The following is a 72,089-nucleotide window of genomic DNA, read 5'->3' as shown; positions in this document are numbered from 1 at the left end:
TAACCTACCATTTTATTAATAACTTTTAGACCAAGCCATGACATGCAAGAAACTGATAACCTAATTCAATTTATTAATTTACTAAAATACATATTGAGTGTTTAAAACTTAAAGAAATTAAAATGCAAGATTAAGCAATATTTTTTTACCTTGCTTTAGACATGAAATCTCGGCCATCTCACCCCTAAATTCCCCTCAATCCAACATTATAATATATCATATCCATATCTCCCAAAGTAACAAGGAGAGAAAGATTGGAATTGTCATTCAAACTCCCCATTTAATTAGTAACCTTTCCCTTCATTCCTTAACATTCTCTCCACCCTATCATTCGAAAATCTCAGCAAAAACCAGCAGCAAAAATCGTGAGTAGCATCTAGAAAACAAGAGAGAAAAAAAAAACTCCTTCTCCGCCGTGCCGTGTTCATCGTAGTGTTTGTTTTCTTCTAAACAAAATTTCAGGCATGTTTATATTGTTCATTTGTCTTCAATCAAGTCCTATAAATATTTTAAAATGTCATATGTTCAAGATTTAAGATGCACAAAACCGATTTAACAGCAACTTTGAGAAATTCTGCACAGCCCCTTCTCGGCCTTGGCTTTATGCTTCACGGTTTGAATTATTTTTATGATTTCATGAGGTTGGCTCGGTTCCAGACGCTCAAAGCTGCATCTAGGCATGTACTAAAGTGTGTTAGGGTCATGCTGGTTCATTGGTTTCAGCCCATGCACACAAGAGGAAGGCTTGACAACAACTCTTCCATAGTTGCAATTTTGAGTCTCGGTTTTTGATTGTTGGTTGCCTAATGAGAATGTTCGGATCATGGTTGGTCTAAGGCCTATATCCATGGTTAGAACCCTACCTTAGCATGTTTAGGACGTGACCAAGATGGCCTTTCAATAATTGGTTCACGGATACATCAAAACTTTTAAACAACAACACAAGTGCCCCTCGGTTTCGTTTTTTTTTCTGGTGTGTGAGTGAAGCTTCGGCTTCTTGGGGTTCGGTGGATCTTGGTTGGCTTCTAGCCCTTATCCATGGTTCACACAATGCCTCATGATGTCTAGATCAAGCCATGGTCGATCATATGGCCACTGGAATGATATATGACAACAAGATAAAGCAACACCCCCCACGGTACAGCACATGGTGTTCTCGAGTGAAGCTTTGGATTGTCATAAGTGTTTGCTTGGATTGTGGTTGGCTTTTACTGCTTAGCTGTGGTTAAAGGCTCACCTTAGGAGACTCTGGTTGGTGGTTTAAGCCCCAATGGCCATTAGCCTCGTAAAAGAAGCATAGCAAACGCAACTACTGCCATCGCGCGATTGACAGCAGCAAGGTTTTGGTGCAAGTGTCTTGTTTGAGTTCTTGGTTGGCTTTTAGCCTATGGCCTTGGACTGGACAGTACCTCAATGAGTTAGGAAGGTCATGTTTTTTGCCGTTTGTGATTTGGTTGAGTTTAGAGGCCGTACGAGAATTTACGGTGCAATGTGCCAAAGTGACTCTCGAAAGAGTGTTTCAAGATTTTGGCCTCCATTCACTAATTTTCGTGGATTACAATTCTTAGGATTATTATTTCATCATGTTAGGTGTATTTTATCATGACTAAACGATGGTTTGATGTTGGTTCGGGTTGGTATGGAGTCATGGTTAGAAATTAAGTTGTTGGTCTCGTTGGCCCCGTTTTTGGTTCGATTACGAAGTTTTTCTCAAGATAAAATTATTTGCATGTGCCTCATGTTAGAATTAGATTGCAGCAAGCCTGGGAATGATCCAATTCATTTGGTAAAAGCAGGGTTATAATTATATTACGTGCATAAAATATAAAATGTTTATTTTGAGATATATGTGATATGTCTTGTGGCCACCTCACGCTTATGGGATCTCCACCCAGTGACATACGACTGGTTTATGTTTATGTATGGGTACGGACATCCAGTCCAAGGGTTGTGGTGATCTATACCGCCCAGTATACTGTGGTTTAGTCTGATCAGACGTTCATGTTATCTTACGGGCCACTTGCGTTGAAACATTATCTCTACAAGAAAAATCTCATTATGATATTTTATGACAGTGCTCTATCGAGCAAATCTTTTACGTACAATTTTTAGATATGCACGTTTTATAGTTACTCACGGCATGATTTTCACCTTACGCTTTACGATACGATATTTTCACGTTACACGAAATTTTATGATATATTTACTTGTTATTCACGATATATGCATGCTGAGTCTTTAGACTCACTAGACATGATTGTTGTAGGTACTGATGAGGTCGAGACTGAGGGCGGTGACCAGTGAGTTAGCTTGGGTCAGCAGTAGTAGGAACCCGAGGACCTCATGCTTCAGTTTATTCACTATTTTGTGTTCAAACTCAGTTTTAATATGTTGAATGATTTTTAAGTTGTTGTTTTGAAACAAAATATTTATTTTCGCTGCTATTTTAAAGTTAAATCCATTTATCAGTTTATTTTATGTATGATGCATTTTATTTATTTAAAGAGAAAATTTTAAATAATTCTGCAAAATTACGAATACGAAATACGGGAATTTACAGTTGATATCAGAGCCTATGTTCTTGTAAAGGGTTGTACTACTACTGATCTCGAGAAGCTCATGAAGTCACGTCTTTATGGGCCTTTACATATATCATGCTAGATCAGATAAAATTTATCATTTTAGACTTGAATTTATCTAGACACGATTGAGTACGCACCTCAAAAATACTACACTTATTATTGCAAAACACTAAGCCATTATGTCTCGGATGTTTTTTGCAACTCGTGAATCTTCTCAATGGAGACATAATACTTGTTTCAAGAGTTGACTAACAACATCAACTGTTTATTTTCATTTATTGTTGATTGGAACATTTTCGCATGTCATCATTTCAGCTGCTAACAGATTGACTTTCAACCTCAGACTGTCAAGTTCCTTTCGCTAAGAAAAACCAGAGTTTCTTGACTTGTCTTTTAGGTTTTTTCTTTCTGTTTTGGATTCCTCGAACAATTTCAAAAGTCTTTTATAATCATCCATCATGCTATGCACTGCTTTGAAAATATCCTCTTGTGTGAATTTATCTGAGAAAAAACCTAATACCATGTCATCTATAGTTTTCAGCTCAATGCAACAGTCTTTCTTAAAACATCTGCCATGAGACACTTGACCTTATCATCATCACTTTCACTTGAGGAGATCTCTGAGTCGGATTGATCCGAGTTTCAGTCGGTCCATTTGTTATTTGTTTCCTCAGCAAAAACTCATATGCTTTGAGATAATCAAATGTGTCATGCAACTCAAGTTTGTTTAGGTCTTTTGATTCCTTCATGGCCAGCATCTTTACATCTCATTATATGGGAAGTGCTCTCATAACTTTCAAAGAAATTTCTGGTTAAAGTAATCATTACCAATATATGTTAACTAAATGATGATACTACTAAAACGTTCATTAAACCCATTAAGAGTCTCATCGGCCTTCATTTTTGCAATATAGGACTTATGGATTGCAATAGTCAGCTTGTTCACCTTAGTTTGATCATTGTCCTCGCAAAGTTGGGTCAACTTTTCCCAGATTTATTTATTTTTTGTACAATTATTTATCTTGCTGAACATAATCTTGTCCAGGATCTTGTAAAGGATATCTTTGGCCACATTGTCAAGGTTTGATTTCTTTTTATCATCTTCAGTCCAATCTGACCGGTACTTTTCAACCATCTTTGGAGCACCAGCAGATACTGATACTTTTGTATTGGCTTTCAAGATATTCATTTGACCATCACTAATGATATACCACATGTCATCATCTTGAAATGTTAAATGTGCATGCATATGTATTTTCCAATGGCCATAGTTTTAATTGGAAAATATTTGAATCTTGTTGAAATATGCAATTTTAAAATATAGTTATCAGAGTTCAAGAAAAAAAAGTCTCTGATGCCAATTGTTGAGATCATATTAGAGTTTACAGGGTGGTGAATAAACTCTTTGAAAATTTTCTAAACTTTGAAATTTTCTTAACAGTTTATAGGCCGTTAATAAATATTATTGAACAGTTATTTTTGTTCGACCACACATAAGTAAGTGCTAAAATAGCCTAGCTTGACTAGTAGTGAACTATCTAATGCAAGAATGCAAAGTATGTAATTAGATGAAAAATTTATTTTTATGTATGTTTGGAGATGACACTCATATGTCACCCCTTCTTCTACTTGAGAGGGTTTCACTGCCTAAGCTGAAATTTTTAGTATTCACTTTACAATATCTTGATGTTTAAGAACTCTCAGTCACTAGAAAACAAAACAACATAGCCCAACGGTAAGCCTAATGGCTTAAGTTTGTAGTGTAGCACATATGATCATTGGAAATCTGATATAATCTTATAAGTAGGTGCTAACTGAGCAGCTTGAAATTGAAAGATTGAGTGTGTTTGAAGTTCTTGGAAATATGCCGACTTTGAGAGAATAATCAAAATTTTCAATAATTTATCGGTTGTTCTTCTCCTGAAATCTGCATATATATAGTTGAAAAGCTACAACGATCGAAATTTCTTTTCAACAATCTTCTGCACTATTACCGGATAGATTGGACATATCAATTTCATTCACCGTACATATCATTAAATTATCAATTAATGGGCCTTATTCTTTTGCAACTTTAGGTTCCTTGCTTTTCCAAAATCTGACATGCCATGGCCAAAACAGGTAGTTTCTGTCATTTGGGAGTTGGTAGGATACTATGTAATCATTTTATATACAACAGTTGTTGAACGGCTTGACTTGCAGTATCATTTTTGAAATTACTAAATTCTGACCGTTTGTACTGTAGTTGGAGTTTCAAACCCTATCTTCTAATTCATTTAATTTACACTAGTTTTTTTTCCATGCAATAGAAGTCGATCTACTCCTTAGCACATCGATATAAACCAAACATCCAATGTCTTGGCACCTCTACCAATGACTTGTTCTCGTAATCTATCTTCTATTCTCTTCTTTTCTATAAATCAATAGAATAAGCATATACATTCAAAGAATACAAAGGTATTAAAACAATAACAAGTAAGTATGTGGTTTTGGGAAACTCAAGTCAAATCTAACTCGAGTCATATCTCCCGGTTAACATTGATTTATACCTTTCTTTTCTCTGGGTTTGTCTTTGCTCTGTCTTCAAAGTATGCAATACCAATCTGGCATGACATATTCGAGAAATACAATATCAATATATACCTCAATCAATACAAGATATAATCATAACTCAATCTAATTCTGTTTCAACGGCATAACATCGTAGTCTCGATATATCCCGATAATACAATCTCAACAGATACCAATTATAACTCATAATCAACAACAATCACAATCTGATACCAAATCTGTATAATCTTAATCAAATAAATTCTGAAAAATTATAACAATCTCATACAGTATTTGTTCTTTGATCCGATTTTGATTATACGATTATAACAATCTCAGGAATACATAATATAGATCAAATCATGATTCCTTCAATACCATATTTTGAAATCACAAAAGAAAGTAGTAAAACTTACGTCCCAGTGAAGTCTTTGATGAGAGAAACACAGTACTCAACTCAGATTGAAAATCGTACGGTCGGATCTTGCGCAAATCACAATTTAGTATATGAAGAAACTCAAATCTTCTCTGGAGCTCTCTCGGTATTCTTATTGGAATTTTGAAGGGGAAATGAATAAGTTTATCATTTTATTGCATGGCTAGGACAGGTGGATAATTTCTTGGTGCTGCACTTCTCGCGCATATGTGCGACCTCAATCGGCGCATATGCGCGAGACCTATTTTCTCGTCGCATAACATTTCAATTACTCGCGCATATGCACGCCCTGTCTTCGCGCATATGCGCGAGGTCCTCTTCCATGCTCGCGCATATGCGCGCCCTATCTCGCACATATGCGCGAGGTGTTCTGCCCTCGCACATATCACATGTCTTCTGATTTCTTTTCTCGGTATTGTCCTTCATAATCGCATCAATTCATAAATCAATTAATCATCTCAGATTAACAAAATAAAATCTCGGGCATTACAGTACGTGTGATGGATTTGACATGTACTTTCGGAGCATAGAAATATGAAAGAAATTGTGAACTCCCGCTAGATTAGGTCGTAGAGCCACCTTGTATGCCAATGCTCCCACTCTTTCCAAGATCTCGAACGGCCAATAAACCTCGGACTGAGCTTGCCCTTCTTCCCGAATCGCATAACTCCCTTCATGGGAGCTATCTTGACAAAGACGTGATCAGCAACAACAAACTCGAGATCTCTCCTCCTCTTGTCAGCATAGCTCTTCTGTCTACTTTGTGCCAACTTCATCATGTCTCGGATCTTAACTACCGAATCTGCAGCCTGCTGAACAATATCGGGTCAAATTTTGGCTCTCTCACCTACCTCATCCCAATGAATCGTTGACCTACAGTTTTTTCTGTATAGAGCCTCGTAGATAGCCATACATATAGACGATTGATAACTATTGTTATAGGTAAACTCCTACTAGCGGCAACTTCGGCTCTCAAATATCTTGAAAGTCGATTACACAAGCTCGTAATAAGTCCTCCAGAATTTGGATCACCCTCTCGGATTGGCCGTCAGTTTGCGGATGGAAGGCCGTACTAAACAATATCTTGGTTCCCATGGCGGAATGAAGACCCTTCCAGAATGATTAAGTAAAACTGCGGATCTCTGTCGGATACTATAGACACTAGAATTCCATACAGTCTGACTATCTCTTGAATATATAACTCTGCATACTGTGACATGGAGTATGTTGTCTTCACTGATAGGAAATGCTGCTGATTTAGTCAGACGATCCACGATTGCCCAAATAGCATTTTAGCCCTTCACTTTATGCTGGTCTCTGATGCTCTGCATTCACCTGCAGACAAGTGAGTCATTCTGATACAAGCTTCCGAATATCTCCCTTCATGCTCGGCCTCCAATAGAGCAACTGTAGGTCCTTGTACATCTTCGTGCTTCCGGGGTGGATAGAATACGGTGAAGCATGTGCTTTCATCATAATCTCGCCTCTCAACGAGTCACCCACCCATCCTCCAAAGAATACAATGTACTGACCTTCGATTCATCCCTTGTCTTCCACTTACGCAACTGCTCATCAGTAGACTGCCCAGTACGAATGTGGTCTCTCAAGGTGGACTTGTACCATCAAACTAGACAATCTTTATGCATGACCACTAGCATAAATCTCAAGGTCGAACATCTGAATCTATGTCTGGAGAGGTTTCTGTACTGCTAGATGGCCTACTACTGTCTTTATACTTCGTGAATCGGCCACGATGTAAGCTTTTCATGGGTGGTAGCTAATGTCACAATCATTGTCTTTAACCAGCTCCAACCATCGCCTCTGCCTCATGTTCAGCTCCTTGTGATAAGTGAAAATCTTGCATTTCTCACAATACAGGTAATGTCTCTTGATCTTCAGTGCAAAAATGATTGCAGCTAATTCAAGGTCTTGGGTATGATGGTTCTTCTCATTTTGTTCCATACTTTAATAAGTTCAGTTTGCTTTGAATTTTCAAGCATCAACTGACTGAATCATTGATTGATTCTTGCCTCTTTCAACATTGAGCTCAGCAATCTCCCTTTTATGACTCAACAGGACAACTGATTCATCAATTTCAGTTTTTTTGTCTTTGGGATCAGTTTGCTTTGCTCTGGCCTTCTCAAAAGACAGGGCAAGCTTGTGATACTCATTCACCATGTCATGAAGTGTAGAAATGAGTTCATCTCGTGTGGCAATCAGTTGAGCTAAAGTCAAATACTTGTTGACTGGTTGACTCCAATTCTGTGTCATCAGCCATTAGAAGCACCTCATGCTCTCAGATTCTGAATCATTACTGTCAGATTCTGCACATATTGACTAGCTTTCCTCAGCTAGAAGCACCTCATGCTTTTTTCTGTAAGATTTCTTGTCATCTTTCGATCTTCTCTTGTGCTCATAGGATTTTTTTTCCATTTTCAGTTGAGCATCGACTGTCCTTCTTAGGCTTGAAACAGTCAGAAATTAAATGACCAGTTTTGCCAACTGTAGCAGGCATTAGGTTCTTCTTTGGAGTGATTTGTCTTTATATTGTCTTTGGAATTTCCTTGTATTTCTTCTCATGAATCTTCCAAATTTTTTGACGAATAATGACATAGCGTCATTACTTCACTGCTCAGCAGATTTTTCAACTGAACCAGTTGGTTCTAGTTTGACAGCATTTAAGGTAGTTGTAGCAGCTGATGTAGAAGGTCCGCCTTCTCTGGTTTGCAACTCAAACTCGTAGGCTTTTAAGTCAGCAAATAAGTCATGAAGTTTGACCTTGTTAAGGTCCTTTGATTCTCGCATTGTCATGGTCTTAACATCACATTCCTTGGGAAGACCTCTGACAACTTTCAGTGACACCTCCTTATTTGAATACACTTTTCCGAGTGCATTTAGTTCTTTTACTATGCTGCTAATTCTCTCATCATATTCATGCATGGATTCTCCACTCTTCATCTTGATATTGTCAAACTTTTGAACATCAATAGATAGCTTGTTCTCTTTGGTTTGCTCATTGCCTTCACAAAGCTGAATCAGTTTATCCCAAATTTCCTTGGCATTTTTGCACATTTTTATCTTGCTGAAAGCGACTTTATCTAGTGTTTTGTATAAGATGTCTTTGGCTACGTTGTCCAAGTTGGTTTTTCTCTTGTCTTCAGCTGTCCATTCATCTCAGGGTTTTTCAATACGATGTTGTGCCCCATCAGTTATGACTACAGCTATGTTTGCCTTCAATATCTTCACGGGTCTGTCTGTGATAATGTACCACATGTCATCGTCTTGTGCAGCTAGATGAGCCTACATTCTGATTTTCCAATCATCAAAATCTTCTCTTGAGAACATTGGAATTTTGTTGAATGAAGACATATTGATCATATTAAATATAGAAATATTCAGGAACAAGATTCACTTTTCTAATATTACTTGATAGGATCGGTTAAAAGGTGGAATAGTGTTTAGAAGGGGGGTTGAATAAAAACTTACGATTTTCAAAACCTTTTCAACTGATGAGTCAGTTTAGTAATAAACTGATACTCAGGAATCTTGTAAGTCAATATCGATGAATTAAAAAATTCGGAAACAAACTGACTTATAGATAGAATATAAAATGAAATACGAGAACACAAGATTTTATGGATGTTCGGAGATTTCAACACTCCTACGTCACCACTTCTATCTCAAGGATAGGATATACAATAATAGACTTTGATCGATACAAATAGTTGTACAGACCCACTTCAGTTTTGGACTTAACAATGCCAAACTGAAACTCTTAATTACAAACTTGTTTACAGTACTCAATAAAACTAAAGTAACCTAACACAACTGATCTCTTCAAGATCAAGTGTTAAAGTTTGTGTTTAAATCTCAAAGTATAGCCTGAAAGCTATGAATGTATACAATAAGTGTGTGATTTGATGTTTGTAAAAATTTCAGCAGATTAACTGAATCGATAGATGTTCTGAGTTCAAGGATTCAAAAGTTCAAGAGTTATTCTTCAGTTTCTCTTCTCTGTTATTTATAGGCTTCCCTCAAACGGTAATATTAAATATAATTTGAACATTTCTATCTGTTGCATGCCACGTCAACATTTTTTTGACTAGTCATACACTGCATCTAAAATACGACGATCCCACTACTTGTTGCAGTCATCTTATGTCGTTTGAATGTCTAACTGATGACGTGTTCAGTTGAGGGATCAGCTGATTGTATGTAGTTGATAAGCTCACAATTGTTTGTAGTAACTGATCAGTTCCAACTAATCAGGCAGTTGTCTGCGTAGTTCAGTTGCTCGTTCAGTTGCCTTCGAAAATCTGCGTAATATCCTTCAGTTAATGGTAACAGATATTTTGCATATTTTAGACCAGTTATCATTCTTTTAGATAAGTTTAGATTTTCAATTTGTCAAACATCCGAAATTCAGTTTCCAACACCCCTCATTTCAGTTATTCAGTTCACACAAGTTAAAAAGCTTTCAAATTAATGAGCTTTATTGATGAAGGATTATTTCGATTATTCTTCGCTTGGTTTAAAACCAAACTCAATCTAATCCATCGGTGTTTAAATTCTTAGAACACGAGCTATTGCAGCTCATTGAGAATATTGTGTTTGAAGCACCTTCGCAGGGTGTCGGAACCTATCCATCAATTGGTACATAGCTAGTTGTTCCAAGAGAACATTTGAAAACTGATATTTTGAAATTGTTTCAAAATGTTATTTAAAATAGTTTTCAAAATCCTCTTAAAAATTTTATTTGAGTTTATCGTGGAAAGAGAGAAGATTTTCGGATCTGCATCTAACATTTTAGCCACTTCTCTCGACTCTTTAATTTTGATGCTTTAGCAGCTTGCAAGGTTTTGAGTCCAAACTGACAGCAGAATAGCTAAACTAGTCGGTGGAAAAGATTTCATTTTCCAACCTACCAGTTCAGCTGATCAACAGACGAAACCCAACTACGCTGAAATGTTTAATGATTAGGAGCTCAATCATTAGCAGTATATCGTCGTTTCATTGCCATTTCAGATAAAAGTAGATGATCAATGTGGTTTAGCATCAGTTGAGTCCAGTTTGAATCAGCTAGACCAATTAGCCAGCGTAGAGATCAAGTCGAAGGAAAATTAACTGCTCTTCTGGCAAAGAAACTCGAGATCGATGCAGCATTTCAAAGCATTCAACACAACAAGTTATTGGTATATTCATGTCCATTATGTATAAACTGACTGATATTTGATGTTTAAAATTTGGTATTAAAATAGCAATTTCCTTTACACGTGTTAGTGTGCTTAAATGTATGATACAATTGACGTGTATTTGATTAAATAAACATCATGTTTATCTAGTTAGTTTTTATGTAACTGAATTGACATCTTAAGATTTTTTGCCTAAACTGCTTGAATCTTAAAAGATACTAAAACTTCATTAAATCGTGTAAATGGTTATATTTTTAAGGGGAAGTTTTAATTCACTTATTGAGGGGGAGATTTCTTGTCCCTCGAACTGAAAATGTTTTAAACTCGTTTTTAATTCAGTTCTTGAGGAGGAGTTTCCATTAATTATCTCTCGAACTAATTTTTTTTTTCATTTAATTTTTTGATTCTCACAAAGGGGGAGATTAGTATTAAATTTATGATCTTAACAAAAATCGCTTTAATTACTCAAGTTTTGTGATCATAAAAAATGGGGATATTGTTGGAATATTTCATGTTCACAATCTTGATTTTGATGTTAAAAAAACTTGTTATTTTGTTTCTAATAAATTTAAATAAATGCGCAGAAGCTACCGAGCCTAAACTGAAGCTATCGAGACGCAAACTAAAAGTGTCAACTGATTGCCCAAACTTAACCAGTTCAACTGATATATCAAAAACCAGTTCAACTGATTGTCCAGCTGATAGGTAGTTCAGCAAAGACCTTCAGAAGCCCGGTCAGCTGATGAATAGCCCAGCTGACCAGTTCACCTCAAGCAGTGAAATCATTTCAGCTGACGAATCAACTGATTTCATCACACCAGATCAACTGACCAGTTTAAAGCATCAGTTTGGATCTGACAAGTTTGCAGAACACGAAAAGCTTATCTAAGTGGAATCTAGTTGTGCTCATTAAGGAAAGCAATTGTCCAGTCAAAAGATAATAATGAACGTTGCAGCAGAGTTTAAAGTCAAGACGTTCTAGAATGGCTGTCAGAAAGGACAAGAGACAAATATCGAGGAACGAATTCAAACTGCAACAGACATATCTGATAAGTATTGAAGAACGGTCACGAAGCCTCTATAAATACAAGATTAAGACCAACAATAAAAAAGTGTGTGAAAATCATCAGAAATTAGAAGGGCACACTCAACGTAGATCAGCTTACAAGAAGCAATCCGCTCAGATATGAGGGAACACTTCAAAGTGTTATCAGCTTATATTAGAAGCACAATTCTCTCAATGTGTGAAAACACTTTCGTATTGTGTTCATAGATCAGTTCTCACACACGCACACACAATCACTCACAAATACATAGAGTTAAGCTTATTGAATAGCTGAGTGAGTCTTGCACAAAAACATTTGTAAGGCTCGAGAATTATCAGTTTCCATTGATGCTAGACTCATAGAGGTAAGAATACATGACATTTAAATGAGAATTTTGAAGGCTTGGCCGAAGCCACACTGCACCTGCGGTGCTTAGACTACCGCCCCCGCGGTGTAGGTGACAGAAATTTGTGGAATTTTGCGAACAGACACCGCACCCGCGGTGTTAGCGTGACCGCACCCGCGGTGTGAGACCGCACCCGCGGTCATGTAAGGACCGCACCCGCGGTCTGAGTGTCACACTTTAAAATGAATTTGCCGTGAGCTCAGCGCACCCGCACTCTTGAGTTGCCGCACCCGCGGTGTGCATGCGAAAATGCCACCTCTGAATTTCGTGTTGACACATGGCACGTATATATATATGACAAGCTGCTGAGTCTTCATTTCAGAAAGTGTTCCAGAGCAAGAACCGAGAATCCCCATGGAATAGCTTCAAGTTTTCATCCTTTAGAAATTAGTTTGTGCACGATTTGTTCGTTCGATTTTAACTCCGAAACCGGATTTGGAGTCCTTGCAACAAGAGCTATCTAAGGATGTAAGTATTGTACAGTTTCAGCATGGTTCGAAATTCATGTGTTAGAGAAATTCAGATTTGAGTTCGAATATGTGTTCTTGATAGTATGAGCATCGTAGAAACGTTACCGGATTGATTTTCAGATACCATATGCTATACATTGAATTTCCAGCATGTATATCGATATTGATTGGAAGAGTTGAGCATGTTATATTGTGTTTTGATAAGTATATTATGAAGATGATGAGTTGTGGCTATTGTTTTGTTGAGATTGAGTTGACCGGTACCGAGAATCACGCCGTTACGCCGTCAAAGTTGTATCGAGATTGATTATTGAATTGTATATGAGCTGAATTGAGTTGAGAATTGATATTGTGTGTCTACACATTGCCATTTCAGATTGGAGGTGACAGGTTTGACATTTTATTCGAGATCTCGACAGACAGTGCGACCAGAAAGGTATAATTCATGTGGTCACGGGATTGCACAACTCGATTCAGATTTGATACGAGTTTCCCTAAATCACATACTAGATAGTTATTACATTGATTATGTAATGTTTCGTTTATTGATTTATATTCGAGTCTTGAGATAGGAGAGATTGGCAGACTTGCCAAAACTAGACGTTTCGGTGTATCGACGCATAGAAAAAGATTTGTTATATGTGTAGACCCTCGATACAGAGTTGACCGAAGTCTAGGAATAAGACGTACCGTTGCCCCGAGTGGCTGGGTAGGTGACAGACCGTCTTATTCACACCGGGATCCCTAGATTAGAAAAGAGTCGAGTCAAGATTTGAATTGGGGAATACAGATTTGTATTCTTCTACATGTTTAGATTTATATTCATGTTACTTGTTACATATGCTATGCTTTTGTATATGATATTTACATTGCATGCATCCATGTTTTATACTGGGATATGTTCTCACCGGAGTTATCCGGCTGTTGTCGTGTCTGTATGTGTGCATGGCAACAGGTGGGGCAGGATCAGGGTCACGACGAGGAAGAGAGAGTTGATAGCGTGGAGATGCCGGGTGTAGCAGAAGACTTCTGATGTTGCACTAGTAGTTTTATGTTGATACTAGAGATGTTATGTTGTTATTGTAACATGTATAACAAGTAAGGCTACTAGATCATGTCATGTAATAGTCGTTGACTCATGTTTGTTTTAAATAAAAATGAGACGCTTTATGTTAACATTCGATTTAATGTTAGAAAGCGAAAAATTTTGACCCGCCATTTATAATAAAGATCCAATTAAATCCCAAAAGAATTGAGTTAGAACCCGGGTCCCCACAACAGGTGGTATCAGAGCTGTAGGTTCTGTAGACTGAGATAGAATAGAATGAGCGGGGTAGATCGAGTCATCTTCCTTGCTTTTGAGATGCTAGCATGATTTACTGCTTTCCCTATTGTATGTGGTTGTATTATCTGAATTGATTTACAGCATTTCAAGCCTGAATCAGAACCAATTCTCGATCAGAGGTATATGATCAGAGGAGGGCTGAGACAGATGATATTGGTTGTGTACTAATCAGTTTGATGATCAGATTTATGCCGCCTAGACGAGTGCCACAGCCAGAGCAGGGTAGCACGTCCGGTGCACAGATGGATGTTACCGCTACGCCGATGGAGACCTTATTGAAGAGATTTCAGTCTTTCCATCCGCCTACCCTGAAGGGCACAGAGAGTGCAGTAGAGTGCGAGAGCTGGCTTGATGATATCGAGATGCTGTTTGAGTCTTTGGCTTACACTGACGAACGACGTGTGAAGTTGATAGGCCATCAGATGCAAGAGGTTGCAAAGAGCTGGTGGTTGACTACGAAGAGAGCCTTGGAGCACCGAGGCATTGATATCACGTGGAAAGTTTTTAAAGATGAGTTCTATCAGCGCTTCTTCCCCGTCTCCTACCGGAAAGATAAGGGAGCTGAATTTGCGAATCTGAAGAAGGGACAGTGGAACATTGAGGAGTATGTCGCTAAATTTTCTGCTTTGCTGCGATTTGCACCGCATGTGGCCGGGAACGACGAGGCAGTGGCCGATCAGTTCATCAATGGGCTGAATCCCGATGTCTTTACTTTGGTGAACACGGGACGGCCTAACACTTTTTCAGAGGCACTGAACCGAGCGAAGGGAGCAGAGGCTGGCTTGATCAGGCAGCGAGGAGCTTCCTACGGTGTTCAGGGGCAGAGACCGCCACAGCCTACCACCGTTCAGTTTCCACCCCCTCCTCCTCGTTTTGACAGTGGAGCTAGTGGTAGTGGCAAGAAGGATTTTCTGAAGGCTAAGGGCAAACAGTTTAAGAAATCTGGGAGTAGTTCATCGAGTTCGAGTGGATCTCGACAGAGAGGTCAGGGGTCAGATTATAGTGGCGCATACTGTGGTTCGTGCGGAGGGCGACATGCGACGGAGCAGTGTCAAGGAGTTCTGGGACGCTGCAATATCTGCAGACAGCAGGGGCATTTTGCCAGAGTGTGCCCACAGAGGAGTTCTCAGCGATTCCAGAGTACAGGATCGTCTGCTGCAGCGCCACAGATGGAGAGACAGGCATCTTCTGTACACTCCTTTCAGCCACCCTCCACACAGACTCAGCAGAGGCCAGGAGGTAGTCAGACTATGAGTCAGCCTCCTCGACAGCAGGCACGTGTCTTTTCCCTGACAGAGGAACAGGCGCAGGAGGCGCCAGATGACGTCATTGCAGGTAATTGTTTCCTTTGCGGTTATCCTGCATATGTGTTGATAGACACAGGGGCATCTCATACATTTATATCTGAACATTTTGCAATGAGACATTCATTGCCTGTTGAGTCGTTGTCGACAGTAGTGTCTATAGCTTCTCCGTTGGGAAGTGGTTTGATATCTGTGACTACTGTTAGACACTGTATGCTTCAGTTTGAGGGGCATGAGATTGATCTTGATTGTGTAGTACTTGGTTTAGCTGATTTTGACTGTATAGTTGGCATAGACATGTTGACCAAGTACAGGGCCACGGTAGATTGTTTCCACAAGATTGTCAGATTCAGACCCGAGATGACAGACGAGTGGAAATTCTACGGCAAGGGCTCCAGATCTCGGATTCCCTTAGTATCTGCCCTGACTATGAGTAGATTGCTTCAGAGAGGAGCAGAGGGCTTTCTCGTATATTCAGTAGACCTACTGAAGTCGAGCCCAGCATTGGCAGATTTGCCAGTGGTTTGCGAGTTTGCAGATGTTTTTCCTGATGAGATTCCAGGGTTGCCTCCGGTTCGAGAGGTTGATTTCAGCATAGATCTTATGCCCGGTTCTGTTCCTATTTCGAGAGCTCCGTATAGGATGGCGCCGATAGAGCTGAAAGAGTTGAAAGCACAGTTGGAGGATCTTCTGTCCAAGGGATATATCAGACCCAGTGTATCACCTTGGGGTGCTCCGGTGCTTTTCGTTCGAAAGAAAGATGGTTCGATGCGACTGTGTATTGATTATAGGCAGCTGAATAAGGCAACAGTGAAGAACAAGTATCCTTTGCCACGCATCGACGATCTGTTTGATCAGTTACAGGGATCTTCAGTATATTCGAAGATTGATTTGAGATCAGGGTATCATCAGCTCCGAGTTAGAGACGTTGATATTCCGAAGACTGCATTTCGAACCAGGTATGGACATTACGAGTTTGTTGTTATGCCTTTCGGTTTGACGAATGCACCTGCGGTGTTCATGAGTTTGATGAACCGCATTTTTCAGAGATATTTAGATGATTTTGTGATTGTGTTTATTGACGACATTTTGGTGTATTCGAAGAGTTTGACTGAGCATGCAGATCATCTGAGAATTGTATTGAAGACTTTGAGGAATGAGCGGTTGTATGCCAAACTGTCCAAGTGTGAATTCTGGCTGCGACAGGTTGTCTTCTTGGGGCATATTATATCTGGAGATGGTATTGCGGTAGATCCGAGTAAAGTTGAGGCTATGATCAGTTGGCCGAGACCGACTTCTGTGCCTGAGATACGCAGTTTCATGGGTCTAGCCGGGTATTATCGTCGTTTTATTCGAGATTTCTCCAGTATAGCGAAGCCTATCACCTAGTTGACACAGAAGAATATGCCGTTTGTGTGGTCTGAAGATTGTGAAACTAGTTTTGTAGAGCTGAAGAAGAGGCTGACTAGTGCGCCTGTCTTGACGATTCCATCAGGTACAGGTGAGTTCATTGTATATTGTGATGCATCTCACAGAGGGCTTGGATGTGTTCTTATGCAGCGAGGGCACGTGATAGCGTACGCCTCTAGACAGCTGAAGCCACACGAGACTCGTTATCCGATTCATGATCTTGAATTGGCGGCGATTGTATTTGCACTCAAGATCTGGCGTCACTATCTGTATGGTGAGAAATTTGAGATCTATTCCGATCATAAGAGCTTGAAGTATCTCTTTTCTCAGTCAGAGTTGAACATGAGGCAGCGACGATGGCTTGATTTGCTGAAAGATTTTGATTGCGAGATCAAGTACCATCCAGGGAAGTCGAATGCAGCGGCAGACGCCTTGAGTCGAAAGGTATGTTATTTGTCCTTGTCGACTATAGGTGTATCGAGTTTAGTAGAAGATTGTTGCTTGTCTGGATTGACATTTAATACAGAGAGTAGACCGTTGCGACTTGCTGCGATTCAGATTGAGCCAGACTTGATTTCGAGGATCAAAGAAGCACAGAGAACTGATCCGAGTGTGCAGAAATCGATTGATATGGTCAGAGCTGGTCATATCTCAGAATATCAGGTCAGAGATTCTGTTCTGTATGTGCATAACCGTCTAGTGGTGCCAGATGTTTCAGATTTGAGACGACAGATCATGTCGGAGGCACATTGTAGTCGGTTCAGCATTCATCCTGGAGGCAGGAAGATGTACAATGACTTGAAGACACAATTCTGGTGGAAACAGATGAAGACAAACATTGCAGAATTTGTGTCTAGATGTCTGAATTGCCAACAGGTGAAGGCAGAGAGAAAGAAGCCCGGAGGTCTACTTCAGAGTTTGTCTATTCCTGAATGGAAATGGGACCACATTTCCATGGATTTCGTGACGAAGTTACCTCGATCTTCGCGGGGCTGTGACGCGATTTGGGTTGTGATAGACAGACTGACCAAATCAGCGTGTTTTATTCCGTACCGGATGACCTATCGACACGATCAGATGGCCGAGTTGTATGTCAGAGATGTCGTCAGATTGCACGGTGTGCCGAAGTCGATCGTATCAGATCGTGATCCACGATTCACTTCTCACTTTTGGCACAGTTTGCAGCAGGCTTTGGGTACGACTTTACACCTGAGCACTGCTTATCATCCCCAGACAGACGGACAGTCAGAGCGGACTATCCAGACTCTAGAGGATATGCTGAGAGCTGTAGTACTAGACTTTGGTACTAGTTGGCAAGATTCATTGCCGTTGTGTGAGTTTTCATACAACAACAGCTATCAGACTAGCATAGAGATGGCACCGTTCGAAGCTTTATACGGAAAGAAGTGCAGATCTCCGTTGTACTGGGATGATATTTCTGAGGTACCAGAGTTAGGGCCTGATATGATTCGTGAGATGACAGAAAAAGTGAAGATCATTCAGAAACGAATGAAAACGGCACAGGATAGGCAAGCGAAATACGCCAATATTAGACGTAGACCGTTAGTATTCGAGCAGGGAGACAGAGTATTTCTGAAGATTTCACCTTTCAGAGGCGTTGTCAGATTTGGCAAGCAAGGAAAGTTGTCTCCTAGATACGTCGGTCCGTATGAGATCCTTGAGAAGATTGGCGATCGAGCTTACAGACTTGCTCTACCTCCTTCATTGTCCGGTATACATGATGTTTTTCATGTATCGATGCTTCGCAGATACATGCCGGATGATTCTCATGTTATTCAACCTGACGAAGCCGAGTTAGATCAGACTTTGAGCTACGTCGAGCAACCGATACAGATTCTGGATAGAAAGAAAAAGAAGCTTAGAACTAAGACCATTCCACTTGTGAAGGTGCAATGGAGTCGGCATGGCATCGAGGAAGCAACTTGGGAGACAGAGTCTGAGATGAGACAGAGGCATCCCGAGTTATTCTTATGATGTGAGTTTTTCTTCCCGTGTTAACTTTACAATTTTGTATATACTTGCATGAGTAATTGCTTATGAGTTCGAGGACGAACTCTTGTCTAAGAGGGGGAGAAATGTAAGGCTCGAGAATTATCAGTTTCCATTGATGCTAGACTCATAGAGGTAAGAATACATGACATTTAAATGAGAATTTTGAAGGCTTGGCCGAAGCCACACTGCACCTGCGGTGCTTAGACTACCGCCCCCGCGGTGTAGGTGACAGAAATTTGTGGAATTTTGCGAACAGACACCGCACCCGCGGTGTTAGCGTGACCGCACCCGCGGTGTGAGACCGCACCCGCGGTCATGTAAGGACCGCACCCGCGGTCTGAGTGTCACACTTTAAAATGAATTTGCCGTGAGCTCAGCGCACCCGCACTCTTGAGTTGCCGCACCCGCGGTGTGCATGCGAAAATGCCACCTCTGAATTTCGTGTTGACACATGGCACGTATATATATATGACAAGCTGCTGAGTCTTCATTTCAGAAAGTGTTCCAGAGCAAGAACCGAGAATCCCCATGGAATAGCTTCAAGTTTTCATCCTTTAGAAATTAGTTTGTGCACGATTTGTTCGTTCGATTTTAACTCCGAAACCGGATTTGGAGTCCTTGCAACAAGAGCTATCTAAGGATGTAAGTATTGTACAGTTTCAGCATGGTTCGAAATTCATGTGTTAGAGAAATTCAGATTTGAGTTCGAATATGTGTTCTTGATAGTATGAGCATCGTAGAAACGTTACCGGATTGATTTTCAGATACCATATGCTATACATTGAATTTCCAGCATGTGTATCGATATTGATTGGAAGAGTTGAGCATGATATATTGTGTTTTGATAAGTATATTATGAAGATGATGAGTTGTGGCTATTGTTTTGTTGAGATTGAGTTGACCGGTACCGAGAATCACGCCGTTACGCCGTCAAAGTTGTATCGAGATTGATTATTGAATTGTATATGAGCTGAATTGAGTTGAGAATTGATATTGTGTGTCTACACATTGCCATTTCAGATTGGAGGTGACAGGTTTGACATTTTATTCGAGATCTCGACAGACAGTGCGACCAGAAAGGTATAATTCATGTGGTCACGGGATTGCACAACTCGATTCAGATTTGATACGAGTTTCCCTAAATCACATACTAGATAGTTATTACATTGATTATGTAATGTTTCGTTTATTGATTTATATTCGAGTCTTGAGATAGGAGAGATTGGCAGACTTGCCAAAACTAGACGTTTCGGTGTATCGACGCATAGAAACAGATTTGTTATATGTGTAGACCCTCGATACAGAGTTGACCGAAGTCTAGGAATAAGACGTACCGTTGCCCCGAGTGGCTGGGTAGGTGACAGACCGTCTTATTCACACCGGGATCCCTAGATTAGAAAAGAGTCGAGTCAAGATTTGAATTGGGGAATACAGATTTGTATTCTTCTACATGTTTAGATTTATATTCATGTTACTTGTTACATATGCTATGCTTTTGTATATGATATTTACATTGCATGCATCCATGTTTTATACTGGGATATGTTCTCACCGGAGTTATCCGGCTGTTGTCGTGTCTGTATGTGTGCATGGCAACAGGTGGGGCAGGATCAGGGTCACGACGAGGAAGAGAGAGTTGATAGCGTGGAGATGCCGGGTGTAGCAGAAGACTTCTGATGTTGCACTAGTAGTTTTATGTTGATACTAGAGATGTTATGTTGTTATTGTAACATGTATAACAAGTAAGGCTACTAGATCATGTCATGTAATAGTCGTTGACTCATGTTTGTTTTAAATAAAAATGAGACGCTTTATGTTAACATTCGATTTAATGTTAGAAAGCGAAAAATTTTGACCCGCCATTTATAATAAAGATCCAATTAAATCCCAAAAGAATTGAGTTAGAACCCGGGTCCCCACAACATTAAACTTGTGTATGTAGTATTTTAGACATAAATGTTAAACACGTGTTGGCTGGAAGGTGTTGCCTTCATTCTAAGCTAGGAGTTTAGTTAAGAAGTAACATAAGTCCTAAGCTGAGCGGGTTTGTACAAGGTGTTATATAAATCAATGTCTTCTAGAGGATCCTACCAGAGGTGGTAGAAAGGGTGACATAAGAGCAGTTAAAATTTATGAACATCTATAAACATATCTTGTGCACTTAACTATTTAATTGTTGTTTTCAAATCGATTTGATCAATTCGAGCTGATAAAAGTTCAATTCTCACCATAACCGAACTGATAACTGAACTGACACAATCAATAACCGATCCCCCTCATTTTAGTTATTCAGTTCACACAAATTAAAAGGCTTTCAAATTAATCGGCTTTCTTAACAAAAGATTATTTTGAATATTTTTCGTTTGGTTTAAAACCAATCTCGATCTAATCCATCGGTGTTTACATTCTTAGAACACGAGCTATTGCAGCTTATTGAGAATATTGTGTTTGAAGCACTCTCTTAAGTGTCGGAACCGATCCATCACAACACTATCCAGAAATTTATCCTTGTACAACTTTGCCAAACCCATGGCTTGAATTAATAATTGTGGCCCATAAGCTTGAGTTTCTTTGCGAATTTCTGGTCGTAATATGGATACAATACAACTTATAAGGACATGTTCGGTCACATCCAAAATATTATTGGCCAATTGTTCAAACTTATGTTGATACTTAGCCAGAAAGCGTGATTATGTGAGTTTTCTCAATTTTCAAAAATGATCTTCATACTCTGATGTTCTGAATCGTTTTATAATTGCATTAAAAAACTCAGTCCAACCACAAATCAATTAATTATGATTCATCCAATCGAACCAATCCAAAGCATCAACATCTAAATGAAAGGATGTGACAATTAAATGTTTATATTATGGTGTTCTATAATTATCAAAGTACCTCTAAATGCGAGCGACCCATGCCGATGGATGATCACCTGAAAATCTCGGAAAATCAATTCTCAATCTTTATGCACCGACGGAAGCTCAGAGCTCTGTAACCTACTCGGATTATTCACCAACGGTGGCGGTGGCGGTGGCGGTGGCGGTGAACTCGGTCCAACCGGTGGGATGTTACGCCTAAATTGCTGGTCCACCTTCGCATAAAGGGTTTTTAAGCCAACCGTAAGCTCACTGAGTGAAGTATTGACGGTATAAATGCTCGTATGTTGCTTTTCATTTAAATCGCTTGATATTCCTAGAGCCTAAAGAAGAGAAATTCACACAGAGAAGTTATAGAAGTACAAAAGCTTTGGAACTTGAATTTGGGAACCTGCTCACGTTTTCTTTTATTTCTTCCATTTATATGCAGATAATTTTTTTTTTTGGCTTAGCAAAGCTAAAACGTTTTTTGTTTCCTAAAAATTATTCCACGTTTTTTACAAATTCTCTCACAAATATTTCTAGACAGTTACTCCGATATAAACTCTACCAATCTCGTGAGTGCACCTCTCATGTGTTGAGGCCTCTGCTCTAGTCCCTCGAGCTCTTCTTGATTACCTAAAAAAATTGTTTGATTTTCATATGGTTTTTCTTCGTAAAATTTCCAAATAATCCAATTAATTTCATTTAATTAACCATTAGGAGCATGGAGAAAATAAAAAGGCGAAGGGGGAAAAAAAGCCAAGCTCTTCCGGTGCTATCAAAATCTATTACTATTATTAAGAATCTCTATAATAGAGACAAAAATAGAGTCTTAGTCTGTTTTTTGCTCTTATGTTATAATAATATTAAACTTTTGTTTTTATTTTTATTTTTAATTTTTACAACACTTTTATTTTTATTTTTAATTACAACAATTCAAATAATACTTTAGTCGATTGTTAATTTGTCAAATTTCATTTTAATCTCTCGATAATAAAAAAAAAATTGTACACACATGCCGCGTCAGCAAAATATATAGCTAGTTACCAATAAAGACCGTGTTCCGAAAGATTACGATGGCATTTTACTTTTTAAAAAATTGCTATTGAATTAAAGCTTACCATTTATTGTAATGCACTTACTGATGTAACTTTATTGACGGCTGGCTACGACAATTGCATTAAGTCGCTGCGCCATAAACATTAATTGACGGCAAGCTAAGATCAGACATACGATTTTCCAAACATAAATGCCCGTATATTATTATTATTATTATTATTATTATTATTATTGTTGTTGTTGTTATTATCAATTGGATTTGCGATACATAAATGATAGATGTCCGTACATTGTTCTATTATTTATTATTTATAATAATAGTTATTATCTGTTGACATAATATCGTGCATTAATTGAAGGAATGCATTCACACACGACCTATTTTATTTCGTCATGCTTATGAATCTTGGTTTTACACAGAAGAAATTAAAAATATGAAAACTTCTGCGAGGACCACGATTTTTTTAAACATTTTCTAAATTATTTTATAGCTTAAAAGTTATAGAGAAATATAACTTGGTTCGACAATTTATAAGTTGTTTAAAAAATCCAGTTCCCTTAACTAACTTACTATCGAACATTTTATTTGTAGGACAAGCGCTTTACCAAAAGATATAGCTAGTGGTAATGGTGCAACTCAAATCTTTTAAACCGCACAGCAGCTCAAGCATCACAGTTCGATCGCTCTACCAAGCAAGGACAATTATTGCACCTAACAATCTCCTTCTCAATAATTGCACTCCTTGCAATAAATTGGAATCGAACTCGTGAACTTGGCTTTGATACCAATTGTAGGACCGAGCGCTTGCCGCTTTACCAAAAGCTATAGCTGGCGGTAATGGTACAACTCAAATCTTTTAAACCACGTAGCAGCTCAAGCACCACAGTTCGATCGCTTTACCAAGAAAGAACAATTATTGCACCCAACATTATTTTAATTTTTATGTTTTAAATGATCAAATAATCTCTCAAATTTTGTTTTAGCTAAAAATACATTTGTTTTTAGAGTGGGTCTCATGTGAGACCGTCTCACGGATACTAATCTGTGAGACGGGTCAACCCTACCCATATTCACAATAAAAAATAATACTTTTAGCATAAAAAAATAATCAGTAAGATAGAAGCCTTTTTCCCCTCTCTCAACTTACAAGATATATCCAAAAGATGATGTAGTCGCATTAACTTACTTTTAAAAATCTAATCAAACTTATCATGACTTTCTTCCAATTTAGAGAGAGGACCTTTTATGCTTCAATGATACAGAAGTTCTATTTTTTCCTTATATTCGCTTACACTTCCATTCAATCTATAGGCTCTCTAATTTTTCTTCTCGACGTAATTTTTAAATTATTTTTGTTTTTAAACCACTGGATACTTTAAAACTTCGGCATACTCCATCTATTTTGTTTTTAAATTAGATGAAGCAAAGGTAGATGTGTTACAAGCACACATGAATTTCATTGAAACACAATTTTGTTTCATTTGGATAATAGAAGTAATATCTAATAGAATTATTTGGATATTCTCAACATCGTTGAGATCAGAGTGTTTAAATATTATTTCCTAATTGTTTCTCTACTCCAACTCTGAATTTTTTGAATCTTTCAAATGCTTCAGGCTCGTATTTCATCAAATACACATATTCATACCTCAAGAAGTCATCAGTAAAAGTAATGAATTAATAATGCCCATGTCTTGTGCTAACACTCGGTGGGCTACACAAAACTGTATGGATCAAATTCAATATATCATGTGCACGTTCCATTTTCCGCTCGAAAAGGAGCTTTTGTCTTCTTTCCTTTCAAAAAAGATTCACATGTATTAAGAGAGTTAATGTCTGATAATTCAAATATGCCATCATGGTCGATCAATGTTTCTAAATTCACCATTCAACTTAGTAGAGAATTGCCTTCTTAACTCTATATCAATTTGCATGCCCAAGTTTTGGAGGAGAAAAAGAAGTTGTAGAACCTAGGTGTAGATTTTCTTGATCTTCTTGATTAGGTGAATTTTAATTTGTGATCAACCATTGAACACATTTCTTATCTTTTATTCTAAGAGTTTAACCCTTTCAAGATTTTCCCAGAATCAGGATTCTATATTTTTATTATTTAAAATTCTCACATAATATTTTTTATTTTTGAAAATATCATGCATAGTCAAATCTTAGTAATGATTTTACACACACACACACACAAATATTGTATCGAGAGTACAAATCTTGTCCAAATAATGAAAAAAAAATTCAAAGTTTCCAGCTATTCATTTTTGAAAGTTGCAAGTTTTGTGAAATTCTTCACTAAAACATTCAGTTTCACTCTCCTTACTTAATTAGAATTTAAGCTAAATTCCACAACTTCCAATATATAGAATCCACTTATAAACTTATTTATAAACAATCTGTTTGATCTTCATAAAACTACAGAGGGATCAGATTATTACACTTTTTTTGGGGATCAGATCCATGGTGACTTACAGTTCCCCATCCCCACCTTCCATATCGAGATGGTCCAATTTTTGGGTTCCCTATAGACCAACTCGCCCAAACCCCTTTCGCATTATGGCTTTAGCCTACGTGATTTTCAAAATGAACAACCTCCTTATCAACCCTCTTATCCTTCAGTATTATTTTATTTTCATGTTTAACCAGAGTACTTTTTCTCTAACTGCCCGTATCTACAAAAGTTTCTTGATGATATCCCTTATTCTTTGAAGTGATGCAAAGGCCGGTTCTTCTTCGTTAATCTTCCATCCCATCCTAAGTGTCCAATAGGCACTTTTTCTAGTTTCCTTGCCCTACCAGAACTTCCTAGGGCATACAAATATGAAGAACCCTATATCCAGAGCCAAGAGCATGTGGAAAGACGTAAATTATCCTCTTCTCTTTTTGTTACCAAGGAGAATCTTCTAGCGTATTTGTTGGGTACCTGGGATGAGGACCTCATAAACAGGGTGATTGATGAATTCGACACATCGGGTGCTCAAACTGGTACCGTTTTCCTCCCTATCTTACTTTTAATATTCTATTGCTAATACTTTCATTTTGCAAATAATCTTGAGTTGCAGGAAACTTCTGCCAAAAACAGCATGCTTAGAAGCGACCGAGGAAAAGAAGTGGGCTGCCCAGAAAGCTGCTGCAGAGAAGAAAGCATTAGCACGAAGGCAACCAGTGAAGCCCGGGTAGTTACTGAGGCAGAGGCAACCAAAGAGAGACTTGCTAACAAGACTCGGGTAAGGGCAATGATGGAGAATGGTTTGAGACTTCATTCCCCTTCCTCCACTCAAATTCCCCCTGAGCACAATCAGCCAAGTTCGTGAGGAGCCAGGGGAAACCTTTTCTAAGATGAGGTATCCTCTGCAGAGGTCAACTTGTGAAGAGTATCACTTCTCCAGCTGAGTAGGCCCATCTTCCGGGAAATTTTTCTAACTAAACTTTTGTTTACCCTGGGCCTTCGAATCCTGTAGCTGCCTATGAAGAAATTGCTTCCATGGCCAAGCAAGAGGCAAGTCAGGCTCGAGCTTCCAATGAACTCCACAAGCAGGTCACGGGTGAACTGAAGCAGGCTCGAATGTTTCATGATGAGGTCGTGACTAAGCTGACGCTAACTGCGGAGGTGCTTACTAGTGGTTGGAGGTGGCCCAGTCGAGCCTGAGGGAGACCTAGGACAAGTTTGAGGTGGCCCGTGCCAGGGCAGACATTATGAAGAGTGAGCTACTCGCTTCAGAGGCGCGGGCCCAATAATTGGTTGATGAGCTTGATAGTTGAGCAGCCCAGGCCATGGAAGCATACTTTGCCTTGGCTGCACCACGGTGGTCCGAGGAGGAATGGCGGACTTCCTTCCTACAGTTACAAGTGTTTAGAGCAGTGGTCGAAGACCTTCTTCAAGACCGGGTTTGATAATTGCCGAGAACAATTTGAAGAGGTCAACCTTCTCCAAGCGGACAAAGAAGGCTTTTTAGATTTTTACTGGCTATCTATTCACTTCTCAAGGACGAGGAAGTGACAGGAGGGGTGGATGACAAAGCTGCTGGGCTCGAGAGCCTGGATAAACTCAGACACTTTGGTAGATGAAATTCAAAGTTTTGAGAACTTTTTTAAATATCAAAAAGTATCCAGGCCATATTAAGTCAATAATACTTGGTTAGTAAAGATAAGGTGGCAAGACCTCTTGGTTTTTTAGGAAATATTAAGTATTGGGGACTCAAGAATCCCGAGCCCTGATAGGAAGGATAAAATGTTGGGGCCTCAAAACTATCGTGCTTTGATAGAAAAGATAAATTGTTGGGGCCTCAAAACTCTTGGGCTTTGATAGGAAGAATAAAGTGTCAGGGCCTCAAAACTCCCGGGCTTTTATAGGAGCATAAAGTTCTGGAGACTCAAAATCCCGGGCTTTGATTGGAATCTGGGGCCTCATACCTCCCCGATCTATATAAGATAAAGTGTATGGGCCTCAAAACTTCCGGATTTATAGGAAGTCAGATCCTCATGCCTCCTGGTCCTATATAAAATAAAGTGATGGGGATTCGAAACTCCCGTGCCTTGACAGGAAGCCGGGGTCTCATGCCTCTCGGGCATATATAAGATAAATTGTTAGAGCTTCAAAACTCCTGATCTTTTATAAAAAGTCGTGACCTCATGCCTTCCGGGCCTATATAAGATAAATTGAGGGGCTTCAAAACTCAGGGCATTGATAGGACGCTGGTGCCTCATGCCTCCCGAGCCTATATAAGGTAAAGTGTCAGGGCCTCAAAACTCCTAGCCTTTTAACTTTCCTATATCTTCTGCTGGGTTAGTTTTTTTTAAAAAAGAAACATTAACCAGGAAATCCTGAATACGAACTCATTTATTGTTTAGTGAAATTTCTGAGTTGAGTAGAATTAAATGACCAATATAGATGTATCCTCTTGAATGTATAGTCAAATGCCCTTCCATGCCAATCCAAAAATAGATGCAAAAATTCGAGCCTATATGAAGAGCCATAGATAAAATTTTAGTGCTGGGCTGGTCGGACTTATTTTTTAATCGAAACCATATCTATGTCTATAGATCAGATTTCCCACAGACGGCACCAAGGATGATGCACAGGTAGATTGGGTGAGCTGGATGAGAAATCTATAGGGCGGAGATGTGTACTTTCACTGTGAAGGTTTTTTACTTGATGGGATGAGCGTGGCTTCGCATCATGGTATGAGACCAGGTGTCCTGACCTAGTGGGATGGGCCTGTCCTGGTGAGATGAGCCTGGGTGACCTGGCATTAGAGGATGAGCCCGGGTGTCCTGCCCTGGATTGGTGGGATGAGCCCGAGTGGCTTGGCCTGATAAGATTAGCTTGTGTGGCCTGGCCTAGCCTGACCTTATGGGTTGAGCTCTGGTGGCCTGTCCTGGCCTATGAGTACCATTGACCTAGTAGGATGAGCTCGGGTCAGACGATCTGTACACATTCAACAAGACATTGTCAGTGGAGGCGCCGAAAGGGTTTCAGGTGTGGAAACTTCGACTCTCAAGTCAATATATTACTCACTGAATAGAGAGAGAATTTATTGAGTGTAGTAGAATGCAATCTCATCCCCCACATGAATGAGAAAACATGTGTATTTATAGGGGAGAAGATGACGTCAACTTTGATGCTTGGACACTATTCCAGATTAGACATGTGCCCACGTCCGTCGTCTGAAAACTGCCCGAGCTCTGTCCTTGTCAGTAGGCATGGGGACCCATACTTTTCTGGTGTTGTCATGGGTGCTGATTGTCAAGCTAATGATTTCGAGACATCACTACAAGAAAATATGACTTCAACAACACTCAAAAGACAACGGTTTTATTGAAAACCATTGTGTTATTACTTTTAACAACGATTTTAACAAAAACCGTTGTGGATTATCGCGTTTTTTGGACAAACGACAACGGTTTTAAAAAACTATTGTGAATTAACGTGTTTTTTTGGAGAAACCACAACAGAAAACCATTATGGATTAGCGTGTGTTTTTGGAGAAATGACAATGGTTTTAGTGAACCATTGTAGATTAGCATGTTTTTTTGGAGAAACGACAACGGTTTTTGAACCGCCGCTATTTTAAAATTTTCGAAGATTTTATTAAAACGTTGTTATTTTTAAAATAACGACTGTTTAAACAAAAACCATTGCCAATAGCGACAATATTTTCTTAATCGTCGCTAATAGTGACGGTTACACTGATATAATGGTTTATGAGTGACAGTTTTACCAAAAATCGTCGCAAATTATCTATAAATACTCGCATGTTCGATCCATTTTCCTCCACACCTTCCACATATACGATAAATTGTCTCTCTTATATGATTTTAGTTTTGATTTAAGGTAAGTCTTTTCGCTTCAATTATTGGTAAATTTCTAAGTGTTAGTAAAAATCATTAATTTTATTAGCTTAGAAAGATAATTATAAAAGTAATTTTTTTAATTTTAGTTAAAAAATTAGCGACGGGTTAATTAGTGATGGTGTTTTTCTAAATCGTCGCTAATTGATGGTTTAGTCAACAACCGTCACTAATTGTAGCGACAGTATAACTTAAACTGTCACTAATTAACGACGGCTTAGTCAAAAACCGTCGTTATAAAACTGTTGTCATTAAACGCACTTTAAACAACACTGCCAATTACAACAGTTTTAAATAACCTACGATGCATTTTGTTGTAGTGCATAGTATCTCATATCTATGGATCTAGAAATGACAAATGTACCGAGGTGCTCAAGGAGATGATTCTAGTGTGAGGCCCTATCTTCTTAGTCGTATTACACTACCTGGCTAAGCTGAGAGCCCCATTTCTGTAGTATCCCGATGCCTAATTTGAGTTAATTATTGGATTAATTATATTTCGGTGAGATCGGAAGGACCGAACCGGGTTCGGATCGTCCGAATATGGTTCGGATCGTCCGAAAAGGGTTCGGATCGTCCGAAGACAGGTGGCTGGACACGTGGAAGACATGCAGAGTTCGGATCGTTCGATCAGGGTTCGGATCGTCCGAAGACAGGTGTCTGGACACGTGGAAGACATGCAGGGTTCGGATCGTCCGATAAGGGTTCGGAAGGTCCGAAGGGTACAGGGTTCGGATCGTCCGAAGTGGATCGGATCGTCCGAAGAGGATCGGATCGTCCGATCGTTGTCTATAAATAGAGGCGCGAGGCTTCATTTGTTACTCGCCAATTCCGAGTGTTCCAGAGCGTTTTAGTCGTTTCTGATGGGTTTCTAGTCTTTTCCCGAGGTTTAGGCACTAGCGGGGAGCTACTGGTTTTGTAGCGGAGCTGTGCTCTAGTTGGGAGCTAGCGGCATCAGTGGGCTGACTACGGACGCAGACTTGATTCTAGGGCTGATTGCTAGAATCTACTGATTTGAGGTACGAAAGTACTATCCGAGATAGCAGGATTGAGTATGCTTTACTATGTGTTGCATGTTTATATGTTGCATTATTATCTGTCATATGATGCATGGTTTATTATGCGGCATTTGCATAATCATGTTGAGCCTGACTATTTTTGAGATAGTCTGTTGAGAGGGTGCTCAGCCCTCGTTTGTTGTGGATGGTTGGACCCCGTTGGCCGACGGTGGTCAGGTCACCGGTATATCCACAGGTTTATTTTGGTATGGGAGCCACCTCCTGGTGCGACGGCGCAGAGTGCTACATACCTTGACGTCATTTACCTGAGCAGTATTTCGATATACCCAGATCCTGGTATCCAGTACATTTTGCATACATGCATGTCATAGTCTTGTATACTCATGCTTTCGGTGCTGAGCGTTTTATGCTCACATCCTCGGTTTATCTCTGTTTTGGACACCCTATTCGATGGGGCAGGTCTCAGGTTGGACGGCCCAGGAGGGAGTGGACAGGGAGCTGGCAGAGGTTGACTTTTAGTTATTGGTATTTGTTCTTGGAATTTAGTTCGATCTGGTTGTTTAAGTATTTTGTACTTACAGATTCGATTGGGTTGTATTACTGTTTTTTCGCTGTTTTACCTGATTCAGTTAATTTTGCATGCTTAAGTTCTGATTAGTAGGTGATTCTGGAACGGGTCACTACATTTATGGTATCAGAGCATGCATCAAGATTTTGGGATTTAGAACTGTTCTTTTGGGTTTAATCTCTGGTAACTTTTGTAGCTAAAAGATGTCTGGTTTTGACGACGATTCTAGTAGTCATGGCAGCGTTGGACGCTGGGGAGACCACGACGATCGGGAGCGTCGTCGAGAGCATCGAGAACGTCGTCAACACCGTCGTGATGAGCCTCGAAGTTTTAGTATGCATCGGTTCTTGCAGATGGGGCCGAATCCTCTTTCGGGCGGTGAGACTCCGGATGTTGCGGAGAACTGGCTTGAGAGGATGGAGAGCTGCTTCAAGACTTTTCAGTGCTCGGCGGAGCAGCAGATTGATACCCTTGATTTCTTGCTGGAGGGTGGTGCGCGCAAGTGGTGGAGGTCTACCTCTGCACCGATAGTTCAGCGACAGGGTCGAGTTCTTTGGGCCGATTTCCGAGCCGCTTTCATGTTGCTTTACTTTCCGCCAGCTCTTCTGCAGACCAAGGCGATTGAGTTGATCAATCTGAAGCAGGGAAGTTTGTCTGTTGATGAGTATCAGCAGAAGTTCTTTGAGTTGCTTCCGTATGTTCCGCATGTCAGTGACAATGCTATGGCCAAGTATAACCATTTTCTTCAGGGCCTCAATCAGGAGATTTATGATCGGGTTGTTGTCTGCGATGATCCGACATCGTATGAGGGCCTTGTGAATCGTTGTCGCCAGGCTGAGGGCAGTTTGCTGAGAGGTCGAGCCATGCAGTCTGCTCGTCCTACTAGTTCTTTGGGTCCCCGCGCCCAAGCATTCAAGAAAGCTGGATCTACTTCTTCTTCCTCTGGATCTGGAGGAGTTCACCATTTTGGGAAGAAGAGGGGCCCGTGTCAGCACTGCGGGAAGGATCATCCGACGGAGCGTTGTCGCAAGGTTGCGGGTACTTGTTACAAGTGCGGTGAGATGGGCCACATGAAGAGAGATTGTCCACAGACGGGCGGAGGATCAGGATCTGGTTCTCAGGCTTCAGTTCATCAGAGGCCACAGCAGGGACAGTCTACTCAGGGTTCTAACCTCCGACCGCGTACTCAAGGGCAGGTCTTTGCTCTTAACCAGGATCAGGCGGCTGAGGAGAACGAGAGAGTTATCGCAGGTGTGTTTTTATTATGTGGATTACCTGCTTACGTTCTCATTGATACTGGTGCATCGCATTCATTCATATCTGCGAGATTTGCTAAGCGTCATAAGTTACCTTTCACTTCTTTGGACGTTGTGGTATCTGTTTCCACGCCGATGGGTCATTCGGTGCTAGCTAAACGTCTAGTTTTGGGTTGTCCTCTAGAGTTTGAGGGTAATGTTTTAACTGCTAATTTGATGATTCTTGCGATGGAGGATTTTGATTGCATTCTGGGAATAGATGTGCTGACTGTGTTTAGAGCTACTGTGGACTGTTATCAAAAGTTTGTGCAGTTTCGTCCAGTTGAGGGCGACAGTTGGTTTTTCTATGGAGAGGGAGCGCGACCCCCGATGCCCGTGGTTTCTGCTCTGAAAGCCTGTCGTGCTTTAGAGTCGGGCGGGGAAGGCTACCTTATCTATGCTATTGATTCGTCCGCAGTTAGTGTCGGTATCAGTGACATTCCAGTGGTTTGCGATTTTCCGGATGTTTTTCCCGAGGAGATTCCTGGTTTTCCTCCCGTTCGGGAAGTGGATTTCGGCATTGATTTAGTGCCAGGCACGGCACCAATCTCTAGAGCTCCTTATCGTTTAGCTCCATCGGAGATGCAAGAATTGAAACAGCAGTTGCAGGATCTTCTTGACAAGGGGTATATTCGACCCAGTGTGTCCCCGTGGGGAGCACCAGTTCTTTTTGTCAAAAAGAAGGATGGTTCTATGCGGCTCTGCATAGATTATCGGCAGTTGAATCGTGCTACGATAAAGAATAAGTATCCGTTGCCACGGATTGATGATTTATTTGATCAACTACAAGGTACCTCTGTGTATTCCAAGATTGATTTAAGGTCTGGTTATCATCAGCTTCGAGTTCATCAGGGAGATATATCGAAGACTGCATTCAGGACCCGGTATGGGCATTATGAGTTTCTGGTTATGCCTTTTGGGGTGACGAATGCACCAGCAGTTTTTATGGATCTGAAGAATCGGGTTTTTCGGGAATTCTTGGATAAGTTTGTTGTGGTGTTTATAGATGATATCTTAATCTATTCGCATGATCAGCAAGAACACGTACAACACTTAAGGATTATTTTACAGACACTTCGCGAGAATCAGCTTTATGCGAAGTTGAGTAAATGTGAGTTTTGGATTGACAGGGTTGTATTCCTTGGTCATGTCATTTCTAGCAAGGGAGTTTCAGTTGACCCAAGCAAGGTGGAAGCGGTATTGAACTGGTCGCATCCGACGACAGTAGCCGAGATCCGCAGTTTTCTGGGATTGGCTGGGTATTATCGCCGTTTCATTGTCAACTTCTCTCAGATTGCTAAGCCACTCACTCAGCTCACTCGGAAAGATGTTTCATTTGAGTGGACATCAGAGTGCGAAGAGAGTTTCTTGGAACTTCGCAGACGTTTGACATCTGCGCCTGTTTTGGCTTTACCGTCTGGATCTGGTGGTTTCAGTGTTTACACCGATGCCTCTTTACAGGGACTAGGGTGTGTTCTGATGCAGAATGAGCATGTGATTGCTTATGCGTCGAGACAGTTAAAGCCTCATGAAGAAAACTATCCTGTTCATGATCTGGAATTAGCAGCGATCGTTTTTGCTTTGAAAATCTGGCGCCATTATCTGTATGGTGAGCGATTTGAGATCTTCACTGATCATAAGAGTTTGAAGTAGCTGTTCACTCAGGCTGAGTTGAACATGCGTCAGCGTCGTTGGATGGATCTACTCAAGGATTACGATTGTAAGATCAAGTATCATCCAGGATCTGCGAATCTCACGGCCGATGCTCTTAGTCGCAAGGTGAGATTATCTGCTCTTCAGACTTGTGCTGTATCTGGGATTATTCAGGATTTCTGTTCGATGGGATTCAATTGTAAGCATCGGAAGGGAACAGAGAGTATCCGTATAGCTACTATTTTGTCCGAGCCAGTTTTGTATTCTCGGATTAGAGATGCTCAGATGTCTGATTCTAAGGTTCAGAAATTAGCTCGGTTGGCTGATGGAGATAATACTTCTGGATTCCACTATCAGTCCGAGGGTCTTTTGTGCTTATCTGGTCGTGTTGTTGTACCAGAAGATGACACTTTGAGGGAGGAGATTTTGTCCCAGGCTCATCGTAGCAAGTTGAGTGTTCATCCAGGGAGCAACAAGATGTATAAGGATTTGAGGACTCGATTTTGGTGGAAAGGTATGAAACGTAATGTTTATCAGTATGTCTCCAAGTGCCTTGTCTGTCAGCAGGTGAAGGCTGAGTATCGACGACCTGGAGGTTTGTTGCAGAATCTTCCTATTCCGGAGTGGAAGTGGGAGCATATCACGATGGACTTCGTGACTCACTTGCCTATGTCTGTGGGGAATAGAGATGCTATCTGGGTGGTAGTGGATCGGCTTACTAAGTCTGCCCATTTTCTTCCATATAACAGAGATTTCACTTTTTTTTCGGATGGCACGGTTGTACATTCAGGAGATTGTACGGTTTCATGGTGTGCCCGTGAGTATCGTTAGTGACAGAGATCCTCGATTTACATCTAGATTTTGGGGCAGCTTTCAGCAAGCTTTGGGCACTACCTTGAGTTTGAGTACTGCATATCACCCAGAGACTGACGGTCAGTCAGAGAGGACTATTCGTACTCTTGAGGATATGTTGAGATCTTGTGTGATGGATTTCGGGCCAGCTTGGCAGGATCATCTGCCACTGATAGAGTTTGCATACAACAACAGTTTTCATAGGAGTATTGGTATGTCTCCGTTTGAAGCATTGTATGGTCGACGTTGTCGTACTCCTCTGTTCTGGGAGGAAGTCGGAGAACGACAGGTCGAGGGTCCAGAATTGATTCAGCAGGCCATGGATAAAGTTCTTGTGATCAAACAGCGGATTAAGACTGCTCAGGATCGACAAGCGAGTTATGCGAACACCAAGCGCAGACCTCTTCATTTTGATGCAGGTGAGAAAGTGTTTCTCAAGGTATCACCTTTTCGGAGGATTCTGAGATTTGGACTCAAAGGTAAGCTATCTCCGAGATTCATTGGTCCTTTTGAGATCTTAGAATGTGTGGGAGATTTGGCCTACAGATTAGCTTTGCCACCGTATCTGTCTAGTGTTCACAATGTGTTTCATGTGTCCTTGTTGAGACGATACGTAGCGGATGAGTCTCATGTTTTGCATCCAGCAGAAATTCAGCTGAATCCGGATTTGTCTTTTGTAGAAAGACCGGTTTCGATCTTAGACCGGAAGGATAAGGTATTGCGGAATAAGACTATTCTTCTTGTCTTAGTGCAGTGGCAGCGCCGAGGTACTGAAGAAGCTACTTGGGAACTAGAGAGTCGCATGCGGTCAGAGCATCCAGAGTTGTTCTAGTTGTAGTATTTTCAGTTATGATTGTAATTTCAGTTGTGCTTTCAGTTGTAATTCATTCTTAAGTTGAATGTATTGTTGTTCAGAATTGTCATTCTTCAGACTCGATTTCGCGGACGAAATCCTTTTTAGAGGGGGAGAATGTAGTATCCCGATGCCTAATTTGAGTTAATTATTGGATTAATTATATTTCGGTGAGATCGGAAGGACCGAACCGGGTTCGGATCGTCCGAATATGGTTCGGATCGTCCGAAAAGGGTTCGGATCGTCCGAAGACAGGTGGCTGGACACGTGGAAGACATGCAGAGTTCGGATCGTCCGATCAGGGTTCGGATCGTCCGAAGACAGGTGTCTGGACACGTGGAAGACATGCAGGGTTCGGATCGTCCGATAAGGGTTCGGAAGGTCCGAAGGGTACAGGGTTCGGATCGTCCGAAGTGGATCGGATCGTCCGAAGAGGATCGGATCGTCCGATCGTTGTCTATAAATAGAGGCGCGAGGCTTCATTTGTTACTCGCCAATTCCGAGTGTTCCAGAGCGTTTTAGTCGTTTCTGATGGGTTTCTAGTCTTTTCCCGAGGTTTAGGCACTAGCGGGGAGCTACTGGTTTTGTAGCGGAGCTGTGCTCTAGTTGGGAGCTAGCGGCATCAGTGGGCTGACTACGGACGCAGGCTTGATTCTAGGGCTGATTGCTAGGATCTACTGATTTGAGGTACGAAAGTACTATCCGAGATAGCAGGATTGAGTATGCTTTACTATGTGTTGCATGTTTATATGTTGCATTATTATCTGTCATATGATGCATGGTTTATTATGCGACATTTGCATAATCATGTTGAGCCTGACTATTTTTGAGATAGCCTGTTGAGAGGGTGCTCAGCCCTCGTTTTTTGTGGATGGTTGGACCCCGTTGGCCGACGGTGGTCAGGTCACCGGTATATCCACAGGTTTATTTTGGTATGGGAACCACCTCCTGGTGCGACGGCGCAGAGTGCTACATACCTTGACGTCATTTACCTGAGCAGTATTTCGATATACCCAGATCCTGGTATCTAGTACATTTTTCATACATGCATGTCATAGTCTTGTATACTCATGCTTTCGGTGCTGAGCGTTTTATGCTCACGTCCTCGGTTTATCTCTGTTTTGGACACCCTATTCGATGGGGCAGGTCTCAGGTTGGACGGCCCAGGAGGGAGTGGACAGGGAGCTGGCAGAGGTTGACTTGTAGTTATTGGTATTTGTTCTTGGAATTTAGTTCGATCTGGTTGTTTAAGTATTTTGTACTTACAGATTCGATTGGGTTGTATTACTGTTTTTCCGCTGTTTTACCTGATTCAGTTAATTTTGCATGCTTAAGTTCTGATTAGTAGGTGATTCTGGAACGGGTCACTACAATTTCACTTGAACATGTGCTAGTCTGATCAACTTCCCTAGTCACTACAAATCTAAGGATGTACCCGGGCTTGTTCTTATTCTAGCTTCCCTTATCTTTCCGATCCCTGTACGGTTAGAGTTCTAGGATGACCCGAGTATTTTCTGGGTGTCATTTTTAATGAAGCATGAAATTTACATCATAGATGCTAGTCTTAAGATCGATCGATCTTTATCCTTATTTTATGCGACTGAATCGAATAGAAATCAGTTTAGAATATACAATATGCTAATGACTTTCATGATTTTATGTTTAGAGACAGACCTCGTCCTACATATTGTATATTCAAGAGCTTTATATATGCACCTTGTATGAGTATATCAATAAAGAAAATATAACAATTGGATAAAATTATAAAATATTATTAAAATAAAAATTATTTTTTATATAAAATTGAATAAAGTCCAAACACAAGTTGATTTCCTGAACACATTCCTATCAAGCTAGAATTACATGCGGCTAGAACAATAAGTCGGGACACTAGGAGCGTTGGAAACCATAATGGCTGTGGCCATAGCTATCAATTGTAATTAAAAGTGCTTGCATTATTTACTAAGGTTGTCTCATTAATTATACATCACATCAAGTAGCCCCGACATCCCCCCCTGCTGGCAGCACACACACACACACATATATATATTGGATGTGCATCAGCATGTATAAGAGGTTATTACTATATCATCTAACTTGCTAATTTTCTACAGAGTGAGTCTCATGTGAGATTGTCTCACGGATCTTAATCTGTGAGACGGGTCAACCTACCCATATTCACAATAAAAAGTAATACATTTAACATAAAAAATAATACTTTTTAATGGATGACTCAAATAAGAAATATATCTCACAAATACGATCCGGTCCGTGAGACCGTCTCACACAAATTTTTGTCTTTTTCTATATTTCACCCGAAATTTTTTCACATTGCAATTCTTATGTAGTAAATTGGTTCTTGTTTTCACTTGTCCGTTGTTCTTTTTCTAAACAAACAGTGAGATGACCAATGAGAAGAGGAGTCTTTTTTCTTTAAAATATAGAAACATTTGGCTTTCCCAACTTAATAGTTAGAGACACTTTTAAAGCTGAAAGCAACCCCACGCCGATTCCCACGCTATAAATATCGTCTTCCTAGTTATCATTTCACACATCATCCGTAATCCGAAGAATCCTCGGACACACGTTCCACTTTTTTCTCCTTCTATACCGCTTCGTCTATACTTGCCTTTTTACGCACTACTCCTTGCCTTTTTGCAGCAGCTTTTATCTGGGCTTTTGCTCTCCCTTAATTCTTGAAAGCAATTAGAAAGAGGAGAATTAACATATTAAAATCATGCACTGCCAATCGGAGTCACGAAGCTACTACTCATCCTCTTCTTGTGGTGGAGGCGGCGGCAATGTTTCATCCGAGCCAATGGAGACGGTGCTGAGGCTTGCCTCCGGCAGCGCCGTGGTGGTGTTCAGCGTCAGCACGTGCTGTATGTGCCATGCAGTGAAAAGGCTGTTCAGTGGGATGGGAGTCAGCCCTACAGTTTACGAGATCGATCAAGATCCCAAGGGAAAAGAGATCGAGAAGGCCCTCACACGGCTGCTCGGAGGCAACTCCGCCGTGCCGGTGGTTTTTATCGGCGGAAAACTCATCGGAGCAATGGACAGAGTTATGGCTTCGCATATCAATGGCACTTTGGTCCCACTCCTTAAGGAAGCTGGAGCGCTGTGGCTTTAATATTCAGAACGTAATTTTTGTCGATGTCACCTTTTCAATTTAAGTTTTTAGTTTTTTCAGATAAAAAAAAAAAAGTGTTGTTGCTAATGACTGCTTAGGTCTTGTATTTGGTAATTAGTAGAAAGATTATGGATCAATTTATAACTCCAGCATGCACTCCTTTGGTACAGAATGCATGAGTCGTATATGTATTCCAAAAAATTTCATAACTTATTGGTTTTATTTTAATGTCTCATTTTCTTTGGAATTAAGTCAATTACAGCAGTTCATATTTTTTATATAATTTTAATTTCAATTTCAAATAAGAAAGAAAGTTGAGATAGGAAAAACGTGGGTGTGATTGACGGTGATATCATTTCAAATCAATTTTGATTCAAATATCCACTAAGCTCCTCTCCCGAGTATAGATACAGTTGGGGTGAGCATTCGGTTAATTCGGTTACCGATCGAGCCGAATTAGCCATAACCAAACCGAACCAAAATATTTAGCCATAATCGAACCGACCGAAAACAATTAATTTTCATAACCAATGAAAACCGAAGACCGAATTAACCGATTAGTTTTTTAAAAAAAATTGTGATTTAACTTTAATTATATATGTAATTTTTTTTAACACTAAACTTTACACAAATGCATAAAAACATAAAATCACACACATAACAAATATATAAAATATATAAGTTTTATTTGAACACAATTAATACATATTATATCGATTTTAAAATTAAAAATTAAAATATTTATAGAAATTGAAATAAAAAAAATTTATCGACTAATAATATTTATTATATCGGTTAATTCGGTTAACAGATTTCAAAATTTTGAAAACCGTAACCGAACCGAATGAACCAATATAACCGAATTTTTTAATTTGAAAACCGAATTTCCGAAATAACAGAACCGAATTTTCGAATTGGCTCGATTCGATCGATTAATTCGATTTAATCGAAATCTTGCTCACCCCCAGGTACAGCCACACCCAATTGCCCCAACATAGCTCCTCTTCCGAGTATAGATACAGCCACACCCAATTGCAGGATTTAGTGGGCCGCAACGCGAGTGTTTGTCGTAAGCAGTATTTTTCCTTAAATATGTTTACGGTCCAATACTAATTGCATAGGCATAGATGTAATGATATTAATCCAGTTTTTACTATAAGGGCGATCCATGGAAAATAAAGAGAGTATTTTGTATTATATGGTTTTTTTAAAAAAATTAAAAATTACACATTCTAGTTTCACATTTAACTATTACCTACCGTATTAAAAATAGGGTCATCCCAAGCACTGCCGTACATGAGAATTTTGAAGTCTTGGCTGAATTTAAAAAGTTGGGCCACAAAACAATAAATTGTGTGTTTTTCCTTTAGATAAAGATATAGAAATTTTCAAAACTACACTTACAGCTAGGGATGTAAACAAATCAAACCGTTCGCGAGCTATTCGGAGCTCGGCTCGATAGAAAGCTTATTTGAGTTCGTTTGTTAATCATATCAAACCAAGCTCAAGCTCGATTTTGAGCTCGACAACTTAATCTAACAAAGCTCAAGCCTAAGCGTATTCGACTCGTGAGCTCGCAAACATGTTCATTAATAGGCTCGCGAGCTCGAACTCGGCTCGTTTAGGTGGCTCGTAAGCTCGAGCTTGACTCATTTGTTGAATTTACAAATAAAAATATTAGTACTAATAAAACGTTAAACTTGTATGTCTAATATAAAATTATTTCATAGATATATTTTATTTTAAAAAACTCGAATCAAGTTCAAATTCGAGCTCAATTGTATGTTTTACGAGCTCGAAAACGAGCCGAGCTCAAGTCAGGCTTGTTAAATATGATAAACGAGCTTTTAACGAGTCGAACTCGAGCTTTTCACAAGTTTAGTAATTTCAAGACAAGTCGAATTCTAGCCTGATGATAAAAGCTCGAATAAAGCTCGAGTTTGAGCTCGAGCTTTATCAATCTTAAACGAGACAAACTCAAGCCAGATGATAAAAGCTCGAATCAAGCTCGAGCTTGAGCTTGAATTAATCTTAAACGAGCGAAGCTCAAGCCTGATACTGTTCGGCTTGGTTTGGATCGTTTACATCCCTACTTACAGCGTATATACTCAATTATAAAAACAAATAAGGATAATGCAAAAGATACAACAAATAAATCGTACAATAATATTTACAATAATTATATTATGAGATTTTGTTATTATATATTATTTACCAAATATACATAAGAGAATGTTATTGTAACGTACCGTAGTTTTTACTACTTAAAATTTTGCGGAAGAATTAAAAATTTTCTTAAATAAATCATGAACATCCAAAGTTTGATAAAGTAAAATGTACGTCTCCAAATCTGTTGCAACAAAAGATCTAAAAATTTAAGTTTGACAAAAATATTTGAACATTTTCATAAAACTAAAAATTTGGGCGGTCCTCGGGTCTAGTCTCCTGCTCAGTCCAAGCCTGCCCCTTGGTCACCACCTCCAGTCTCCTCATGATAATCATCCTCACCTACATCGATCAAGTCTAGTAAGTCTAAAGACTCAACACGTATACACTGGAAGTAACGAATAATACGTAATAATACCACATGCAACACGTATACACTGGAAGTAACGTATAATACGTAATTATATATAGACACACACTCACACTCATACATATCATTTCATGGAAAATATCATAAAGGAAGGAAAACTTTTAAAATATACTTACTAATTTTTAATACAAAAAATATCTTGTATATATATATGACTAAAATTGGTATACTTAAAAAAAAACTTAAAAGTAATATAACGCTAATCTCATGAATTATAAATTATTACTGATATATGTTAGAATTGAAAAGCTTAAGTCACTAGATACCTGTAAATAGATTAGAAAATGCAGTTGGATTCTGAAACAGCTAAATGCTATTTGTTATCTTCAAAACTAATGAATTTCGGTTTTACAATTTTTTTTATTTCTGGGATGAAAAATTAAGTTGTTAGACTTAAAAAGATGCATCAAAATAGTATAACACGATCATATTTAGAGAGAAATAATGTATTTCATTGAATTAATGAAATTGCGTTGTCACAAAAATTTCAAAGCAAAGGAAAGTCTGTTGCACCTACGCAGAGGCGGCCCTGGGGTGGTCAATATGGGGCCACCGCACAGGGCCCCTAGCTGGATAGGGCCTCAATTAAAATAGGTTTAGGGGTATTTGGGCTTTGAATTTTTGGGCTTTAGATTTCATCTTTTAAATTTTCATATGAACGACAGTTACGGGTGGGAATCGTCTTCACTCTTCAACATCCACTCTTTTGAGGCCATCACGTTCTGCAGATTTGGTGTCAGTAAGGGTTTCTGTTGGAAATACATCCCACTCCCAGGATTCAGAAGGTACTGAAAACGCCCATTTCTATATGTTTGATGCTTCCATTCTTCCTCGAATGAGTGTTTGAAAGGATATCTATATAATTTTATTTGGTCAAGTCATAAATATTGACTTGTATATATTTTTTGTGTGGCGTAGTTTGTTTTTTAAATTGAAGAAGTCCCCAGCCTTTTATTTCATCATCACAATTACAGGTTTCAAACAAGAAGGAAACTGATTGGGACTGAGTGGAAAATCGATTCACTCAATGTAATTAAGTTTAATAGCCATGATATTTAAACAAAAACTTACACTTAAAAAAAAACACATTCGAAAAATTAATTCTAACATCAGATGGCGTCACTCCATGCCATGTTTGAATAATAAAATTATTTTTCACTAAAATTTTCTTCCAGTGTTATGAAAACTCTCCTTCTAATATATCTGGATATTCACTGCCTAGAAAAACATAGTGTCATATTTATGGGGAGAAATATTATTTTCAACCAAAATATTAAAAATTTCAACCCTTTTTTGAATTTTTTGCCAGCTAGCTTTGAAAAACTCATTTAATACAGATGTTTATTTATACATTTTGAGTGCAGTTGTTCTTTTTTTACATCTTAGTACATCACATCTATAATAAGTGGTTATTCGAGAACTTGATTTGTTTGTTTATCTGCAGAAAATCGGAATGCCTCCAACTAGGAAATATCAGTCAGGACATGATAAGCGGAAAAAGAAAAAAAAAGTTGAAGAATTTATTGAGTCTCAAAGAGGGGCTATCAACAGATTTGTTGTCAAACAATCGGGAAATCCATCACATGAAGATTTGGGTAACGAAGAGGAAAAAGAAAACAATTGTAATGAATTACATGATGTCTTAGCCGTTGAAAATGATGCAGAGGAAGATGTGGATGAGATTGAAGGGAATGAAAAAGGTAATGACTTAGTCTTTGAAAATACTTTTTATGAAAGTGATGATGATGTTATGAGTATAGTAAAGGAAGAACCAAGTTCATCAATTCAATTTGACATTTTTGATCCTAGAAACTGGGAGAATTTGGATCCCACGTGGAAGGATCGATTAGTGGAAAAAGGTCCTATAAGAGATGTATTAACAGAGAAAGGTCCCAAAGATTGATCAAATAGACGATTCTCTTCGGATTTCTACACTCGTATTTTGCCAAATGGTCAAAAACACCATAGAGATTGGTTGGTGTATTCAAAAGCACTTGATAAAGCATTTTGTTTTTGTTGCAAGTTGTTTAAAATGGGACCTCAACCAAGTCAGCTAGCAAATGATGGATACTATGATTGGGGGCATCTTAGTAGCAGACTTAAAGAACATGAGACAAGTATTGAGCATGTCAAATATTATGCTAGTTGGCTTGAGTTGCGTATCATGTTAGTGAAGGGTAAAACAATTGATCATGCCATTCAGGATCAAATCAAGAAGGAAAAAGAGCATTGGAGGAAGATATTGCAACGATTAATTTCAGTTGTGAAATTTTTGGCTAAACAAAACTTAGCATTTCGTGGTAGTAATGAGAAGCTGTATGATGATAACAATGGAAACTTTATGGCTGCTGTTGAGATGATTGCTGAGTGGGACTTAACGATGAAGGAGCATCTTGAAAGAAATACGCATCATCATTATCTTAGCCACAAAATTCAGAATGAGTTGATATGTTTGTTAGCTTCTGAAATCAAGAGTTCAATTCTTCAAAAAATTAAAGAAGCTAAGTTCTTTGCTGTAATACTCGATTGCACTCCTGATGTTAGTAACCAAGAGCAAATGACTTTGGTTATAAGATGTGTTGATGTTTCTACAAGTCCAATGAAAGTAAACGAGTACTTTTTGGGATTTTTGAAATTGAATGATACAACAGGACAAGGGTTGTTTGAAGAGCTGCAAAATGTGTTGAAAAGTTTTGATCTTGATATTGATAATGTCAGAGGACAAGGATATGATAATGGGGCAAATATGAAAGGGAGACACCAAGGTGTACAAAAAAAATTGTTGGACATAAATCCTAGAGCATTATACACTCCATGTGGTTGTCATTGTTTGAATCTAACACTTTGTGACATTGCAAATTCTTGTGGAAAAGCGAAAGATTTTTTTGGAGTAGTACAACGGATTTATACAATATTTTCTCATTCTACAAAGAGGTGGAAGGTTCTGATAGATCATGTGACGGTAAAAGGTTTAACTCTCAAACCATTGTCAACCACTCGATGGGAGAGCCATATTGAAAGTGTGAAAGCAGTGGTACTTCAAGCTCAAAAAATTAGAGAAGCTTTACTTCAAGTTGCAGAAGAAAGAAACACCGACTCAAAAATAAGAAGTGAAGCCAAGTCTTTAGCAACATTTGAACTTGAAAATTTTGAGTTTTTAGTGGGCATGGTTATTTGGTATGACATCTTAGGTAAAGTTAACATTGTCAGCAAATGCTTACAATCTGAAAACATGCTTATTGATGTTGCTATGACCAAGGTTAAAAGGCTAATTGCTTCTTTTGAAGAGTACAGAAAATCTGGATTTGAACAAGCCATCAATACAGAGAAAGAACTTGCTTCAACAATGGAGATTGATCCTATTTTCCTGAGAAGAGACAAATATATAGAAAAAGACATTTTGATGAGGTTACATGTGAGTCTTCCATAATACCTCTAGAATCTGCTGAAGAAGATTTTAGAATTCATTATTTCTTGTACATAGTCGATCAAACAATTGGGTCATTGAAGAAAAGGTTTGAGCAATATGAGGAATATGAAGATATTTTTGGATTCCTTTTCACAGCTGAAAAGTTGAGTTCATTGGTTGATGAAGACTTGAAAGCTCGTTGCAAGAATCTTGAAATGAAACTACAAAGTAAAAAGGGTACAGGACAAGATGCTTCAGATTTGGATGGAGATGATTTATATCAGGAACTGAAAATCATACAATATATGCTACCAAAGGAAACAAAAACAGCATGTGAAATACTATTTTTTTTGCAAAGAATGAATTGTTTCCCGAATTCATTCATTGCTTACCGGATATTATTGACTATTCCGGTGACTGTTGCATCTGCAGAAAGAAGCTTTTCGAAATTGAAGTTGTTGAAATCTTGCTTGAGATCAACCATGACCCAAACAAGATTGAATGCATTAGCTATGATTTCGATTGAGAGTGAGTTTCTGGAAGAACTTGATTATGAAAGATTGATTGATGACTTTGCCGATAAAAATGCAAGAAGATCGGTTTTTCACCGTTAGTCGTAATAGAATATATTTTCCTTTTTCTATGATGTAACGATACTGATTATTAGCAATGTGGAATATTAGCAATGTGGAATATAATGTTTTTTTATTATAGATATTAGTTTATGTAATCAGATAATGAAATTATCTTTATATCATTGATTTTAGTATTAGTTTTACATGAATACAAAGGGTCCTTTTTTTTTTTTTTGCACCGGACCCTTCAAAGTCTAGGACCGGCCCTGCACCTACGGCCCTATCAAAAGATCCAAGTTATGAATATGTTTGCTGGTATGCTCCATTTCCACTTCCTCCTCTACCACCACCACTACCTCCTCACCGCCCTCTTTTTTATGGTAGTCTTGGATCTTTTTCTTTATTGCCTCTTGTGCTCTTAAAGATTCTTCTTGCTTCCTTATCTTCTCTTCTTCCTTTCTCTCATCTTCCAGCTTCCGCAACTCTTCCTTTTTTTTTTTTTTGGCATCACCATGCTACACATAATCCATCAATTTTTGCAGCTGGCAGCCAATACTTTAAATTACCAATATTGGCCTCGAGAATTTTATACTGAACTTGAGTGATTTGGCCGGAGAGCATTGCAACAAATTATTTGCTATGAGTCTTTAGAAACTCAATCTTATTGAATTTGAAATTATATGTTTGTGTAGAGAAGCAAGATCTTCGAGCATCTGGCTTTTGAATTCAGAAAGTTTGTGTCAGAAGCAAACTATTTAGCTTCAATATTGCCTAGCTACTTGCTCTGAGTGTCTCCGTCTGTGAGAATAGATTTAAAATAGGCAAAATCGTACTCTTCTTCTTCAATCTCATACTGATCTTCATAATTTTCATTTCTTGGATAGACCATTTTGAGCCGTTTTTGAAGTATTCAGGTATGGCCGGTCATCCACATCAGCAGTAGCAATCTTGACATCCAAACTCCCACCAACAGAAGGAATTATTGGAGAGTTATCATAATATTGATTATCCATATTTCCACTAGCTGGAGTTGCTGGAGGTGGAGAATATGTAGTCACTTTAGCTTCAGTGATAATCTCATAATCAATCTAATCCTCAATAAACATAGGAATCTCTGAATTATTAACATCTGGAGGGATGACTGGCGTGGCAGCATCTACAAAATGGAATTCGGTCCAAGACTTGACCCATTCATCCACCATGGCCAAGGAAACCTCATGGAAAGGTCACGATGATGATGGCGGGTTAGCAACTGTAGTAGCCCGAATTCCAAATTGGGTAATTAACGGAGTAATGGTGATTAAGAAGGTTTAAGGTGTAATTTTGGCTATGGTTATGTTCGGACGGTCCGAAGTGTATGATCGGAGGATCCGATCATGAGCTGTCAAGAGCCAATGGACACGTAGCGTTCGGACGTTCCGAAGTGTTGTTCGGAGGATCCGAACATGGCCTATAAATAGTGCTCGGATTTCTCATTTGTGACTTGCCAATTCATGATTTTGCCTCATAGTTGAGAGGATTTGGAAGGTTTCTAGGGTTAGTTGTTGGTCGAGCGATAGCCAAGAGCTGCCAGGAGTAGTAGCGTAGCGGCGCCTGAGTTTCAAGGCAATCGACATCAAAGGGCTGTCGACGGACGAAGGTAAACCCTAAACCTTTGGTAGTACTAGGGAGTACTGGTTTTGCTAGTTGAGCATGGTAGTATTGTTCATTGGGTGCTTTTGATGCGTAGGCTTGTGCTAGACCTGATTAGCGGTGTTGCGTAAGGCTAGGCTTGCTGTGATAGAGGTACGAAAGTACTATCCGAGATATCCTGGTTGAGTATACATTCTTATATGTGTTGCATGATTATGTGGTGCATTGATATATGTCATATGATGCATGCTATTATGTCACGTTTATTACTGCACGTTGCATTTCATGTTGAGCCGTATCTCCTTCGAGATAGCCTTTACTGTTGAGCTGTATCTCTTTCGAGATAAGCTATATCTTGGGGCCGCTCAGCCCTGTCTTGTGGACGCATGGACACCGAGAGTACACAGTGGCCGACGGGTCGGGAGGGCTTCGGTGGTCCGGGACATTTTAGGTCCACGTCTGTCTTGTAGTGGATGCAGTGACCCAGAGGTTGGACCGCGCGGCACTATCCACTTGGCGCCTCTAGACTGAGCATTTTGAGATCCTTTGTGATTCCTATTTCTTGACTACCCTGGTATCATATCATAGCATGTGCATTTCATATAGGTTTGTATACTCATACTTTTGTACTGGGCGTTCTTATCGCTCACGTCCTCGGTTTTGTTTATCTTGGACACCCCATTCCCTCGGGGCAGGCCTCAGGTTGGACAGCTCGGGAAGAGCAGGAGGAGGACAGTGAGTATCTGGTTGGTTTAGTTTTCAGTACTATTCTATTTCGATTGGGTTGTATAACTATTCATTTGTTGGTATTTTCCGCTGTTATCTCTGATTGTTATTAATTAAGTTAGTTGCATGCTTAGTTTTTGATTAGTAGGTGATTCTGGAACGGGTCACTACAGCAACAATAGAAGCAGTCATGTCCACATCATGGGGAACATCATAATACTTAACAATAGAAACAAATTTTTAATCAGAGGTAAGGACTTGTACCTCGGGCTGGTCACTTGGAAAACCAGCTCGATTGACTTTTGCAATATTGTCAACTTCAGTATCTGGTTGTTCAGCAACTGGCTCATCCTCCATATTAACAACAATATTTTCTTCATGCTGATCAGGAAGCTCGTACTCTTGCTTTCTTACTTTGAACATTAGGGAGAGGGAGAAGAACTGCATCTCCATCGGCTAGATCAGGATAGGATCATCTCTGGAAAATTGGGCTTTAAGGATCAAAGTTAGCCCTCTATTTCTTGATTAACTTGTGCAAAGTAATCTCCCGTAGCTCCACCTTAATAAGATCACTTCTTTGCAAAGCCTCATAAATGAGATCAGTTTTAGCCCCCACTAACTTAAACTTTTGTGCTTTTGCAATCGCTGAAAAGTGGACCACCGTCCGATAATCCACCCATTTGTCAAAGATCCTATCCCATTCTTAAACTTTCATCAGCTAGTTGGAAAGCCAAGTCGATGGCAGTTTGGACACTAGACAACTAGAAATCTTCCTCCACCAGCTTGCATTTCCCTTTGTCCTTAGGGTCAATTTTGGGTAGCCAAGATTGAGTAGCTGCAACATAGGGCTAAAATATTTTTACTCCACTCGATCATAAACTTGAGAATTGAGATTAGTATAATCAGAGTGGGAGTTGGTCGAATTGGCACGGTCGCATGCTTGACCAGCTAGATATTTTCAATCTTCGGCTTCTTGTCCTGCTTAGGCTTTTTCTTCTTCTCGGCTGGATGTTTCTTTGGAGTAGAACAACTTTAGTCCAAGGGACTTTATCCATTTCATCATCATCATTTTCAGAGTCTCATAATACATCACCAGCTTTCTTTTTGTGGCTTCTTTGGCTGGTAAACTTTAGTCGAAGGGACTTTATCCATTTCATCATTATCAATTTCAGAGTGTCATAATACATCACCAGCTTTCTCTTTGTGGTTTCTTTGGCTGGTGTCTTGATCTACCTGGTTTACCTCTTGGCAACTCGTTCTTCCCCCTTTCTCCTTGTGGATAGCCAACAGCTCAACACTAGTTGGCATGTTGTTTTTCTTGAAGAAATCAGCGACAAATGCATTCGAAAACTTTTTAGGATGCATGGTCTTGACATCAAAGAGCTGGACATTGTGTTATTCATGGAGATGACAAATTTGAACAGCAAAGCCATGCGACTAGTTTTCTCCTTTCACCATGGAAAAGAAGATAAGTGCATAATTTTATACCACTTATGCTGATTCCTAATGTTGAGACATCGACGTAGCGAAGGTTTAAAATTTTTGTTCTTAGGCATCATGTGTTTTATACCTGATATATTAATATCATATACACATATTTTATATCACCATATAAAATATATAAGTACATTAATTAAATTATATAACGATTATTTAATTTATAAATTAACTAATTGGTTAATTTGATTTTAGACTCCTCTAGAACATATATGAGAATTTGTGAATGTTATTAGTCACCATTAATAGCATATCATTTAATTAGTGAATTCCAAATTCACTAAAAAAATGATTTCGAACTCATTATAACCCTGATCGACGATCCGAGAGCGCCGATGTACCAAGGATACAGATATCATTTTTGAAGATAAAAATTTTTATTTATCAAATTGAGAATTTACCATATATGGTAGTTACCATATTTGGCAGCTGCCATTTTTATAAACTCCTTTACTAAAACAGGTAGCTCCACTGTTCTTCCTTATTTAGCAACCATGCTAACTTCCATTTCTTCCATCCTATGGAATCAGCTTATAAACTCCTTTATAATCTTCCCGTTTGATCTCCATCAAACTATAATCGCTAAATTCTAACTCCTTGAAACTTGACTATCTCAACGAGAACAGAGAATTCGATACTTGTGTGACCCTCAATGGTTCAGGGATATAGCTAGCCGTTGGTTCACATCACCATGTGATTCAGAATAACATTTATTCTTTTTCGGGCTTATCCTAGTTAGCCCCATTATTTTCATCAACACTTTGATCAAGAATTTTAGAACTCATTTATGATTGCACCCATCAGATCAAGGTCATAGCGTCTAGTAGCATCACCTCATGACCCCCTAGGTAGCATTGATAGTGCTTGCAAGAACCTTTAGTCATGGTTAGTGTATGGTACGGTCGTTTCAACACATATATCCCGGTCAAATCTGCAATCATTGGTATATCGAAAGTTGCATATGAATTCGACAATGATGCGATTTATCTTTCAATACTAATAGTGGTATGATATTTGCAACTAGGAAAACACCTTTCCCTAAAGCACATTTCTTGCTCTGGCTAGAGACTCCTTGCACGATTAACTCATCAAATCACATAAGATATCTTCACCCGTAGGGAAACAATGAATCCTCGACTACAATGCATTTACTCCTACATATTACGAAACTACACACAACATCGCCATTTGATGAGCCTAGATGGAGTTGGTAAACGGATCAAAGTGAATGCTAGTACATATAGCTTGTACATCGTCCCAGGTTAAAGGATTAATGGTATACAACCCTAACTGCGGACTATTCCAGTCAATAAGTGGGAATCACTTGGATATTCCGTTGGAAGGTTGTTTTGTGCATCATCAGATGAACACTCATATGTGTGAATGGACATCTCCATGCTCTTGCAAATGAAACATGGCATTTACATCATAGATGATAGTCTCAAGCTCGAGCGACCTTTATCCTTAATTTAGGCGGCTGATTCGACTAGGAACTTGTTTAGAATATACAGTACACTTCCTAATGAGTTTCATGATCTTATGTTGTGATTAAGACTTCATGATACCTATTGTATTTTTAGGGACTTTATCTATGCAGCTTGGATGTGTATACAGATAAAGTATAATGCCTAATCGAATAAAATAATAAAATATTATTAAAATAAAGATTGTTTTTCATTAGATTAAATAACGCCCGAGCCACAAGTTGGCTTGCCGGACACCTACTTTAACAATCTCCTACTTGCCCCTATAGCCAAGTACCTATATATCTTAGACCCATTGCCCCATGATGCTTCTCAACAATGGTCTTGGCAGGGGCTTCGTTAGTAGATCAGCAACGTTATCTGTGGAGGAGACTCTCTCTACCAATATGTCTCCTCTTTCCACAATCTACCGGATTATGTGGAACTTCCTTAGTATATGTTTGGAACACTGATGAGACATCGGTTCCTTCTTGCACAAAGGTACCGGTGTTGTCACAGTAGACCGGGACTGGGTCAACTATTTGAGGAATGACACCCAACTCTTGGATGGAATTTCTCATCCAAACACCCTCCTTTACTGCAGTCGATGCAGCTATGTATCGGCCTCAGCGGTAGAATCCGCTGTGATGTCTTGCTTGGAACTCCTCCAAGAGACAACACCACCATTGGGCTTGAATACAAATCTAGAGGTCAATTTTGGATCATCCACATTTGATTGGAAGCTAGAATAAGTGTAGCCTTCCAATTTTAGTTCTCCACTCCCGTATACCAAGAAAAAAATTCTTAGTTCTTCTCAAGTACTTAAGAATGTCCTTCACTGCTTTCCAATGCAGTGAAACCGGGTTTCGACTGATATCTGCCTGCAACACTCAGTGCATATGTAATATCAGGTCGATTATACTTTAAAGTTTAACGAACGTTATTTAGCATGGTTGAGAAATTTTTTTATTTTCTGAATTTTATTGTCAATTGAGTATTTAAAACCTTATTTAAATAATACTCGGATATTTATGAGTAATCTGGATAGTTTTGTAAATTTGGTATTTTTATTTAAATGCAGTATCGATTTAAATTTTCATTAAAATTTTATCAAACCGAGGTTCAAAATAGTTTTTTGGTGAATAGTGTTTTCGTGAATAGTGAAAAAAATTCTTGTATTATTTATTTAATATTAGAGTTTGGGACATTTAAGTTGGTATCAGAGCAAAGATCTTGTAAGGGTTATGACTACTGCCGATTTTGAGAAACTTGATAAGTCACGGCTCAAGTCTGTGAGTTTTGAAGCTTTAAATTTTAATGTTTAAAGTTAAATGTTTTTATGATTTTTAATAGTAGAAGACAAGATGCCATTGATTTAAATGCATGTTGGTTACATGTAGGGTTGGATTATGATTACAAATATGCTTTCGAGACGCATTATCCACATACATGGTAAGAATGAGCATAGGGAGGAGAGGTATGAGGAGGTAACCCCCCCACCTCCACCTCTTCCACCCTCGGACGCGAGTGCACGTGTTCTAGAGGGCATGACACGGCTTTTGGAACAATATGCTTAGACTGTTCTTAGGGTTCGACAAGAGGCGTGTTGTTCGCTTTCACTACCGCAAGTATACGGTGTCAAGTTTTAGTACTGGTTTGAGTACAGATATCGATCCCACGAAGAGTAAACATTTAAAATTGTATATTAAGTACCATAATTGACATAGCTCGACTTTATTTAGACAAGTCAAATAGTTGGTTCAAAATCACTTCAAATAAAATAACAATTTCTGTAATTCTAGCACGCAGTAGAAAATTCACTGAGGATATAAATCTAGAGATATGATTTCGTCTGGCTTCCCCTATGCTAAATCAAAATTAACTAACATGTTATTAAATTGCATCGTATTTACTAACCAAGAACTCGCAATTTGTTTTCTATTCCCTCTGTCGAGTGATAAACAGAACTGTATTACCTATTACCGATTTTAATATGTCTATTCAAAATCAAGCAACACGTAATAAATGCAACCAAGGTCCTCTTATGGATTCGTCAGAGTTATACGTCTTTTGCACATTATAAATATCTAACGATGTGATTTCTCCTGTCCTAATTTCAATCCCCTCTCTCGAGTGTTAGATTTAATTATTAGATCAATCGAATTATGGCCAGTAATCCAAAATCATTAATCACGAGAAATCACAAATAAACACGACGAATTAATTCATGAAAATTCAAAATGTCATTAACATAGGTCAACCAAGACTACATAAATCTCTAGAATATAAAATTAGTTCATACTCGAATTTAAATCACTACAAAACCTGTTTGTAATCATTAAAAACGTAAAAGTAAGAAACCGAGTTAAGAACGTGTTGACGAGAGATGAAAGTGCGTCTCCGTGTCCGGATTCAACGTCTTCTATCTTCGTTCTTCGCGTCCCGTGCTCTGACTTTTAATCCCCTCTTCTCCAGTGGTATGACGGTTGCTTCTAAAACCTGTCGGAACCCCTAAAAATAACACGCCGAAGCCTATTTATTTCTGAAAGCTCGCGCCGCGCGCATATGCGCGCTGCTCTCTGGATGTCGCCTGTTGACTCTCGCGCATATGCGAGGCTTGAGTGGCGCATATGCGCGAGACTCACTGCATGGGTCGCGCATGTGCGCGGCTTTGGGGGCGCATGTGCGCCGTTCTTTCTGCCAGTTGCGCGCATGTGCGCGGGAATAAGTCGCGTATATGTGCGGGGCTTACTGCATTCCCCCCTTTGGTCATTCCTCACACTTCTTCTCCTAGGCACCATTTTAGCTCGTTTTCACGCAAGTGTTGTGTCCGCACCTAGATTCCTGCAATCACACCCAAAAACAACAAAAGCGCGTAATTTCGCTCAAAAAGACTAACAATCTATATAAAGTATAGGAATAATGTAAGTGCATAAAATGCACTTATCAAATCCCCCCAAACTTAAACTTTTGCTAGTCCCGAGCAAAATAAAAATGAATAAAACATTAACTAGACTAAACTACTAAACACATCCTAAAGAAAATAAATAACTAAACGAACAAGAATTGTGGAATAAAAGGATAACCTCTAGCCTCAGAGATTACAGTTTCCATGATATTGAATCAAACACATGCCAAATTACTCCAAGTTCACGTGCGTGTGTGTTATGCTATTCTCGTTTACCCACTCCAAATGCCAAGATAAGTTCATAGATGTTCATCTCATAAAATTTTGGACTCCTCGACACACATGTAATTAGCAAAATCATTGAGACACACATTTACCTTCACAAATCAACAGGATTTATAGGGTAACATTTGGCTAAACAAAGTGGTATTATGAAGACAACAATTAACCAAATAAAATCCAATATCATGAGATGGGCACATGTACACAATCAAATTCTATGTCTATCGACGACATTTTTCAAGTGTCCATAGGCTTAACTTTGACAACTCTTCTCCACTAGTATATTGGGTACGTGTGACTCGGTTAATAGGTCTTTTAAGCTTATAACGTTAGGCTATGGCTAATGGCTTCAAATGAAGGTAGAGAGTCAAAAGTGAGAGAAAACAAACCAATTTATTTTTCAACACGCGTCTCCTTCTTTTTGTTTCACTTCCACTTGCCTTGTCACAACATTTTCACCATTTTGTCCTCCTTTTCACATCACATGTCATACTCTTTCCCTCTTTATTCAAATTTTTGTTTATTTTTTTTATATAGACATTTCTTTCTTTCTTTTCACCTTTTCATGATATTTTTATACGCACACAAGGGAGAAGAACTTTTGTAGTGATACACATGTTCGTTTTCTCTCAGTTTTCGGTGGGCACTAGTGTATATGCTCAAAAGTTGGTAGTTGACGTAGGAGTTTAGAATTGTTACGAATGGGGGATTTTGTGTGCCTTGGCACACTCCATTCGATTTTCATTAAGCTCAAATATGGGACACTAGGGTGTATATGATGTTATGGGTAGGCTTGAAAGGCTCAAACGTTCCAAAAATCTCCTAAATCATCCCTAAGTCACACAATACCCGTATCTCGCCTCGAAGAGTGCCAAAATAAGTTCTAGACTACTTTCAATTTACCAATCAACAAACACAGACAGATCATGTTTTCGGGTATTCAAACAGAAAGAATTCCACATCTCATTCTCATTTAGGCTCAAAGGGCTAACAATTGACAAATTATTCAAGGAAAAACAGGCCCAGCATAAATCAAAGACTGCCTGAATCATTTTTGTGTTAGTGAACATGTAGCTCAACAACAAGTAATCAACATGCAGGTTTTGGAGTCCACTCATTCATTTCAACTCACAAACCATATGAACACTCTGTAGGACCGAGTGCTTACCGCTTTACCAAAAGCTATAGCTAGTGGTAATGGTGCAACTCAAATCTTTTAAATCGCACAGCAACACAAGCACCACGGTTCGATTGCTCTACCAAGCAGGGACAATTATTGCACCCAACAATCTCCCTCCCAATAATTGCACTCCTTGCAATCAATGAGAATCGAACCCGTGACCTTGGCTCTGATACCAATTGTAGGACCGAGTGCTTACCGCTTTACCAAAAGCTATAGCTAGTGGTAATGGTGCAACTCAAATCTTTTAAACCGCACAGCAGCACAAGCACAACGGTTCGATTGCCTACCAAGCAGGGACAATTATTGCACCCAACGCACTCTCTTGACATCGGGTGTATCAACAATCATAGCAATCGTGAATTAATGTGTAAACGGTTCAGTAAAGATAGCATGCATTCGGATTCGTAATCAAGGAACAACATGAATTTCGGGTCAACTCTCATCATTGTTTGGTTATTACCTTAATTCCACAATTCTAAAAAAAGACAATTAACGACTACGAAAAACATAAATACTGAATTAAATATTTTTTTTATATTTAAATTATATTAAATAAACATCAAAGAAATAACATCAAAGCAACAAATCAACTCAGACATCAAAGCAACAAATCAACTCAGATCAAATAATCAAATCACCCCCCAAACTTAAAATATGCATTGTCCTCAATGTATAAAAAAAGAAATGGGACATGCATACCTCACACGACGAGCGTCAGTGCTCGCCGTCATCATCATCGACATCCTCATCCATGTGCTGGGGTGGGGCCTGCGGAGGAGGTCTTGGATACTATGGTGGTGGTCCTGGATACTGCGGTGGCCATGCAGGCGGCTGGGGAAACATGAGATCTTCTGGACCTATAGGCAGGAAACGCTGAGCAAGCACGGAGGTGAAATCCATCATGAATCCCATAAAATGGTTTGTGCGGTACTGAAGTGAATCTAGCACCTGGCGCTGCTCGACTAGTAGCTGCCTCTGATCCTGCATCTCATTCTCTAGTCGCCTCAATCTGTCTCCCCTGCGCTGTCGGGCTCCCTCAGGTGGTTGTGGTGGTGGAAGCTGTGCCTGTGGCATGTCCTCGTCATCTGAATCAACGGGAGGCATATAGAGAGCAACGATGGGAGCCTTCGGCTTAAGCACCTGCTCATCAGGCGACCAGGAGACGCCGGCCTGTCTGCATAGTTCGGTAACAATGTGAGGGCATGGAAGGGCGACTGGGCTAATCCTATGCCGGCTCTCATGATCGATCCATATATTATTCTTCCCAAGTTAACAATTTGCCCTTCAAAATAGCAAAGACAAGCACAACTTTGTCTTTGGTTACATCGTGGTAATGCGAGGATGGGAGAACCCGAGCCAACACGAACGATGTCCACACACTTGCATTAGGGTTCATCTCGGATTTCTTCAGCGAGACTGGACCATTCGCACTCATTTTCCATACGGCGCCTGCCTGACACACATGTCCGAATGACCTCTGAATAATCAACCCCATCGTCTAAGAATGAACTGTACTCGTCTTCTTCGAGGCTTGGCATCTGATATATCATATTTATCGTCTGAGAATCAAACGATACCAATTTACCTCGCACCAGTACCTTTGACTCATCATGCCGTATCCGCAGATTGGCATAGAACTCTCGTACGACAGAAATCACAGCGTCTAGAGGCGGTTGAGCAAATTCAACCCATTGTCTTCTTTCCAGTTCACGCTTAATAAAACAACGTAATGTTGATAAATTAAATCCCCTATCTGGGATAATCGACCGAGTCATCGAGCTCTCATACACCTGTTGGGATTTTTCATTCCAAAATCGGTGCGAATCAAAGCTCGAAGAGGAAGAGGCACCCTTCTTCGACTTCTTTTTTGGTTCCATCAATTAATGTATCAAAACTCCCACCAACACCAACTAAATTCAACAAATCAAGTAGCAGAGCAAATATCTCACCACACCAACAAATCTGTCAACATACACCTTAGTCACAAAATAATTTATAACAATTCGAAGCACCAAACTCACGATATTAAGAGTTCCCCAAATTTTCTTGAACCAATTTCAAGCAAATCCGTAAATTTTAACAAAATCTGGAGAAAATCCCCTTACTTGAACGAGAAGGTGACCGAAATTAGGACTGTGGTGGAAGTCACAGCGGTAAGGTAGGGCGGCGGTCGACTTCCTGATAGAGACGGCGGCGGCGCGGCGTTTTGAAGGAGGCGGCGGCGTGAGGGTTTCTGAGAGGGGGGCGTGTTTTTGAGAGTTTGGTCGCGATGACCCATTTTTTTTCTTTAAACCGTGTCGCACGCATATGCGCGCCTTAAGGTGGCGCATATGTGCCGAAGCTACTGGCCGTCATGCTGGAATGTGGCGCATATGCGCGCCCGGATTGGCGCATATGCGCCGAACTCTCTGTAAATATCGCGCATGTGCCCCCTCGGAGTGGCACATATGCGTCGAGCCCTCGGCCAATGTTGCGCATGTGTGCGGAAATTCGTTACGCATGTGCGCCGAGCATACTGTCGATCTCTTTTTTTTTTTTTTTATGAAATACTTGCAAAAAATAACAAAATGCAAATTAATACTTGAATCGAGAAAATTAAAATTAATAAACTAAGGAATCGAAATAAAATAAAATAACTAAAATGAATGCAAAAATAAATAAATGTGGGTTGCCTCCCACATAGCGCTTGGTTTAACGTCATCAGCCTGAATTTCTTCAGTCTACTTTGGTTCTCCCAGTGGGATGTTGTCCACGTGTCGCACTTCATTTCCAAAGTAATGCTTGACCCTCTGACCATTGATTTTAAATGTCTGACCATTGTTGCACTTTAACTCAATTGCACTGTCTGGGTACACTGTTTCCACTGTGAATGGTCCAGACCATCGTGATTTTAACTTACCAGGGAACAACCTCAGTCGAGAATTGAATAATAACACCTGTTGCCCTGGTTCGAAGTCTCGTCGAAGAATATGCTTGTCGTGCCATTTCTTGGTCTTTTCCTTGTATATCTTGGCATTCTCGTATGCATCATTCCTGAATTCTTCCATCTCATTCAACTGCAACAGTCGTTGCTCTCCCGATGCTCCCATATCAAAATTGAGCTTTTTCACAGCCCAATATGCTTTGTGCTCCAGTTCCACAGGGAGATGACAAGCTTTTCCAAAGACCAACCTATAAGGAGACATCCCGATAGGTGTCTTGTATGCAGTCATGTATGCCCATAATGCATCATCTAGCTTGATCGCCCAATCCTTCCGGTTTGTCTTCACTGTCTTTTCTAGTATTTGCTTGAACTCCTAGTTGGATATTTCTGCTTGCCCATTGGCTTGCGGGTGGTATGCCAGTGTCACACTGTGCTTCACATCATACTTAGCCAACAGTGAGTTAAAAATCTTATTACAAAAATGCGTACCTTCATCACTGATAATGGCTCTAGGCATTCCAAATCTTGTGAAGATGTTCCTGTGGACAAACTTAACAACAACTCGAGCATCATTAGTATTGGTGGCAATTGCTTCCACCCATTTGGACACATAATCAACAACAAGTAAAATGTAAGATTGACCAAAAGAGGATGGGAAAGGACCCATAAAGTCAATACCCCAGACATCAAAGAGTTCCACCTCCAAAATATTTGTTAGTGGTAATTCATGTCGTCTAGAAATATTGCCAACTCTTTGGCATTTATCACATGACCTGACTAAAGTATAACTGTCTTTAAATAAATTAGGCCAATAAAAACCTGACTGTAATACCTTAGCTGCTGTTCTAGATGCTCCAAAGTGTCCACCGTAGGGTGAGGAATGACACTGCTCTAGAATCGTACCCGCTTCTTCCTCTGCTACACATCGTCTAATTATCTGATCAGCGCATCTCTTGAACAAGAAAGGATCGTCCGACAAATAAAACTTGGCATCATGAAGAAATTTCTTCTTTTGATGATAAGTTAAATTTGAAGGTAATTCCCCTGCAGCCAGAAAATTTGCTATATCTGCAAACCAAGGATGTGTAACATTTACCTTGAAGAGTTGTTCGTCTGGGAATGACTCATTAATCACTCTACCTTCAGTTCTTTCTTCCAGCTCTAGGCGTGACAAGTGATCCGCCACCTAGTTCTCACAACCTTTCTTGTCTTTGACTTCAAAGTCAATTTCTTGAAGTAGGAGGATCCATCGTATCAACATGGGCTTTGCATCCTTTTTGGCAAACAAGTAACGAAGAGCTGCATGGTCAGTGAAAACAGTTACCTTGGTGCCAATGAGATATGTTCTGAACTTGTCGAATGCAAACACCACTGCTAGCATCTCTTTCTCAGTGGTTGTGTAATTTTGTTGGGGTGCATCGAGTGTACGACTTGCATAGTAGATGGCTTTGAACATCTTTTCTCGTCTTTGTCCCAATGCTGCTCCCACAACATAGTCGCTAGCATCGCACATAAGCTCAAAGGGCTCCTTCCAATCAGGCACTATCATGATTGGTGCAGAAATCAGTGCTGCCTTGATCCTGTTAAACGCCTGCAAACAATCATCGTCAAAAATAAATGTAGAATCTTTCTCTAATAAATTACATAAATGTCTAGTAATTTTAGAGAAATCTTTAATATAACGACGATAGAGCCCGGCATGTCCCAAGAAGCTTCTGATCCCTTTTACATTCTTCGGCGGTGGGAGATTTTCGATTGCCACCACTTTTGCTCTGTCCATTTCTATCCCTCTAGCCAAAATTTTATGCCCAAGCACAATACCTTCTGAGACCATGAAGTGACATTTTTCCCAATTCAACACTAGATTCTTTGCTTGACATCTCTCAGATCTCACAACCTCCTTCATGGCTGGATTAAGCCTCCTTTAATGATCGACATAGGGTGAATAGGACTCCTGCATCAATACTTTATGATAAAAACAGTAGGGCTAATACCCTTTATATCAGCAATTGTCCATCCCAAAGCAGATTTAAATTCTCGCAATACTCTCAACAACCTGTCATTCTCATCAATAGTAAGAGCAGAAGATATAATTACCGGATATGACGAACTCTCGTCTAGGAATGCATAGCACAAGTGACTCGGTAAATCTTTCAATTCCGGAGATGCTTTTGGTACCTCTTTACTTGCATCTTCAAGCAACTCTTCATGCTGAGCATCACTCTTTTCATTAGGTAGTGTATTGAGAGCAAGTAACTCCTCTTGCACATCCCAATCATCTTCATCCAGTGTAGAAGCTGATTCCAACAAGCATCTCTCTAAAGAGTCTTTTGTCATCCTACCTGCACCAACATGAGATACATATGAATCAATTACATCAATACTATTGCAAGTACTTACCTCACATTTGGTCCTTTGATGGTGTTGTAGATGTTGAACAAGACTTCTTCTCCACCTACTCTCAGTGTGAGCTCGCCCTTGTGCACATCAATCAATGCTTTCCCGGTAGCTAGGAATGACCTTCCAAAGATAAGCGGAGTCTCCTGGTCTTCTTCCATATCTAATATTACAAAATCAGCAGGAAATATGAATTTGTCTACCTTTACCATCACATCCTCTACTATCCCTCGTGGATAGGTAAGTGATCTGTCCGCCAACTGCAAAGTAATAGTGCTAGGTTTCACCTCGCCAAGCACCAAAGTCCTGTAAATAGAAAAAGGCATTAAATTTATACTAGCACCCAAATCACATAAAGCTTTATTTACTCTAGAACCACCAATAACACAAGGAATAGTAAAACTCCCTGGATCTTTGAGTTTCTGTGGTAGTTTCCACTGGAGTATGGCACTGCACTCTTCGGTCAGCTTTACGGTCTCAAATTCTTGAAGTTTCCTCTTCTTGGACATCACATCCTTGATGAACTTAGCACAATTGGGCATTTGCTCTAATGCATCGGCAAATGGGATGTTAATGTGTATTTTCTTGAAAATTTCCAGGAACTTCGCAAACTGATCATCTAGCCCTTTCTTCTTGAACCTCTGTGGATATGGAAGATTTACGTTCGGTAAAGGCTTCTGTTTAAGTACTTTCTCTAGGATGGAGTACATTTATTCAAACCGAGTTTGGAATTTAGTGGATCCACATGAGGGAATTGTTCTCATAGGATGCAAATAGATATACAAAAAGAAGCTTCGAACATATGAGAAGATATTCACATTCAAAGCTAGAGTGATAGCTACATAATACACTCAAATACAAGGAATTGACTATGAGGAAACATTTTATCTAGCTGCAATGTTAAATTAAATAGTATTTTTCTAGATATATAAGAACAATATGCCTATGAAATATGGAAAAACTATGTGAAGATACTCTTCCTTAATGGCGATATCAAGGATTACATGTTGCACTTTGAACGATTAACATCAGTGGGAAGTGAGCATAACGTATTCAAGCTTCGTAGACCAATTTATGGTCTCAAACAAGCATCGATGAGCTGTAATCTAATACTCGATAACACTATAAAAGATTTTTTTTGTTAAGAATCTTTAGGAACTATGTGTGTACAAGAAAGTTACTGGGAGTGAATTTACTTTCCTAGTACTCTATATTGATGATATTTTACTCATTGGAAATAATGTAGGATTATTGTAGTTAACCAAAGTATGGCTAGCAAAAAAATTCTAAATGATGGACATGGGTAAAGCATCTTATGTATTGATATACAAATCTATAAAGATAGATCAAAGAGAATGTCGTGGTCACCAAAACGACTTTTTTTTTACCATACTGAATATTTTCTCTATATAGGAGTCCAAGAGAGAATATCTATCAATGTTTCATGGTGTAACTCTATCATTGTATATGTGACTCAGTACTGACGGGGAGATAGAGATGATGACATGATTTCCCTATTCATCAACCATTGGCATTATTACTATTATTATGTATGGTATGATATCTGCATGACCTGATATAGCCTTTGCACTTAGTATTGCAACCAAATGTCATTCGAACCCCGGTCCATTCCATTGGAAAGTCGTGAAAGATATTCTTAAGTACTTGAGAAGTACAAAGAATTTGTTCATGATTTATGGAGGTGGAGAATTAAAATTGGAAGGCTACGCTGATTTTAGCTCACAGTCAAATGTGTATGATTCGAAACAAACCTCTAGATTTGTATTTATGATCAATAATGGCGTTGTATCTTGGAAGAGTTTCAAGCAATAGATCACAAAGGACCCACGACTGACACAATACATTGTTGCATCAGCAGCTGAAAATGAGATGGCTTGGAAGAGAAATTTCGTCCAAAAGTTTAGTGTTGTTTCAATTGGAGTTTATCTAGTCCTGGTATATTGCAACAACACCGGTGTCATTGCATAAACAAAAGGGACCAAGATCTCATCAGTGATCCAATTATATACTGAGAAAGTTCCACATCATCTAGGAGATTGTGGGAAGAGGGTATCTATCAGTTGATAGCCATCTTTCCAGATATCATTACTGATCCACTAAAAAAACCTCTGCCAGGACCATTGTTCTAGAAGCATCGCGAAGCAATGAGATTGAGATTTTTTTGGTAGTTGGCAATGAGGTCAGTAGAAGATTGTTAGAGTAGGTGTCGTGCAAGCTAACTGTTGGCTTGAATTTTATTGATTCTTATATTATAAATTATCTTTATTTTGATAATATTTTGTATTATATTCATTCTAGTATTTAATTTATTTCTATAATCATACAAGATGCATACATGAAGACCTCGAATATGCAATATTAAAATAAATATGAGGTTGTACATATGATGGCGATCATGAACAAAATATCTTAGTTATTGTATATTCTAAACGCATTCCTAGTCGATTCATCCGCCTAAAAGAAAGATAAAGGTCGCTCGAGCACAAGACTAACATATTTGATGTTATGTTCCACATTTCATTCATAGTGACATATATATGTTCAAACATGCAGACAAGTGCTCATACAATGAGTTCACTGAAAAATGTTCACTCGGACTTTCTCATTGGTTATCAATTATCGAGTCGATAAGTCAGTGGTTATATTTGTACACCATTAGTCCATATGACCCTGGACAACACTTAGAATCTGTGTGCTAGTGCTACACTTTCAATGATTTCCCGGCTCCACGAGGGTCATCAGGTGGGAAAGATTGGGTGTAGTGGGGACACGTAGGAGAAAGTATATTGTAGTCATGGATTCACCGCTCTCTTTTGGGTGTGGATATCTTATGTGATCTTATTAGTTAATAGTTCATGTAATCATTGGCCAAATTATGATATGTGCTTTAGGATAAAGTCATTATCTAGTTGCAAATGAAATTCCACTATGATCACAAAAAGTAAATCACGCAGTTATAAAATTCATATGCAACCCACGATATACTAATGATTGTGGATTTAATCGGGATATATGAGATGAAGGGAATGTATTTTAAGTTAACCGTAATTTACTGGTTCTTTCAGGCAATATCGGTGATACATAGGGAACTTTGGGGCGATTCTACTAGAAGCTCCTACCACGATTCGATAGGTGAAATTAGAAATGTGTTCCCACATTCTTACGGTAAAGGAATTGATAACCCAGAACGAGACTAACTACGGAAAGCTTGAATAAAGGATAAATATTATCCTGAATCATAAAGAGTCGCGAACTGTTTAAATATATCCCTGAACTATTGCAGATTACTCAAGTAAAAGATTTTTTGTTCCTATTGAGATAGTCAAATTTATTGAATTTGGCAACTGATGTTTTATATGATTGATATGTGTCGTTTTTACGTATTTTATTGCATTAGTCTATGTGTGTTTTGCATTGTGCATCGTTTATTTCAATCACATTCTGTTCATTTTAGAGTAAATATTTGCATTTTATCCTATCTCACTCGGGCATGATGAATTTGTAGGAAAAGTGGCCGGAAAACCAAAAATTGGAGCCAAATGCCAAGTCAAGAAAATGAAGTGCAGCAAGGTCGGCGCTCGAGTGGTAGTTTTCTACCGCCCGAGCGCGGGAGGTGAAAATCCGAGGGACTTTACAGAGAGTTTGGCGCTCGGGCGGTACTTTTCTACCGCCCGAGCGCGAGGAGTGATCCCCAAAAGAAAAAAATACAGAAAAGTCGGCGCTCGAGCAGTAGTTTTCTACCGCCCGAGCGCGAATGCAGCACTTCCCAAGGAGATTTACAGAAGGTGTGGCGCTCGAGCGGTACTTTTCTACCGCCCGAGCGCCACCTATTTTTGGAAAATATCAAGTTCGATTTCATTCCCTAATTTCGGTGGTGGCTGATATGGAAGGACTCTTAGACGACTTTGGGGGTGAATCAGACCGGATTTTGGAGCCGCCACAAGCTTTTGGAGAGAACTTTGCACTTGGATTGAAGATTTGAAGTTTTCCGAGCACCGTTCTTCGCAGATTTCGTCTCGCCTAGTATTTCTAGTCTAGTTTCTATCATTTTAAATGTTGTTGCATTTATTTTTACTATGAATTCTAGTAGCTAACTTTATTATTTGTTGGGATTAAAGGGGATCCTATCCCGAACGTTGTTTGAATTAATTTATATTTTGATTGTGCGTTATTCTTGATTTTACTACTGTTTTATCGTGTCATTAAAGCGTAGCTAGCTTTAACGACATTTTCATATCACGAGTGAGTTCGAGAGAATAACGAATGATAGGATCGAGTAGTATAATTCGCGGATCTACAATTTACATAGATATATGGAATTGGATACGTGCTGATAGTCATAGTCCTAAGGGTCGAAAATTAGGGGATTTCAGAGATCGAAATGCGATGCCAGTGATACTGCGGTTGGTGCTGTCCTCGGCCAAAGACTAAACAAGGTATTTCATACTATATACTATGCAAGTAGGACTCTAGATGAAGCACAATTAAATTATGCCACCACCGAAAAAGAGTTACTTGCAGTAGTGTATGCACTTGACAAGTTCCACTCATACCTTGTTTTGTCGAAAGTAACTGTGTTTACTGATCACTCTGGCCTTAAATATTTACTTGCCAAGAAAGATGCAAAGCCACGCTTACTTCGGTGGATTTTATTATTGCAAGAATTTGATGTAGAAATAAAAGATAAGAAGGGTGTTGAGAATGTGGTTGCGGATCATTTGTCTAGATTGGAATTTATCAGTGATGATTGTGTGAATGATGCGATTAATGATTGGTTTCCAGATGAGCAGTTGTTTGAGGTGAAAAATTGTCCATGGTATGCAAATTTTGCAAATTTTCTTGTTACAGGCTCATCCCCCCCCCTCCCCCCCCAAATTTAACATTTCACCAAAGAAAGAAGTTCTTTTCGGACGTGAAGTATTATTTTTGGGAGGAACCTTTCTTGTTCAGAATTTGTGCAGATGCCATGATTCGGAGATGTGTCGCAGAGGAAGAGTTTGGGCAAATCCTCAACCATTGCCATGACCGTGAGGTAGGTGGTCATTTCGGACCAACAAGGACAGCATCCAAGGTACTTGAATGTGGCTTTTATTGGCCAACCCTCTTTAAAGATGCTCGTTCTTATGTGCTACATTGTGATAAATGCCAGCGGTCAGGTAACATCTCTAACCGTCATGAAATGCCTTTAAATAATATCATTGAGTGTGAGGTTTTCGATGTATGGGGGATAGACTTTATGGGACCATTTCCTAGTTCTTTCACGAAAAAATACATCTTGGTGGCGGTTGATTATGTGTTTAAGTGGGTAGAGGCGGAAGCGTATGCCACTAATGATGCTCAAGTGGTCCAAAATTTTTTAAAGAAAAACATTTTTAACCGATTTGGAACACCACGAGCAATCATTAGTGATGGTGGCACTCATTTTTGCAACAAACTCTTTGAAAAACTCTTGAGCAAATATGGTGTCACACATAAGATATCTACCCCTTATCATCCCCAGATGAGTGGTCAAGTGGAAGTGTCTAACCGAGAAATTAAGTGGATTTTGGAAAAAGTGGTAGGTGTCAATAGGAAGGATTGGTCGGTGAGATTAGATGATGCTCTTTGGGTATATAGGACTGCTTTCAAAACACCAATAGGCACGACACCGTACAGATTATTGTTTGGTAAAGCATGTCACTTACCTGTAGAGTTACAGCATCGCGCATATTGGGCAACAAAAGCACTAAACTTTAACTTTACTGATGCAGGTGAACGACGGTTGCTTCAACTAGATCAGTTGGAGGAATTCCGAAATCTAGCATATGATCTCTCACTAACCTACAAGGAAAAGACGAAGAAGGCCCATGACAAGCGGATCGTTGAGAGAGAGTTCAAAGAAGGTGAAAGTGTCCTACTCTACAACTCCCGGCTGCGAATTTTTCCCGGAAAGTTGAAATCACGATGGTCTGGTCCATTTGTGATTTCGAAAGTATATCCATCGGGAGCTGTAGAATTGAAAGACGGGAAGGATGGGGCATTTACGGTCAACGCCCAGCGACTAAAGCACTACATGGGTGGCACGATTGAGCCGCAACTTGGATCACCCGGTTCCAAGACACGCTGAACTGAGACAGACCGACAGTCAAGCTCTCGACTATAAATTGAGAACTACTTTCCTTTTCTTTCTCTTGCATTTAATTCAATTTTCTTTTTCTTTCGTGTCAGCATATTTTGTTTTACTGTTGTTTTAAAAAAAAAAAAAAGGTAAAGTGTGAATTTTCCCGAGAACTCGGCGCTCGGGCGGTAATTGTTACCGCTCGAGCGCGAAGCAAATGCAAAATGTCCAGAGAGCTTGGCGCTCGGGCGGTAATCTTTTACCGCTCGAGCGCGAACATCTGCCTCTAAAATTTTTTCCCGAGGACTCGGCGCTCGAGCGGTAATTTTCTACCGCTCGAGCGCGACGTCTTTTAAATCGCGGATTCACTTTCCCCTCTCCTCATTCTGCACGAAAACTTTTCCCCAAATTTTCTCCCCAAATCCCTAACCCTCTCCCACTATCTTCTCATTTTTTTTTGCAGGAAATCTCTCCACCCATCAAGGCTCCAGCACCGTGGGCACACTCCATTTTAGGAATCAAGAGACGTCATCACTCCGGTCATCTTCTCCGATTCACCCACCATCTCTCTCATCCAACACAATGGCTCCCAAAAAGCAAAAAGGTAACCCCGGTTCTTCCTCTTCATCCTCATTTGATAGACACCGTTTTGTTAGTATGGAGGCTAGGGCTCGATACGAGCATGCCAAAATTCATCGCAACCCGATAGCCGAGAGGGGAGTCCGGCGACAGTTAGAGGACAGATACTTGGATATTATTGTTGGTTTGGAAAGAAGGGGATGGGACAAATTCGGTGAGCAACCTAAGGCGGCGGTAGTCTCTGTGGTTCGCGAATTTTATGCCAATGCAGCGGAGGGGCGAAATGGTTTGGTGTTTGTTAGGGGTAAACATGTACCGTATGATTCGGTGACGATAAATGCACTGTTAGGGACAACGGAGGTTGACGACTCCCACTTCCAGACATTAGTTGCCAACCCGAATTATGATACGATTCTCGCCACATTGTGCCATCCGGGCGCAATATGGAAACCATTGGGCGGCTCGCCGAGTTGTTTTGACGAGAAGTATTTGAAAGCCGAAGTTGCCCTTTGGTATTTATTTGTGGCTCGGAGAATGATGCCGGTCTCGCATAAGAGCGAGGTCCAGAAAGAGCGGGCGGTGCTGCTTTATGCTTTGACCGAGGGATACGCCATCAACGTGGGCACACTTATCAATTCACAAATCACACTGAGTGCCCACAACAGTCATGTGGGCCTGTTCTTCCCCACCATTATCTCCGAGTTGTGTGCCAGAGCGGGAGTCGTATTTCGCGATGATGAGGAGTGGTTGCAGCCCATGAAGCCTATTTGTGTCGAAGACCTCCAGCGGAAACAAGCTAAGCGAATCAGTGAATTTCCCCCTCGGGAGGAGGACGCTGGTGGATCTAGCACTGCCATCCCACGCCGCCGCCCACCACAACCCCGCAGGCGAACTCAGAATGACAAGATGGATGAAAATCTCGCCTTCCAAGCGCATCAGAGTCAGTTCAACTCTTACGTCACGGACCATTTATCGCACATTGACTCCATGATGCGCTCTTTGCTTGTGCACGGGGGCGTTGACCCGTCGACCATTCCACCGACTCCGCTACCTCCTCCCCCATTCCAGTTCCAGTATGATTATTCTCAGCAGGGGGACGCTGCCGGAGTGCCACCACCCGAGCACGACGACGACGACGAGTCTTGACCAGGGGAGTTTACTGTTTCCTCTTTCTTTTTATTCTTTTTGCTTATTCTGTCGTTGCATTTGCATTCATGAGTTTTTTGGTTTTTAGTGTTTGTTTCGTTTTGTGCACTGAGGGCATTGCAAAACTCTAGTATGAGGGGGGGTAGATTGTTTTGGTTGTTTAGTTAATTGGTTTAGTTTCGTTGCATTTCTTTTGTTTGGTGTCGTTTATGGTGTGAAGACATAGTTTATGAGCCAATGACGATGTTGAATTGATAGTTTACAAAAGTATTGATTGGGTCACTTCGTGAATGGTACTCTTGATTGTTAAAGCATGAATTTTGGTACAAAATTTGAACTTTTTGAGCACATATGTGTGGGGACTAGAATTTTGTAGGAATAATGGTGAAATTTGAAAGTTTTGTGTGGTTAACTTGAAAGGCACCATTTATGAGTTGATTTAGCATGTAAACCCGTGAAAATAAGTCGCTAATTGGGACCTTGAATGAGAAAATTTGATTTGCCTTGAACTTTACATTTACCTCCTTTCCAATGCACTGAATTAAAATGTCATACTCCTAACCAGCTGTAATCCAAAGTATTATATTCTTAGCCTAGAGAGTACATGTGTGAAAATTGTGCATTTAAAAAAAAAAAAAGAGAAGAAAGAAGGAGATGTAAGGTGAGGGGGAGCCGAAATAAAAGGAATGAAATTCTATTCCTAGGCTAAAAGTTGGAGATGTAAGGAGACGAGGAAAGTCAGACGAAAAGTCTTGACGATTGCACAATGAAAATGATCGGTGTACTCCCAACTTTTAGCCACTTGAGCTTATGTTCCTTCTTTTCGACACCCTTATCTGCACTTAAAAGTTGAATAAAGTTCAATTTATGGCTAGTGATAAATGGACACGGGGATGCATGCTAGTGAGACTTGTATTGAAGTGTTAATTGAGTGACTCGCATGATTTGATAATTGATCTATTTGAAGTACGAATGACTAGACCCATCATGACACACACACACGTTCAAATTAGTGTCGAGATTTATGTGTAGATGAGAATGAGTATTCGGTTGCGATTTGACTTGATTATGATTGGTAGTGGGAAAGTAAACTGAGGCATGAACATAAACATTGTTAACTCACCATTGACATTTACTTGTGTTAGTTATCTCTTGTTTGAGTAATTTTGTGGTTGTTGAGTTTGTTTAGTATCTCGTGCTTTAACCTATTTTACTCGAGGGCGAGCAAAAGTTTAGTATGATGGGGTTGATATGTGTCGTTTTTACGTATTTTATTGCATTAGTCTGTGTGTGTTTTGCATTGTGCATCGTTTATTTCAATCACATTCTGTTTATTTTAGAGTAAATATTTGCATTTTATCCTATCTCACTCGGGAATGATGAATTTGTAGGAAAAGTGGCCGGAAAACCAAAAATTGGAGCCAAGTGCCAAGTCAAGAAAATGAAGTGCAGCAAGGTCGGCGCTCGAGCGGTAGTTTTCTACCGCCCGAGCGCGGGAGGTGAAAATCCGAGGGACTTTACAGAGAGTTTGGCGCTCGGGCGGTACTTTTCTACCGCCCGAGCGCGAGCAGTGATCCCCAAAAGAAAAAAATACAGAAAATTCGGCGCTCGAGCGGTAGTTTTCTACCGCCCGAGCGCGAATGCAGCACTTCCCAAGGAGATTTACAGAAGGTGTGGCGCTCGAGCGGTACTTTTCTACCGCCCGTGCGCCACCTATTTTTGGAAAATATCAAGTTCGATTTCATTCCCTAATTTCGGTGGTGGTTGATATGGAAGGACTCTTAGACGACTTTGGGGGTTATTCAGACCGGATTTTGGAGCCGCCACAAGCTTTTGGAGGGAACTTTGCACTTGGATTGAAGATTTGAAGTTTTCCGAGCACCGTTCTTCGCAGATTTCATCTCGCCTAGTATTTCTAGTCTAGTTTCTTTCATTTTAAACGTTGTTGCATTTATTTTTACTATGAATTCTAGTAGCTAACTTTATTATTTGTTGGGATTAAAGGGGATCCTACCCCGAACGTTGTTTGAATTAATTTATATTTTGATTGTGCGTTATTCTTGATTTTACTATTGTTTTATCGTGTCATTAAAGCGTAGCTAGCTTTAACGATATTTTCATATCACGAGTGAGTTCGAGAGAATAACGAGTGATAGGATCGAGTATTATAATTCGCGGATCTACAATTTACATAGATATATGGAATTGGATACGTGCCGATAGTCATAGTCCTTAGGGTCAAAAATTAGGGGATTTCAGAGATCGAAATGCGATTCGCTCGTGATAAATAATTAAAGATATTTAATTACTCCATTGTGTGGAATTAGTTTGGCATAGCTCGAGAGAGTGTGTTCAATAGATTGGGAAATCCTGTCGGAAGCGTAGATCACGATCGAACGAATTAATTCATTAACGAGGGGTAGGTGAACCAAGATTCCCAACAAATCAATTTTTCATTGAATTTTACTCAACCATTTTAGACATTATATCTCATTACTTGATTTTGAATCTTTTTATTTGCATTCTTATTTGATTTTAGTAGTAATAAAACAATCAACTCAATTTTCGTTACTAAATGTTAAATAACTGAAAATAATAATTGTAAAACACAGTCTTCAGTGGAACGATACTCGTACTCACGTACACTATATTATTACTTGACATCGTGCACTTGCGATTAATTTTTGAGCATACAAAATCATATTTTATTGGGGATTTCACTGTGCAAGTTTTGCTCGATCAAGTTTTTGGCGCCGTTGCCGGGGACTGTTAATCTACAATTTTATTTTTAGTTATTCGCTTTAGCATTGTCTTATTATTCTTGAGCTGACACTCCATATTTTATTCCAGATATCTTGTCTAGTGCATGCCAAAGTCACTTGACGTGGAGCTTGAGTTCGACCCTGAAATTGAAAGAACTTTTCGCCGGAGAAGACAACAGCAAAGACTGAAGGAACTGATGGAGAGGCACGAGCAAGAGCATGAGGAGGAGCGCCGTGAAGAGAGACATATTGAGATGCCACGCCGCATACCAATGTTAGAGTATGCCCTGCCTTCTTTGGATGGTGCACGCCCTAGCATTGTGAGGCTTATTGTGCGGGCAAATCACTTTGAAATCAAGCTAGCTATAATCCAGATGATTCAGAACACAGTCCAATTCGGAGGAACTGCAGTAGATGACCCAAACACGCACATCGCGGATTTTCTTGAGATTTGGGATACTTTTAAATTCAATGGAGTTTCTGATGATGCTGTTAGGTTGCGTTTATTTCCTTTCTCTTTACGTGATAAAGCTAAAGCATGGTTGAATTGTTTGCCTGTAGGTTCAATCACCACATGGGAGGACATGGCGAAAGCGTTTCTTATCAAATACTTTCCTCCATCAAATACCATGAAGCTGCGGGCAGACATTACAACATTTGCTCAATTCGATCAGGAATCTCTATATGAGGCATGGGAGCGTTTCAAGGATCTACTACGAAGATGCCCACATCACGAGTTACCACTTGGGTTAGTCGTTCAAACATTTTATTATGGTTTGCTTACTCCTAACCATACTATGATAGATGCGGCTGCTTGTGGAAACCTGTTGAGAAAGACCGCGGAGGAAGGATATGAATTGTTAGAGGAAATGGCTGCTAGCAGCTATCATCCTCAATCTGACAGGAACAACCAACGGAGAAGTGCAGGAGTTCATCAGGTAACTGATTTTTCTGCTATTACTGCACAACTCGACGCTTTAAACAGGAAAATAGACGGCTTGAATGTGGGTGGCACGGCTATGCGTCTTCAAGAGATATTCTGTGAAAAGTGTGGAGGAGAGCACTATGTGAAAGACTGTCAAGATGGAAATCCCATCTATGTGCAAAATGAGGCACCGGTGAATCAAGTGGGAGTCCAAAACCGCCCAAGGAATGACCCTTATTCGAACACATACAATCCTGGGTGGAGGCAACATCCCAACTTCTCGTGGGGCCGTCAAAACAGTCAAAATAGACCGCAAGGAGGACAACAATATGGAAAACAACCGATGTATAGATCCGATCCTCCTAGAGAAGAAAAGTCCAACTTGGAACAAATGATGTCTAAGTTTATTTCATCCACTGAAACTCGACTCCAAAACCAAGATGCATCAATAAAGGGGCTCGAGAATCAAATTGGACAGTTGGCCAAGATGATAGCAAGTAGAGAGCCGGGCACCTTGCCAAGTAATACCGAGACTAATCCAAAAGAGCAAGTGAAGGCAATTGAGTTGAAGA

At 39.7% G+C, this 72,089-nt stretch overlaps 4 protein-coding genes and 1 non-coding gene across 5 annotated transcripts; 3 read left to right on the top strand and 2 right to left on the bottom strand.

The window, feature by feature from the left end:
• The first annotated feature begins 37,836 nt into the window (after positions 1 to 37,836).
• LOC140807891 (glutaredoxin-C1-like) lies at positions 37,837 to 38,556 on the top strand. The gene has a single exon (XM_073164849.1). It carries the CDS (start codon positions 38,004 to 38,006, stop codon positions 38,394 to 38,396), a length of 393 nt encoding a protein of 130 aa, XP_073020950.1. The 5' UTR covers positions 37,837 to 38,003; the 3' UTR covers positions 38,397 to 38,556.
• Positions 38,557 to 41,526: 2,970 nt separating this feature from the next.
• On the top strand, positions 41,527 to 45,075 carry LOC140807627 (uncharacterized). Its single transcript, XM_073164569.1, has 2 exons — positions 41,527 to 41,777; positions 42,437 to 45,075. Exon 2 carries the CDS (start codon positions 43,025 to 43,027, stop codon positions 44,420 to 44,422), a length of 1,398 nt encoding a protein of 465 aa, XP_073020670.1. The 5' UTR covers positions 41,527 to 41,777; positions 42,437 to 43,024; the 3' UTR covers positions 44,423 to 45,075.
• On the top strand, positions 42,446 to 42,895 carry LOC140806656 (uncharacterized). Its single transcript, XM_073163209.1, has one exon. The coding sequence runs from the start codon at positions 42,446 to 42,448 to the stop codon at positions 42,893 to 42,895; it is 450 nt and encodes a 149-aa protein (XP_073019310.1).
• Positions 45,076 to 57,387: 12,312 nt separating the features above from the next.
• On the bottom strand, positions 57,388 to 57,852 carry LOC140806655 (uncharacterized). Its single transcript, XM_073163208.1, has one exon. It carries the CDS (start codon positions 57,850 to 57,852, stop codon positions 57,388 to 57,390), a length of 465 nt encoding a protein of 154 aa, XP_073019309.1.
• Positions 57,853 to 71,225: 13,373 nt separating this feature from the next.
• Positions 71,226 to 71,331, bottom strand: LOC140808566 (small nucleolar RNA R71). Its single transcript, XR_012112982.1, has one exon. It is a non-coding gene; the product is annotated as a small nucleolar RNA R71 (small nucleolar RNA).
• Positions 71,332 to 72,089: the final 758 nt, after the last annotated feature.

Source organism: Primulina eburnea, chromosome 12 (genome assembly GCF_022965805.1).
Source record: "Primulina eburnea isolate SZY01 chromosome 12, ASM2296580v1, whole genome shotgun sequence".
NCBI lineage: Eukaryota > Viridiplantae > Streptophyta > Magnoliopsida > Lamiales > Gesneriaceae > Primulina > Primulina eburnea.
The sequence above is the reverse complement of the archived record's forward strand: the minus strand, read 5'-3'. Positions and strand labels throughout refer to the sequence as shown.

What these genes read in the sequence shown, in the direction of transcription:
- LOC140807891 (XM_073164849.1), top strand. Translation starts at nt 38,004, where the DNA reads ATGCACTGCCAATCGGAGTCACGAAGCTACTACTCATCCTCTTCTTGT.
- LOC140806656 (XM_073163209.1), top strand. Translation starts at nt 42,446, where the DNA reads ATGCCTCCAACTAGGAAATATCAGTCAGGACATGATAAGCGGAAAAAG.
- LOC140807627 (XM_073164569.1), top strand. Translation starts at nt 43,025, where the DNA reads ATGGGACCTCAACCAAGTCAGCTAGCAAATGATGGATACTATGATTGG.
- LOC140806655 (XM_073163208.1), bottom strand. Translation starts at nt 57,852, where the DNA reads ATGTCTCCTTATAGGTTGGTCTTTGGAAAAGCTTGTCATCTCCCTGTG.